The 72,089-nt window shown below is 39.3% G+C and overlaps 1 protein-coding gene across 1 annotated transcript; it reads right to left on the bottom strand.

Moving 5' to 3' along the window:
- Positions 1-23,188: 23,188 nt before the first annotated feature.
- On the bottom strand, positions 23,189-51,364 carry LOC145770044 (protein argonaute-2-like). Its single transcript, XM_082581632.1, has 19 exons — positions 51,076-51,364; positions 50,124-50,322; positions 49,816-49,936; positions 42,366-42,547; positions 41,807-41,943; positions 40,758-40,906; positions 40,087-40,253; positions 39,610-39,745; positions 39,073-39,174; positions 38,629-38,697; positions 38,410-38,529; positions 37,830-37,957; positions 37,260-37,330; positions 36,619-36,778; positions 35,438-35,528; positions 33,638-33,832; positions 32,898-33,134; positions 25,909-26,108; positions 23,189-25,612 (listed from the first exon to the last, which is right to left on the bottom strand). The coding sequence occupies exons 1-19, from the start codon at positions 51,266-51,268 to the stop codon at positions 25,495-25,497; spliced, it is 2,775 nt and encodes a 924-aa protein (XP_082437758.1). The 5' UTR covers positions 51,269-51,364; the 3' UTR covers positions 23,189-25,494.
- Positions 51,365-72,089: the final 20,725 nt, after the last annotated feature.

The raw sequence follows: 72,089 nt of genomic DNA, 5'->3' as shown, positions 1-72,089 counted from the left end.
ATTTGAGGGTATATTAATCAAAAAATTACCAGTCCATTGATATAATGATAAAAAAAACAACAATTTCTCCATCTGCAAAATAATATCACACAAGCTTTAAACCTTCATACCCCCAAAGCTTCAGCAACACGCCAACTTTCAACAAGAACATTTCCGGTCGAATGACCAGCAACCTTACTTAATTCAAGCTGTTAAAAGTCAAACATTTTTATTGCCACGTTTTCTGAAAACAACAGGGGGTTCATAATACACAGCAGTTCATATTACACGGCTTTCCCCTACGACAGAACTAATTTTAAGACCGATCGTGAAGCGTTTTTGTTTTATGCTCGTTCGAAGTTAAAGGTAAACCGTCCATGGTTTCCTCTACAGAATGAGAAACCTCCGCATTCTCTCGCTCCTCGTTTTCATCAAACGCTTTGTCTACCCCCATAGGCAATCTAGACAGTCCATCTGCATTACCATGTAGATTAGTTGGTTTGTACTGAATATCATATTGATATGCCATTAAGGTAATAGCCCATCGTTGAAGACGCTGAGCTGTTAGGACTGGTAGATTCTTTTTTGGTGAGAAAATCGAAATTAGTGGCTTATGATCCGTAATTAAAGTAAACTTCCTACCGTACAGGTATTGGTGAAACTTCGTTACTCCATAGATGATAGAGAGCGCTTCTCGTTCAATTTGTGAGTACCTCTTCTGCGTTTCACTTAAAGTTTTCGATGCATGGGCGAGTGGACGTTCCACACCATCGTGCTTCTGCATCAAAACTGCTCCTATTCCGTACTGGGATGCATCGGTGGCTAGTATGAGTGGTTTGCTCTCATCGTAGTGACTTAGCGTGGTTGCATTGAGCACGTCCTCCTTCAGTTGTTGAAAAGCGAGTTTGCAATGTTGTGTCCACCTGAACACTGCTCTTTTCTTCAACAAGGAATTTAAAGGTTTTGCCTTGTCTGGAAGATCTGCTATAAAACGACCATAATAGTTAATTTTCCCTAAAAAAGCTTGAAGTTCTTGAAGGTTTTGCGGCTGGGGTAATTGTGTTATTGCTTCGACTGATGTGCTCGACGGTCGCTTTCCGTCTTTGTCGATTACATGACCAAGATATTCAACCGAATCCTTGAAAAATTTACATTTTTGTACTTTAACACAAAACCCATACTCGCTTAAACGATCCATAAGCTTCTCTAAGTTATTCCAATGATCTTTTTCTGTCGGTCCCGTAATTAAGATATCATCTAGATATGCTGCTACACCAGGGATTTCCGAAATCATTTTATCCATGCAACGTTGAAGTTGGGCTGGGCTTGACGCCACACCGAAACACATACGATTGTATTGGAAAAGACCAAAAGGTGTGTTTATGACACAAAGTTTTTTTGCTTCGTCATCAAGCTCTAATTGCAAGTAAGCATCCGACAAGTCAATTTTAGAAAAGTACTGACCTTTTCCCAGCGATTCCAGCAACGTCGGCAACGGATGTTGATCCACTTGTATTTGCTGGTTCAGCCCCTTGAAATCGCCGCAAATTCGTATACTTCCATTTGCTTTCGACACCGCTACGATCGGAGCTGCCCAGTCGCTATAATTTATTGGCTGCAAAACGTTGCGCTCCACAAGTCTGTCCAATTCTTCTTTGATAGCTTGCTTTTTGGAAAATGGAATTGGTCGTGGTTTGGAAAAAACGGGCTTTGCTTCCGGTTTTAAGTGTATAGAAACTTTTGTCTTAACACATTTCCCAAGATCAGACGATAAAACTCTGGAAAATTTGCAAGTTAAAGCTGAAACTTGCCTTTCCCTCTGCTTTAGTAAGGATTCTTCTGTCTGCTGAACTTGTGAAGATACGAGATGTTTTTTCTTGTCTGAAACTTGATCTAACACCGAAATACCCTGACTGGTCAAGCCAAAACTGTCACTCCAGTCTAGACCCATTAGGTTTGTGCCTTTGTTTTCATTTAGTACGATTAACTTCATCCTTGACTTTAGTTGACAACCTATTTTAACATTTACGAAGCATTGACCTTTAACATGCAAAGGCCTACCACCATAAGCATGTAGTGAGGTTTCTGATGGATAGCACGTGGGAGAACCTAACTCGTGGTATCCATCTAATCCAACCATGGAACATGTTGAGCCAGTGTCCCACTGGCACGTGAACGGTTTGCCGTTAACTTCGGCACGGATCCAAATTTGCTTTCCGATGCGTTGGTAAGCTTTTGAGTTCCGCTTTTCCTTCCATGGAGGTGTCTTTCGACTTTGGTTGCAACTGCTTACATGGCCTATAGCTTCTACTCGGTCTTTCTGCTGGCGTTGTAACCCCTTTGCCTGGCACACAGATTTGATGTGCCCTTTTTTTTCCGCACTTGTAACACACGTAACTTTTGAACAGACATTCACCCTTAGAATGTTTAGAAAAACAATCCTGACATGACTTCCACGCCTTGCGACCTTGATTTGTGGAACCAACTGAAGGTTTCTTTCTCTTCTTAATATAGGTTGCGGACATCTTATTAACGACAACTGCTTCATCTGATGTCCCTTCCCCTCTTAGGATGTTATCGGTTTGCACAGTTCTGATATAAACTTCCGCTTTGTTGAGAACATCATCAAGTAAAAAATTTAAATTCGGTAAGCATTGACGCCTGACTTCAGGGTGTGGGGTGTTTAATACAATAACATCTCTAATCTGCTCGTCCACATAGCTGAGATGATTGCACTGCTCACTTTTGCATATAAACTCACAATTTTGAGCAAGCCCTCGTAAAGTTGCTGTCCAATTTTTATAAGACTGACCCACTTGTAATTTACAGTTGTAAAAACTATGGCGCGCTGCTTAAACATGGATAGTTTCTTTAAAAATGCGATGCTAACTTATCTGAAATTTGGTTGAACGATTTATCACGTACGTTTTCGTCACCGAAAAGATTCTCAATCAAGCTATACGTCTCGGGTCCAACCCAGGATAACAAACATGCCTTTTTCTTGTCATCAGTTGCAACATTGTAAATGTCCATGTGATGCAAGAACCTTTGCATATACTGTTTCCATTTTTCCTTATCCTGGTTGAAGCTTTCAAACTTTGACGCTGATTCGTTGGTTTGCATTCGACTAATGTCATTTAACGTTGATAAAAACTGTTCCTGCTGTTTCTCCATTGTGGCTAGCATTGCTTTGACTGTTTCTTCCATGACTAATTTGTGCAGAAACCACTGCGACAATGTAATAACTTCTCACTTCAGAAAACTGCAACGTAGATTCTATTTTACTTCTGACACCACTGTTACGCTTGTAGATAAACGCAAAGGAATTGAAAAGAGGTCTCAACACGAGTAGAGCTAGAATGAACTAAGGACAAATCATTGTGTAGCTACCAAGAAGTCCTGCTGCCGTAATTACCAACTACTCACGGCCACAGGGCACACGACGTAATCAAGTGCACGTGATCCGGTGCAATGCACTAGGCAATGACCATAACGCAAAATAAACGTTACTAACTGTATCAGTGTTTTAGTCACAATTTTCCTTATAAACTCCATTGATTGCAGTCATCAAGATCCTTCTTGCACTCAGTTCAGTTGCAGAAGAAAAAATAGTATTAGCAGAGGGTGGGAATCGAACCCACGAAATCGAAATTACTACTCCTCTGCCCTAACCATTAGGCAACGCTGGTTGTAGCGAAGCATTCAGTTAAATTTCTTTGTATCAAAATTTTTCAATCAGAATATCACGTGTCGAGTCACATGACTGAAATCAGCTGAATCGCGAGTACGCTTTTCGACGAGTGGGTAATGTTAAAGTGCGGTAGCAACTTTAACAAGTCGAAATTTTGCCACTGCGAATGACTACAATGCAACCGCCAACCAATCAGAACATGTTATAAGAGGCTACCGTCCAATTGTGACCCTTCTAGCACTCATCCAGAGAGTTAATGCTGGTTTTGAACTTTATTTGGTAATTACAGAAGAAAAAGAGCAATAGCAGTGGTGGGAATCGAACCCGCGTCAATGAAATGTCTACTTTCTAGCCCTAACCCCTAAGCCAACCAGCTGACAAAAAATCCGTCACTTAATTTGCTTTATATCATCTTCTTTTCGCCATTTTTTACGTCACTTAAACCGTAGCTTATGATTGGTTGGCGGTTTCATTCTAGTTAATTTCAGTGGCAGAATTTCGACTTGTTAAAGTGGCTACCTACCTAAAGTGCCTACCGACTTCAGTGATGCCACATTTTTTTTTAAACTTTTTTTTTCATTTTTTAAAATCTAATTTTAGTTAAGTTATGATCAAAATTGAAACGGCAACTTTCACAAAAACTAACAAGAACAAACACTTCTATTTTCTGGAAAAGTTTTAGAGCGCAATACGGAGAACAAAGAAACAATATTTTGAAACAAGATTGCAACTTTTTTATTGTTTATCGTTTGTTTTGTAAATCGGCCTTTTTTCAACGAATCCTTCTGCCGACAGGTCAGAATTTCGCCCACTCCACAACCCTGATTATGAATGGCTTGAGCTAATTGACATAAGCGCAAAAAAAATGATACCTGCTTTCAATGCAAAGCAATCAAAGAAATGTTAAAAAACAACGTACTAGGTGGGTAGTGGTGTTCCCGACAATGGTTCACCAAATCAAACGTCATATAAAACCGTTCAGGTCTACTGAATCTTAGCGTATTACGTCATGGAATTTTTCCTAAAAATGAGCCAAGATTGCACCATCGTTCGTAAGACTTGTATCAGTGTATCACATCTGTTGAGAATTGCATCATAATGTATCACTATGACGTCACAGTAACTGCGTACGTGAGTTTGAGCTTTGCAAGGTATTCTAGTCATTCGTAAAATAGTTGCCTGAAAGTTGGCCGCATATTTAACTGTTTGCTTAGTGCTTGCCAGCTGGACAAAATATCCGTCTTTATCTAAGTAGTTTCTATCGTAGTGACAAGTTTTTAGTGGTGTACGGTGTTGCATTCCAATTTCGACAGCCAGGTGGCTAATTTTACAGAAATACAATTTTGAATAGACAGTTTCAAAAGAGTGTTTCTTTCGGTCATTACATACAGACGAACGGATCCGGAAATCTTATGTTACCATTTTCTCACGAAGAGATTATGGTTTACCGCTGTGACCATAAATAATCAAGACGTGGCTTGTTAGTTGGTAGGCCAAGAAGCACTTAAAGCACATAAATAATAAAGACGTTACTCTAGCTGGTCTTTGTACGGAAGCACAGGCAACATAAATAATAAAGACAAAGTTGTTGGTTGTTAGGCTGCAGAAGCAAAGAAATAATAAAAGACGATTTGTTGCTGGTAGGTAGTCTACAGAAGCAAAAAATTAAAGACTTTTCTTCTCAGTTGGTACTGAAGAACTTCAAGTTAAAAATTAAAGGCGTTTCTTTGTTGGTTCTGAAGAAAAAAACAACATTGACATTTATTGGCAAGAAAAAAGATTAAAGACAATCGATCTGTGCTTGAAGATTCAAGTGGACGAGTCCAAGCAAGTTTTGTGGAACTTTAAGACTTCATATACCCGTACAACTACGGTATTGTGCATTTAAATTCCTTTTGTATTTTTACGGTCTTTGCAGTTAAGTTTTTTATAACTACTGTAATAATTTTGTGTGTTTGTGTAACTTAATTTTTTAATTGTTAAATTTAGCCCCAACAATTTAATATGTCTACACTCGGTGGCGACAGGGACTCGGCCGCCGTCGACTCGACTGAGTTTAAGCCTGATGATGTTCTTTGCGGTCGGGCAGGCCATTCTGGGGAGGGACCCAGTAACGATGAGGCTAAGTCAGTTCGAGAGGCTCGGCATCTTAGAAGGGATATTTTGACTCAAATTGGGTAACTTTCTGTAACCCTAGGTTCTTTGAGTGATAAGCAGGAACTGTTAATTTTTAGATCTAAGTCCTCTACTTTGGAAGAGGATTTACGGCATTTCCATGCACTTTTGGGTAAAATTTTCAACTCTGCAATTTTGGCAGAACTTCGTGATAGGGTAGATCCAGAATTTAACTCGTTAAAAAATAACTTCGAACAAAAAGTAAGTGAGTTCTCAGATATGTTGAATGCTGACATACATCCTGAGGATAGCGCCTCAAAAGTAAGCACTAGGATGTCTAGGAGATCGTCACGGATAGTTGCACAAATTAACCTGCAGCTAAGACGAGAAGAGCTCCAGATACAAGCCGAAGCGAGAGCTGCTGAGGCTGCCACAAGAGCGGAGGCCATACGAGCTGAGGCCGCCGCGAGAGCTGAGGCTGCCGCGAGAACTGAGGCCGAAGCGAGAGCGGCTGAGGCCGCCGCGAGAGCTGAGGCCATACGAGCTGAGGCTGCCGCGAAAGCCGAAGCGAGAGCTGCTGAGTTCGCACTCAAAGACGCACAGTTGAGGGCTGAACAACGTAAGGAAGTAGCTTTAGCTGAATATCGATCAGAGGTGGGCTCCCGGCGTAGCTCTAAGAAGGGATCTTCTAAGCATTCCAGAAGTGAACATCAATCGCAGATTAATTTACATAACCTTTTCCAGACACCTGTTTAATCCGTGAGTGGACCAAGGCAATCTACATGTTTTCAAGCTGTTTCAGGAGGTCTCGGGGACGCGGCTAAGGGTCTTCCGAAGGATCTAGAGCCAAGGCCTGCGAATTATAACAGAACTCCTCCCCCATAGCGTACAGGTCACGGGGCCGCCATTAGCAGTAATGCTTTGCCCCCTTCACAGTTTTCTGCGCCGCTAGTTTTTGATCGCCCAACTACACGTAATTTGCGTGATTGTGAGAGGCGTGTCGCGTCTCCTGATTTTAACGTGTGTGAGGATCGTGCTGTGCACGTGACTGAGCCCCCTTAAGGGATATAGCTTGTTTTCTCCCGCTAAAACGAGTTCTCAACAGCAGGATTGCTTTTTTGAATACCAAAATAGTAGGACGTTGATCGATAAGGCGGCCTTGATTGGTTACGATGGTAACAATATGCCATTTATCTTCTTTAAAAATCGTGTTAAGGCCTTGATGGCAGCTTCTCCCTTTAAAGGGACTCGTTTGACTTTGTTACAAGCAGCTTGTGTTAGGACAGCTGCGCAAACGATTGCTAATTTGGTTTCTGACACTCCTGGCTTGTCAGAGGAACACAGGATAGAAATGTCGTTAACTCGCTTGTCCCAACGTTTTGGAGTTCGTGGAGGTCTTTTTGCCAAACCAGAAATTAGGAAATACCGCTATGGTAGCAAATTAACTTGCAAACAATTGCCGGCAGCAGTGGCCGAGTGGTTAGCGCGTTGGGCTCGCAGTCGAGAGCCTGCATGTTCGATTCCAGCCACCCGCACTTGCTGTTGTTTCTCTGGGCAAGAAACTTTACGATAATTGCCTCTACACAGTGATCCAATTCGAGTAATGGGTAGTACCAAATTTAAGTCATAAGTAGAGTAGACAACCGGAAACAGACATTGCAGTCGGCTGCAGCGTGGGTCAGGTGTACGTCGGAAGGCATACACCGATGCATAGCGCTCAAGTCCGCTTTCCCGCAATGCAGGATAAAGATAAGAAAACAAAAAAAAAAACAAAAAAACTTCGATCTCTTCCAGTGATTTGAAAGAGTTTAAAGATGAATTGTCGCAGTGTCTGCTTTACGCGCAAGCTTATGGTCAGCGTGATAAATTAGAAGGACGTTTTGTTTTGGATTTGGCTAAGCGACTCCCGTTTGACGCTAAGCAGCGTTATCTTGACTTTTTAGGTGATCAGTGTGGTGGCACTGATGAGCCTACTTTTCAGAGTTTGTTCGATTTTGTAGTACGGGAGGAAACGCGCAAGTCGACTGATTTTAGCATTATGCTAATGGGCGATTTTGGTGAGTCGCAGCATTTTAAAAAGTTTGGCAAAGGATAATTGCCTTCATGTCCGGTTAGGTAGACGTCGGTAAAACCCCATGATAATGTGCTGTCGGGTAGTTCGCAGTACTCGACTGCTGTTGGCGCACCGCACGGTGGTGAGGCCAGACGTAAGGACCTACCGGCATGCATTTGTTGTTCGTCACGTGGTCAAGTTGAAAATCATTTTTTGTCTAATTGTAAAGAATTTTTGCGCTTGACACCTAAAGATCGGAGAGATGTCATTGTGAAAGCTGGCAAATACTTTAATTGTTTGCGCCAGCATATGGTTAGGGACTGTAATCATGCAAACAACTGTCGTAAATGTGGGCCTAACAACGATAGGAAACATTATTTTCTTCTGCATGATTTTTATGTGACGTCACGTGATTCTCTGGATTCGGTCGGTAAAGAGGATGCTGGTGCCAGAGTTCCTGTGCGTAATGTTAAGATTGGAAATGTTAAAGCAGCCTTTAACCGCGTTACTGCTGCTCGTGTTTTGAATCCAATGACTGGTAAATCGAAGTTGGTGTATTGTCAGCATGATCCTGGTTCGCAGTTGACTTTTGTTTCGAGTGATTTGGTCTGCGAACTTGGCGTTAAACCGTATGAGAAAGCGTCGTTTAAAATGGATACTCTGGCTGGTCAGAAACCTACTTGTGCTGACCTTGTTAACCCTATTCGGACTAACGGGTGGACGGGTTCCATCCATACCTAAAACTTTCATCGATTACATAAAAGCTACTGGCTCAAATTAACTGAAATTTTATGACTTTTCCTAAAAATTACTCATCTTTGATTTAGTAAAAGAATGACATTTTTGTTTAGTAGGCTATAGTTTTTTAGTTATCAGCAGTTTTTGACACCCTACTCCCAAAATTATCTGCAAAACTAGTAAAAAATTATTCAGCGTGAAGTTGAAGAGGCATTAACTCCATCGCTGGATTTTGCGTCAGCAGTTGTCGAAAAAAAATAGGTCACGATGTCAAATCTTCGCTCTGCTTGATATCAGATGTGTTGCAATGCATTGTTCAAAAAAATTAGTGAACCATGACAAGTAGACTGGCATTTATGAACAAATGCAGTTGATCTCGTGGAAATTGTGTTTTCGCAAACAAAAGTGCATGAAGTTTAAAACTCAAATTTGTCACAATTTTGTAATCGGTTTCTAGCAACAATTTCCCTATGTAAAAAATTAGGCTACGGAACAAAAAAACCCTCCAAATTTTATGATAAACAACATGGTTGATAAATAATATAAAAATGTAAAAAAATATAACGTTGGTATAATAAATAAATACAAAGATTAAATGTAACCATAATTTTACTGCATAGCCTACTTTTAGTTTATTTTGATGGCTTTACGAAGGTCAAAAAGAAAACTTTTATGTAATGTCAAACTTGTCATTTTTGTGACTTGTCTTCAAGTATGCTCTGTACATTTTAGTTTACATAAAAACAGAAAAAGTTAGTTTCATTAGCTGTTGGAGCTTTTTTCACCAAACATGACAGAGGTTCCCAGACAACAAAATCAGTCACTTTTACATTGATTCAACGTCTTTCGACGTTGAATCAATATAAAATTGACGGATTTTGCTACCTGGGTTGAAACTGCATTTGAAGTTTGAGGTTAGAATTGTGTCTGATGCTAATAGGTTATCCATTACATAAATTTGCAAATTACAAACACTGAATAGAACTGTTTTTTTTTGTTTTTTTTATGCAAGCAGGATTGCAGCCTAACGTAATAAAGTTTCATGAAATAGTAACATCAAGTTGTGCAAAATAACCCAATCGAGATTAGTCAACATCGCTTTGTTTTGTAATCTTGAAACCTCATTTTTTATTGTTCTGCACGCAAAACAGCAGTTTGAACAAAATAAAATTGTTACAAAATCTCTTCAGAACGGATTTAGAACAAACATCCAGCATAAAATTAGGTTAGGTAAAAGAAACGCTCAAGCTGCTGTGCAAACATCGCTGTTTTCAGAACATATTGATTGCATTCATTCCTTTGTCTGTGCTATTACAATGCCAGCAAAGTTACAATTGTTTCTACTTGGTTTTTACAAACAGTATGGCGCAACCAATTTTCACATAAACACTCAGAAAGCCCAAGATTGCGCGAAAAAAAACAAAAAAAAAAAACATGTACATTCATTTTTGAGAAAAATTTGTGCATGACATAGGCTACAACCACACTTCAAACGCGCAACATGGCTCGACAACAATTTTCTGCCAGCGAAGTTGTCGAACAACTGGATAATTCTTTTGAGGAAAATATTAACGATGTGCTAATGTCTGATTCTGATGAAGAAATAGATTATGAGCCGTCAACAGAAGTGCTTAATTTAGAGCAAAGTAATGTGGAATCAAATGCTGGTAGTAGAAGAGTAACTGTAGCAGTTTCTAAACGACGAGTTCACGATATTACTTCAGCCTTGAATGAGGAAAACTATGATGACGTGAATGTACAGTACTTAGACCACATAAATCGTACGTAGGAATATTAGAAAAAGGAAACAAAAGCAAAAAAGATAAGGAAATTGGCTGGACAACTAAGTCACCGCAACAAACTGGTCGCCAAGCGAGGTCATGTGTTATTGTGGGAAGACAGCCAGGACTCAAAGATACTGCAACGCATGCAGACAAGTGTGAGAAGGCATGGAAGCTATTGTTTTCTCAACCAATGATTGACTTGATAGTTGATAGCACAAACAACCGAATACGTTGCATGAATTTAGGCAGAGACGATGATGATCTCAGAGAAACCAATGAAACCGAACTATTGGCATATATTGGTTTGGTTTATATGCGAGGTATGCTGGGTCTCAACGGTCATGAAATAAACCAATTATTCGCACCTGTAGTAGGACCGCCAGGGTTTGGAGCAACAATGAGCAAAAATCGCTTCAAGTTTCTCCATGCTTGCTTGACATTTGATGATCAAGCCACTCGCCAGACAAGATGGAAGCATGACAGATTTGCTGCAATTTGCACACTGTTTGAAATGTTCAATGACAACTGTTCCAAACATATTATTCCAGCGGAGTTTCTGGCATTGGATGAAACATTGTATCCAATGAGAAATCGTATTGGTTTCAAGCAATACAACCCAAGCAAACCAGCTAAATATGGAATGCTCTTCAAATCGATTAACGCAACTAACTAAAGTTACACTTTTACCACCTATCCTTATTGTGGAAAGCCGCTGGAAAATCCCACCGAGTATTATGTTTGTGGAACGGAAGAAACTGTAAAATACCTTGTAAATAAGCTACAGCTCAGTCATGATTTACAAGGACGAAACCTTTGCCATTGTGGAAAACAGTGAGTGAATGTTAATTTGGTACCAACGTAGAACATTGCAATTGTCATTCTATTTAATTAATGCAAAAATATAAGTACATGCTATTTAGTTCAATAAGCGCATAAAAACTTCTTGCTTTATAAAATTTGTTGACTGCTATAGCAAGTGAAATACTGAAACAAGTATTATTTTGTTAAAAAGAAAATCAGATCCCACACAGAGCATTATAAGATTTGGTGTATGTGTAAGTCCGTTGCTTATGATATATCTTGAGTATTTTCAACTGTTTATTCTATGTACAGTATTATATTATTCTCAGAGCTCTGTAATATCATTAATACAAGTAAAATAGAAAAAAAACAATAAAATTGTAGAATTTTTTGGAATTTTAAAATAACCTTAAAAAAATTAAACTATAGTTTTTTTTTTGTTTATGAAAGAGATCCATTGCGTGTTGTCGAGAAGTTCACAAGTAAATCATTTAGTTCCGTCCACGAAGAATGTCCAGTAAAGAAGAGCTGACAAGTTGACAACTTAAATTATGAAGAAGTATCACAGCTTGTGTAATGTACAATAATATGAAACGTGGGTAATTGTTGAAGCTTTATGTGTAAATAAACAATGTAAAACATATCAAATAATTATCAAAATCATTATTTTACAAGAAAAACATAAGAATTGATTATTATGTAAACACTTTATTACTTGAGTAGTCAAGTATAATGAATAGAACAATCATCCACTGCAAAATAATTGTATTTCAGGCGGGTTGACAAAAAAAAACTTTTAATTTCTTTATAATGGAGTACTGTAACTATTTTAAGAGATTGGTTTGGTTGGTTGGTTTTTGAATCTTTATCCTCCGACTGACAAAGCCTTGATTGGTTATTCCTGGTAATTTCGCATACTTGTAGAGGCTCTTGACTCAGGGCCGGTTATCGAGATTGGCAGAGTGCAGTTTTCCGATTATTGAAGTGTTGTTACGGAGGAATTATTCCATTCACTAGGTGCCGCTGAATGGAATGCAGTCCTGAAATGCGTTGCTCAAGCGCACACCCAGAGAGCCGAACTTGCCCCGCGTGACCTTAAACCGGCGCGTAACCACTGAGCTAACGGGGCGGACATGTATTAATGTTTTGTATTAATTCTGTGGAAAGTCTTTAACACTAGAAAATATCAAAGTGCCTGGACCAGAAATGAACAAAATTCTACAAATGTTATTGTTTTTGATGTTAAGAAGCTTAACAAAGCACAGAATGTAATTGATGAACAAAGAATTGTTAAAGTATCAGCTTTTCTCACCATTTAAAAGAAAAAAGTTGAACTGGAAGAGTCAATTACATAAAATTGACTAAGTTATATTGACCTAAAATTGACGAAATAATAAAAATTGACTTTATATTGACATATCAAATTAATATAGCTTTGGTAGAGAGGTACTTTTTAAAAACCATAGACAGACAATCGATAACAACTTAATAACATTGAATTGCATAATTCAAAATTAATACAGAAATGAAATAGATACATAATTTCAAACGTTTTCGGCAAAACTTTCTGCCCTCTTCAGGAAAATATCTTAATTCATCTAAACAAAACAAAATTATTCGTGAAAGGTTAATAATAAATGACTGAAATTCAATAAAACTGCACTGACCTGCGTACAAGCAACAACTGACGAACAAACACAAAAGGTGGTAGCAATCTGTCATAATTATGCGGGAGTGTGGTCATGAGACAAAATAGTGAGCGGACAACATAACATAAAATAAACGTAAGCTAATACAAATTCAACAAAAAAGATGCCCCTTTAGCGAATAATTGTTTGTTGAGCCTGGGGTTGTGCTGCTTTATTTGGAGTGCCTCGTTTTTTTGTTTTTTTTTGTTTTTTTGTAATTTTGTTTTGTTTAGATGAATTAAGATATTTTCCTGAAGAGGGCAGAAAGTTTTGCCGAAAACGTTTGAAATTATGTATCTATTTCATTTCTGTATTAATTTTGAATTATGCAATTCAATGTTATTAAGTTGTTATCGATTGTCTGTCTATATCAAATTAAGGTTTTGAAACCTACATTTGCGTCCAGAACTCTCACTTAAAAGCACACCGAAATAACGTACTAAAAACTTGACTCCATTTACTTTTTCTTCTTCTTAAGTTTTCTTCCCCTAGTTCTTATTATTTCTTTCCCCTGAAAACTTTCTTCCCCTAATCACGTGTGATTGCTTGGTTTCTTTTGCTTCTAAAGAGAATTTGACTATATATTTTAGGTAAGGCAGTCACGAAACGTTTTCAGTTATACAATCAATCCTGTTTAATTGGCCCAGGTTTAATCGGACTACTCGCTTAATCGGAGCATTTTTTTTAAATTTTAGTTTGACTGGGAGTCTAATGGAAATTTAAATTTTTTTATTCTTTTCAATTGCTGCCCACCCTAGACCGATTCGATGTTGTATTGCAGTTTCTCCATCGTTGGTAGAAGATAGTTTGTAGCCAAGATATGCGAATTCTGATACTTGTTCTATTCAGTGGCGGCTCGTGGTTTTAAAACATGGGAGGGCTGCATCAATCAGTAACCTAATATAAATAATTATAAACCTGTACCGGACTGAGTTATAAATGCACTGAGTTAGGGTTAGGGTTAGTAACACAGTAACATGTTCTTTTAATTGGCTGTCGTTTAATGTTTTTATCATTTAAAGTAAACTTTTGATACCGTAGTGGTTTGAATTAGGTAAAGTTTAGGTGGCCACCAGATTGAGCTAGTACTATTATGAGACTTGGTATTAACTTAGTTGGTTAGATCTATGCTTGTTCTTTCCAACGATAGCAAATTTGTTGAAATTGAACAACAAATCAATAAATGGGAGACAATTTCCTTCCGGTGTGTTTCAGTGCATTTCCACCCCGTACTTCCTCCTTTATAATAGTCCATTCTAACGTGTGTGACGTTGATGACGTGATGATGACGTCATCATCCAGTTGACGTTGATGATGACGTCATCATCCAGTTGACCAACAAAAAGGGCGAATTGTGAAAGAGCACTAAAATGGCTACCCTTAACATAAATCATGCCTACCGATAATTCTTAGGCTACTTGAAAATATCACAGCCTAATAATTCTTTTCAAGACAAGCGTGAAAAAAAATACATCTCATGCTTCTACTGGTCTGAAATGATTAAAAATAATTACAGTAATTGGCTTTACTTCACATCAAAACTAGTCTGTCTCAGTGACCTCTCAAAACACAGATCAAGTAAAGTTACCTGCGATCCCTTCACCTAATCACCGATAGCTTCCTCACGCTTACCCTAAAGATTTACGAGAACCAAAGTTGGAATCCCTGACCAGGGTCTGTTCTATTTGCAGTCCCTACAGCGCTTGTTCAGTGATGCTAGAAAACTTTTTTCTGAAAAACCTACGTCATAAAAAAAAAGAACAAGCAACACCGGACCTGCAAAATTTGCAGACCCAGAGTTGCCAATTAATTTTTGTAATACAATTATTTTTTATTACAAAAAAAAAATAATATTAAGAGTTTTTTAATTCTTCAAGCGAAATAAATTTAAAAAAAAACATGGCAAAACTATCTATACGTAATATAATTACGCTAAAAGATCATAAACCTAACTTTACATCGAATCCTAAATGCAGGTTGATTAACCCTTCCAAGTCCCAGATTGGCCGTATAAGTAAACAATACTTGGACTCTATTAATGTAACATCCGTGATGCAACACGACTGAATCAATGGAAAAACACAGACTCTGTGTTATCCTGGTTTAAGGCTATTCCATCTAAACGTCAATGCACCTTTATGAAATTTGACATTGTTGATTTTTACCATCCATTACGGAGGAACTTTTGTGTAAAGCAATTGAGTTTGCCAAACCATTTATGGATTTGGATGATTGTATCATACAAACAATTTTCCATGCTAGGAAATCGTTGCTTTTTGATGGTGGTGAAACTTGGGCTAAGAAAGATGGTTTGTTCGATGTTACAATGGGCTCATTTGATGGTGCTGAGATTTGTGAGTTGGTCGGCTTGTTTCTTTTGAACGAACTTTCTGTTATTGTTGACAGAGACATGCTTGAGTTATATCGTGATGATGGTCTGGCTATTTTGCGTAATTTATCTGGCCCTAAAGTTGATCGTTTGAGAAAAAATGTCATTCAATTATTTAAACAACACGGCTTAAATATTATTGTGGATACTGGCCTAATTGAAACTGACTTTCTTGACGTTACTTTGAATTTGCTATCTGGTAAATTCTGGCCTTATAGAAAACTCAATAATGATCCAATTTACATCCATGCCCAGTCCAATCACCCACCCAACATTAAGAGACAAATCCCGACTATGATTGCAAAGCAATTGTCCGCCACATCATTTGGCCAAAATGAATTTGATAAGACCGCATCTGTTTATAACAGTAATAAAAGGTTTCTGCAGACTCTTAACCTCAGTTCTGGCTTCTCGGTGTTATGGGAATTGCTAATCATCAATAATTGTAGGATCCATGTGAGAGGATTCAACCAAACGTATAATAATCAATAAAAAATCAATCAGGTTTGGTAACTACAAAAATTTATTGGTAGAGCTTTCGCCGCCGTAAAGGCGGCTTCATCAGTACTCTTATTCAAATAGAATCAAACATTTTCAAACAAAATCAAACATTTTCTGTTTATAACGATGCCCTTTTGAAAAGTGGTTTTGCGGAGAAAGTTTGCTACAACCCTGCTAATAACTTACGAACATCTAAGAAAAGGAGTCGGAAAATTTTATGGTTTAACCCTCCTTTCAGCTTGCAGGTTGATAGCAATATTGGTAAGGAATTTTTCAAACTTGTTTCCATACATTTTCCACCCCATCATAGATTGCACAAAATATTCAACCGTAATACTATTAAGCTGAACTACAGTTGTACTCCGAATGTTGCAAACGTCATATCCTCCCACACAGGCCCGCAACCAGCAAATATTTTCGGGGGGGGCATTTAATTTTTATCAAAGAACAAACATTAAAATGATGCATTGTGACATTTTTATGTTAATGTCCACGCCCATTGATAAGGGACAAGAGTGCGTGACACCAGTGGCATAGCCAGAAAAAAAATTTGGGGGCGGCCAAATAATTGATGAATTGAAGAGAACAACAAAGTGTTTGATTTAAAACATTGCCACCTGATGTGCAGTGACGTATCCTGGTGGGGCAAGGGAAGCAATAAAGCTGGTGAGGGGTTAGAGCGTGCCGAAGGCATGCGTATTCTATGGGGGTCCGGGGGCATGCTCCCCCGGAAAATTTTTGCAAAATTATTCTCAAATAATGGATTATAGCGCTTTCTGGAAACACTTTCAGGGTAATATTTGTATCAAATTTATTAGCACATAAACAGCTATTAATTTATTAAAGGTAGCTGTTAAACACGAACGGGCAAAAACTGCGGCTAAAATTAGAGAACACAAAAAACTCAGCTACACAAAAACCCAACAGAGTACGGTAGCCTAAGCGATTCTGAAATTGCTTCAACAGATTAGTTAAAAGAAGCGTAAATCGCGTAAATTTTGCGCGATTTACGATTTACAAAATTTATTAGTGTCTTTCTGTGTGCCTAAAACAAGTCCTGGGGGTGTTAATAGCCAGATGTCTTGAAAAACGATATAAATTTCTACAAATTATATTATATATTTCAACAAAGGGTTCAACTTCGGAACTCAAACTTTGAAAATTTGGGGGGGGGGCATGGCCCCTTTCGCCCCCCCCCTGGCTACGCCTATGTGTGACACTACCATGTTACGGTTCAATGGTCATAACTTATGTCAATCACGTTTTTGTTTAGTACAGCATTAAAGGAAACTAGCCTTTGTAACCTTTTCTCATTTAGCTATGACTACCCAAGGAAGAAAATTACGATAATACAGTAATGTGTTCAGTCGATTACAAATAAAATACAACATCTGTAGGCTACGAACTGCATTGGCACGACTGGAGTCATAAATTAATCAATAACATATATTTACATCAACATAAACAAACAGATACCGTACATATGAATAAACTCAACACGGTAATTACAAATTACAATCCTGAAACATTTTGTTGGCTCAACAAGCTTTTATGTTTGTAGGCCCAAAGAAGTTGACTTTGCAAATGCAAAATGACATTTTAATTTAGAGCATAATGTCTAACTTTCTACTTGATTTCGCAATTTTGTTTAACATCAATTCCGCGCCTGGAATTTGAGTAACAGATAATGAGGATGCCAGCCTATAGTTTATCGAACAAAATCGTTAGCATGGCTTCCAACCAGCGTAGCCTACTTTCGGTTTCGATAGTATGGCTTTACGTGTACGACGTACTATTCATAGTACATTTCATACTGCATAGAACGCTTAAAATTTTTTCAAAAAATTTCGGGGGGGGGCAAATGCCCCCAATGCCCCCCCCTGGTTGCGGGCCTGCTCCCACAATAAAGCAATTTTGCAGGCTGATAATGAACCATCGCAGCCTGGTTGCAATTGTAGGGTGAGGCCAGATTGTCCTTTGAATGGGCAATGCTTGCAGAAGGCCGTTGTTTACAAAGCCACCATTGATAACAGCCCGAAGGTTCTTAATTACATTGGTTGTTGTGAAACTACTTTTAAAAAAACGTTTTTCCTACCATAAATGTTCCTTCATGGATAGGTCTAAACGAAACAGCACCGAAGTATCTAAGGCAATTTGGGACCTTAAGGACAAGGGTGTTGATCCTAAAATAACTTTGTCCATCTACAGCTGTGCTCGGCCTTATAGTGGAGGTGGTCGTAATAATTGGGGCCTCTGTTTGGCTGAAAAGCTGGCCATTCTGAAGGCTGATAGTGGCCACCTTTTGAACAAGAGTTCCGAACTGGTGGGTAAATGTCGTCATAGAAACAAATTTAAACTCAAGTACTTCAAAATAAAATAAATTCCTTTTGATTTTCACAGGTTATTTTTTAAAAAAAAAATTATTTGATTTTTAAAGGTTATAAATCTCATTTAATTTTTACAGGTTTTAAAAACAGATTTCATTTCATTTGTTCAGGTTACTACAGGTTACACCATCACAATTCCCTTTGATTTTCAAGGTTATAAATTAAATTATATTTGATTTTTACAGGTTATAAATCTCATTTAATTTTTAGGCTACAGGTTTTTTTAAAAAACAATTTTCATTCATTTTGTTCAGGTTACTACAGGTTGCATTGATCATCACAACTGCATTTTGCTTTTTTGTGATGTCATAGATGTTGCCATCAAGTTGCTTGGTTTCCAGTTGGACAAATTAATTGAAACTTTGTAGTAATGGATGAAAGTAGCCCTTAGTAATTCTGAAGTTTTTTTTCTGCAGATTGGATTACGGTTATAATATTTAATATCTTTTCAGGAAGTACAGGTTTAAAGGTTTTTTTTGCAGATTAAATTACAGTTGTAATATTGAATATATTTTCAGAATTATCGATTTATTACTTTGTGCATGTTTTTCAGACCTTCTGATGATCCGTTAGGTGAAACAATTTGTAAAGGCTTCAGATAGTAATAACTATATTTGATTTAATATAATTCACATATGCACAAAAATGTTGGGCGGGCTGCAGTCCCGCAGTCCCTTATGACGAGCCGCCACTGGTTCTATTTGCTTTCTGTATACAGTGATATTGAGTAGGCTATCAATTGTATCGGTTGTCATGCATTTGGTTTTGAACACATTTATTTAAAGGTCGAATTTAGCAGCGGTTTTTGACAGCTTTTCGAGAAATTCTTGTATTTTCTGTTTAGAGTTGATGATTATGACCATGTCGTCTGCATGCTTCGGTTGGATAGCACGTGACTGCCAATCGTGAATTCACTTGAACATTCATGTTCTGTTTCTGAGACTAGCCACGATGCAGCAGCAGCAGCCACGATGCAAAACAGGATAGGGGACAAAACATCTCCTTCTTTATTTTTACTGATTTATTTTAACTCTTTAAATTTAAACAACCAGGAGCTATTCACAAAGCTTGGTGGATAGCTAAAGTTATTTATGCCATAAAGTTATCACTATTGTCTGGAAGGGTTGAAGAAGTAATGGATCTGTACCGACTGCTGTCTCGTATTCGACATCAACCAATATTCTGCAGTGCAGTCCAACGTTCTCATAATTCTACTGTTTAGCCTACTTTCAAGTTTTAATATTATTAGCATAATTCAACTGTTTCAAGTTTTATTAATTCATTAGCATTGGGCCTGGCAGCACTCGAGCGGATGAATATTTTCGTGATAAAAGGACTAGCGTGGCAAGATTCGTTCTTTTTCCTTCCTTTCAAGGATGCCAGATTGGGCTACTTATCGCGAATTGGGCTACTTTTAATTCGCTTCGCGACTTGAATTTGAAGGTTTGCGATTTTTTGAAATTTGCGACTTTTTGGGCTACTTTTTACTTCCCAAATCTAACATTTCCACTAAGATGAAAGTGGAAAGAATCACAGAATAATCGACTTGCATCACGTCCCTCACTTTGGAGAGTTTTTACGTTTTTCTCTTTTTTTGGTAAAATTGGCGTGATTACCCCTTCCACGTGACCACGTGTACTGTTCCTAGCTAATGAGCGAGTAGCGTCTTGCTGAGTTTTACCTATGGTTTTACCCAGTCGGCCGAGTCGAACTCGAGTATTGGCTATTGTCGCCTCACTATCAGCATCTAGATCTATGCGTTTGTTGTTATAAGGCAGAAGTTTCCCAGGGGTTTTTGTGAGTAGTTGCTATTGATAGATTAGACTTAAGAGTGTGAATTTTGTGATAGACTTATTTTTTGTGGTTAAGATTTGGGTTTAAGTTTGAATTAGTAAACGTTAAACAAGATATGTACGGTATTGTTTAATTAGACAAAGACTAGAGGCAGGTGCGGATTTATGGAGGAGGCCCAGGGGGCCCGGGCCCCCCCCCGAAATTTTGTGAAAAATTGTATGTTTCCGCATCAAATGGTTTGATATGCTTCTAAACAGCTGATATTAGTCCCTCGGCATCACAATTGATGAAAATGGTTGTTTTAATGTCTATTTTCTAGCATATCGTATATGTCGTACAGTCGTAGTATCATTGTTCATATCTGTTTAGCTTTTTCTTTCTTTTTAATTGATTTTCAAATTTTCTGGCCCCCCCCGAAAAAAACTCTTAGATTCGCGCCTGACTAGAGGTGTAGTGGGTAGTAATGTAGCAAATCTTATTAGCCCAATGGAGGCTAGCTGTGACAGTCTTTTAATATTTTAAGTCAGCAACAATGGTAGCACAATAAAGCTAATTGAGTGATGTTAAAACCAATTTTGTGACCAGTTTTCCTCTGGTTAGCGCTACCAACTAAACTCTTCTCGTTAATCTTTGTTGTGCTACCATCATTGCTCACTTTTATTAAATCTTAAAATAAGTGGAAACAATAGGCAATAATTTTATGTTGAAAAAATAGTCAATAAACAATCCAATAAACAAAATAGTCAATAAACAAAGTTTAATTGTACAGTAGGAACTGATAGGCCTATACAATGCAATATCTTACAATTGGGACATGTTAGAAAATTATGCAACATACAAAATACAGTTTTCCTTGAAAGAAACACATCGCGCAAAAATTGGGCTACTTTCAAATCCATTTTGCTACTTTTTTGCTACTTTTTGTAAAAAAAATCTGGCAAGCCTGCTTCCTTTTCAAATTGACACAACTTGGCGTGACCTGTTTTTGTCTCGGCTATCTGATGACATCGACTTGTATGCTGGGTAATCAATAAAGAAGACCTTTTGTGGAGCAACTTTAGTGCTTGATCTATGTATACAGAATGTTAGCTTAACCACTTCTGTCACAATGACATCTGCTTTCATCACTTCTGTTACAGATCCTACTAATCCAAAGAAGCACTTGCTTCTGCAGCCAAAGGAAACTAATAAGTTGAAAATGTTTGCAATTTTCCTCTTATGTGCATGTGCCATGGTGGTTTCGTTGCAGTTCAGGAGTTTCTACACCATGGGAAGACCTGAAGTTAATGTAAACTTTACGTTTGATTGAGAAGATTGATCCCATTGTAGCTTCAAGTGCTTTGAAGAAGCTGAATCTCCACCTTTAGTACTTAAACAAACCACTCTGAACTTTAGGTCGTGAAACTTCACCAGTTAGTCTCAATTCACCATGGCAGCAATCAGAGGCTTCCACTTTTGTTTAAAAGATTTGTAACAACAGAGATCCCGGGGGGGGTTATCACTGGCCGGGCCTTATTAGCTGCAGGTACCTTACATAAAAATCAGCTTACTAATAGGTTAGGCCTTACCGTGGACTTGATATGTAGAAACCAAAACTAAGTGAATGATTATGTTTGAATCTCGGTGAAAGAAGTGAGCATCCAACCAAAGTGGTCCCGACAAGGAAATGATGGTTACTGGAATTAAACTTCTCAAAATATAACAGCAGGGTTAGGCTATTTTAACAACACAAATACTAAAGCAAATCAACTACGTTAAGACAATTGATCTCAAATAAAAGAGCCGTGTACAACATTTCATTTTCAATGATGTCGAGTAACTGAAACAGAGATTTGGTTGGATCACATCACCCAATTGTCGTTCCAGCCAGTAGGTTACAGTTCGAGCCATGCACAACGCGACTATAGTTGTTTTCACCATCGTAGAATTTCATGATCCATTTAATTTCGCTTCATACTTTTCGCCATTGTCTGGATGGTGCTGTGAAGAAACTGAGGTGCATTATTTACAATGACCTGACAAAAATAATGAAAATCAAATCGAAAAAATGTAATCAAATAAAGAAAATGTAATGCAATAATGATGCGATTACATCAGAAAACAACAGTCCAACTGTGACTTCTCTGGAATAGTTGAGGATGACAAAGACTAAGGCTGGAGAGTGGGAACTCTCCAACACTTTAGTCTAAAAAGTAGTGATGCGACGTAAAAGACTGCAATTCGCCAAATTAAATACGCACAGTAGGCTAAGGCACGTTGCAAAAGATTAATTCCACATATAACTGGCTGAGAGACATCAGCATGTAAACCACTTCATTATTTTTATTTTCAGCAACCTGATTTTGCTCGTGCACTTAATAAGAACGTTGATTTTAATTAATCCACAAACGCCGAGGCCTTTCAACGGCTGTTTCTTTTCCTTTCGAAATGTTACGGTACTTAATTATCGCTACAATATCCTTCTACACGGTGCTTAACCAACTAGAGTATGCCATGCTGCTTGCATGTGCTGTAGGCTACCTGTTATACGGTTGTACTGAAGAGGATTAAAATATACCAAATCGCCATCTGATCTTATCATTTTGTATTATTCGAACCGGCCTGATTTGTCACATTTTGATTACAGTTACTGCTAGTGTTTGACTAATATGTTTTCACTTTTTGCTGTCTCCTAATGATATAAAAGCTTTTTGTTGCTTTGGGCAAGCAATAGCAAATGAGAAAAAGTTGAAAAACGCTCAATCAGACTGTTATTGAAAAATTAACAGTAGGACTTAAATCTTCAAATTCAAAATTTCTTTGTTTTTCAACATCTGAGGATGTTAAAACCTAATGTGTCATCCTGGGGAAAACAGTAAAGAAAGCATGAAAATATAATTTTTTAAAAAAAACTATGTAAACATTCGCCCAAAGTCAGCAAAATCTGGAAATTTCTGCAAGATGTGACAAATCAGGCCGTATCTTTAGGTAGCCATGTTCGAACCTATTTTATTTGTATTAGAACTTTTCGGCAACATTATGATTTGACATTATTTTGGAGGATTTAAAGAAAATGAAATATCTTCTGACAGGTGTCAAACCCACAACAATGCTGGATATGAACGACTATGTTACATGTCTTGTAATACAAACGAATTTATTTTCACAGGAGTCAGTTCAATCATAAACAGCTAAAAATCGATTTCGATCAGCTCTGCCGTGATTTTGATAAACCTAATATCCGCCCTTTTGCCAAAAATGACTTTTTTGCATTTTTCTACGTCTACATTTGTACTACATTGCACTGATTAATCTTTCTTTGAAATTATCAGAGAGCTACGATAAACCTCGCTTGCCACTGAGGCCAAATGTTACACTTCCCATGCAAGCTCCATGTATTAGCCAAGTCACATAATAATTACATGAATCTAAGAAAGCGATATTTTGTAAGCAAGAGAATGCAAACATAATTATTGAGGCACCAGCGATGAGTTCATTAGGAAGTCAGTATCCCGCGGTTCCGGGTAGTGACTGGCAATCATGAGTCATCAAACCTTCGTGTTCTTTCGTCGATTGTTTCTGCAGTAGCGGTTCCCGAAGAAAACTATCGACAAAGGAAGCTCCAACACGTCACAGCGTTTATCAACGAAACACACATGTAAGGACTCAAACACACAATAACGAAATGATGTACGCAAAACGTTCAAAGAAAATATTTTTTGACGATTAGGAGATTTACCAAGTACGATGGCAGTCTAGTCACCGATTTACTAAAAATACTTCATGTGTAGCTATTATGACTTATTGGCTCTCTTTGATTGGTTGGTGCTATGACTTTTAACTCGAGACGTTGCAAATTTTACAACATAGTTTGATGACAGAAGCTCATTGTGATATGTGAGGTACAAGTCTACCATGAGCCGAAGTCGTTTAAAATGGAGAAAGTGTTTTTTAGAGAAAAGGTTCAAGTCTTGGTCCATTAATACGATGGCAGTAAATCTTTAGACAGTTGTGCCAATATTGCGGCTCAGCCTCGAGTGGTTCTTGTTTCGTTGTTGGAAGTTAGCATGCAAGTTAATTGCGGTAATTGATGGGAACTTCTGGATTCATATCATAATCTTAGCACATTGGAGTAACAAGTTTACTTTCTTTAAACAAATATACATGCACGCTGCTTAAACGTCACACGGATAGCAAAGCGTTATTTATAAAGAGATGCAGTGCTACCACATTCAAACACTGAAGTTGACTCTTTGGGCAAATGATTCGAACTTTCCCTCATGATCATCATGCGCCTATTTCCACGGTTGGGTCAACAACATAGAGCCCGAAAGCAAATGCAAACCCGCCAACAATCAATGATAGAGGTCGGCCACAAGACAGGGAGGGGGCCATGCCAGGCAAACGGCCTGCGGCAGTCATGGCTACCGCAGAGCAGCAACCTCATTCGGACCTTGGTTGCTATGACAACGATCGTTGGCCTGGCAACACCCTCAAGCCCTGCTCCCGTTTCGATGACGTCACGTCGCAACTGGGCTTGCGTGACGACAGCGATGACGTCGGTGAGGACAAAAGCAACCATGACATCAGTGGGAACAAAACCAGGCGAGGAACAAGATTGCTCAAAGACAATTTGATCAAAGTTCAACGACACGTGATTAGAAACTAGCACACCACGTCATGTGGTGTCTAAATGACATCAACAATAACGTGACATCATGCTACTATTACCACATAATCACATCTATATACATCATACAATGCACAGGAATCTATAAGCAAGGTTACAATATCATCGGGGGTCTCAATCTTGCGGTTAACTTTGTTTATCCAACGCAACAACGCATGAAACTCTACGAGGCGAAGACAGCAACAGAAAGCTTCATGTCATAACAACGTCAATTTCACCTCGCCTAGCGTTGATTCAACATCACAATTACGATATCATTGCAAAGGATAACTTTAGATTATGAAAGGACAATGATGATGTGATGCAATACAAAGTTAAAAACAAACATATGTTAATTGTTAAGCATACAAGACAATTTCAGCATTTAAAACGTCCAATCAAACAGCAGTAGCTGAATGGCACTGAGGTGACAAGTGGAACATGCATTGATGGGAACTGCCTGTGCCTTCCACCAACGCAAGTTATTAGCAGCTTTCTTAGATGGCGGGATGATTTCAATAAAAGCTTTCAAAACTAAATGAAAGAGCAACTTTGGTATAAAGAAACAAACTTGTTCTTGTGGTGGTTACAAAGCATCAAATGAAAGTGGAAACTATAAAAATGACGTCACCATCAAAAAGTGTGGGAGTCGTCCATGCATGTCGCAAATGGTTCGGCATCAAGTTAAAATGCGAGGTTTTAAAAACAAACAGAACCGTAAAAAAGCCTCTGTAGCCGAGACAACACTACAAGCGCGAATCAGAAGAAGACACTTCAGTGTCAAGTGAGAAGAGTGATTTGAAAGAGAAACTACAAACTTTAAGTTGCTTCGGTAATACGTAAAATTGACATTGATTCAAGAAAACTTTGCAAAAATCCACGTTGGACATCAATTGAGTATCCAGTCCAAGTGAAGATCGGCCCGATTATGCGAAGTACATGTTACGCACTGTGTTCTTGTGTACCACCACCGCCTTCGACATCGCTTGGAGCTGTGCGTCCTGGTCGTGGTACGCGTGCCCACTCTGGAGGGAGCCCTCACCGCTGCGGAATACAAAGCTCGCATCAATTAAACGTCGGTTAAATGTCAAAGTTGACGATATTAATCACCATCGCTAACTTATGCATTTGTTTGATAAAGCTTTTGGCGTTTCCTTACTACCTTATTCAAACAGAAATTATGACAGAATAAATTGTTCAGTACAAACACTTTACTTTTCGATTAGATGGCCTATGCCCTATATATCAACGACAGCAAGGTTCAAATCACTACCCTTTTAAACATATCAAAATACCAAAATTGAAAAAATCGTCAGAGAAATATTGTTCCAACGTCCAACCTGTCATGGTCTCTATCAACAAGGTGGTATCTTGCTCTGAATGCCACCAAGTGCGCGTAGTAGGCCGGGGCAGGGATCGAGACGGATCTGGTACAACGGACGTAAGTGTGGCAGAGCTGGTAGGTGAGGACTTGCAGCTCGTCCGCCTGGAAGTCGTTGTCATCCCAAAGCACGTGATAGTGGGAAGGTCTAGATGTGCCCTGTAGATTGCAATGAGGTCACAGCTGCATGTGGCACTCTTTCATACCATGCAGCTGATGCTGCAACCACAATACAACAATCAGACACCGAGCGTCATGTGAAATCACTCCATTCTAACGTTTCGAATCGTAGTTGATATGCATCTTCTATGCTAACTCGCCCCAACCTCCCCACCTCACTGACAACGCAGCACAACAAGCAGCATACGTCACACGTACCAGGTCGAAGCATCGCTGGAAGAGCAAGCGCGGATGACACAAAGAGCTACACCTCACAAGCAGACACTTTCCGGTTAAGGCGAAAGCATGACGTGGGATTAGAAGAAGCCAAATCAACAAACTGACCAAACGTTAAAGTATAAAAGCTGTTTAGTTTGAAAAGTTAATTTTGTAAACGCATTCAATATAAACAATCAAATCAATGCGCCAGAGTTGAACTCATTAGCATTGCAATTGAATGTATATACAGTAGACACTTTCATGTAATCAAAATCGCTATTGAAACTTTCTGCTGTTGTTTAACTGAATTTGTTATGACAATTTGGACAGATTTGAACCAAAGTAAAATTCTATTTGGCAAGTTGCGACTACGATGTAGTGTTTGTATGTGCAAGTGCACCAATAATCAGATAGATCCAAGATAGATTCCAACATGCGGGGCACTAATCCAGGGGTTCTTAACTAGAGGTGCACACACCATTCAGAGGTGCAATAGATATTCTCAGGGGTGCAGGGACGCTGATCGTAATAACATGACGAAAGAAGCGGTGTTTGTTTACCAGGCTTCAGGAAGCATTTTAAATTCAGCCAAAGTAGGAGGAGTGCGAGAACTGGTCGGTGGTTTCAAGGGGGTGCTAGGAAGGCAAAAGTTTAAAAACCATTGAACCAACCGTTGCTCGCAAACTTCCAAATCAATTATTGGGATGGCACTTCAGTTTATCGCCATAGTATGACGTGTATCAGCGTAGCCCGCTTCATTGAACAGAATGAAGTGTAGGTAGTTTGGGTCTGCTACTATTCGGCGAGTCCGATTCGGCGAGTCCGATTCGACTAGTCCGATTCGGCGAGTTCCCTATTCGGCGAGAGCCCTTTTCGGCGAGTGCCCTATTCGGCGAGTTTTTGAAATTTTTGAAAGGAAATTATCGGGTACCGTAGCCTAATTATAATTGACGTTTTTACATCGTTTTAACGTCGCTAAACGTTGAAATCGTGCAGAAAGGAATAAAAAGAAAATGTTTGAACTATTAAATTAAAATTCTTCATGTCAGTTTAGTTGTTTTTATTTTTGACCATCATATCAAAAACAATACACGTCAACATAGCAAAGGTAGAAGCGACAAAACGCGAACGTTTAAACGTGCTTGAATTCGTCATGTCAGTTCAGTTGTTTTTATTTCTGATCATGATATCAAAAACAATACACGTCAACATAGCAAAGGTGTAGAAAAAGGTAGAAGCGACAAAACGCGAACGTTAAAATGTGCTTGTGACCGAAGTAAGTTATTGAGTTGAAAGAAATTTGGCACGGTCGCAACACTTTCAGAAAAATTTAAGATATAAAGGGAAAATAACACAAAGAAAATGTCACAAAAAAAAAAAAAGATCATGTTTATTTCTATAAGTTAGTACTTTTGAATAGTTAAAATGATTAGTTTGGACCAACAAATGTGTGGCCTACAGCTTAGATTGAAAGGAAGTTATCGGGTACCGTAGCCTAGTTATCCCGACCAGCAAAAATTTGTTCCAAGAACACAGTTCATTTTTACATTGTAGTAACAGAATGAAAAGGCTAAACAAATGTGTGGCCTATCGTGTTAACGTCGCTAAACGTTGAAATCGTGTAGAAAAGGGAGCTTTTGCTGACTAGGATACTTTAAAACTGAGAAACATTCACAGAAGCCCTACGATTTGTTCCAAGAACCCATTTAGCATAACATTTCATTTGTACATTGATTCAACGTCTGAATACATTATCTTAAAAATGCAACGTATCGTAGGGCTTCTGTGAATGTTTCTCAGTTTCAACGTATCCTAAGCACCCTTTTCTACACGATTTCAACGTTTAGCGACGTTAAAACGATAGGCCACACACTTGGTTAGCCTTTTCATTCTGTTACTACAATGTAAAAATGAACTGTTAGGCTAACTGGGTTCTTGGAACAAATTTTTGCTGGTCGGGATAACTAGGCTACGGTAGCCTAACCGATAATTTCCTTTCAATCTAAGCTGTAGGAGTGTAGGTCACACATTTGTTGATCCAAACTAATCATTTTAACCATAGGCGCCTAAGCCGTGGGGACCAGGCCCCCACGCATATTTCCGCGTGGGAGCAACTTTTTATGCGGCATTGATACATAAAACAATAGATGAACTAGCGATCGGCAGCAGGAAAACATTTTTAAATGCAAACCGCAACAGCTTCGCAGTAAATAATCACTAGAACGAGTAGCGATGCTACAATCCCACCCCAGACAAAAAAATCTGTCATTTTTACGTTGATTTAACGTCTGCAGACGTTGAATCAATGTAAAAATGAATGATTTTGCTGCCTGTGACATAGCAAAAATCTACCATTTTGCGTCGATTCCATGTCATCAGATGTTGAATGCACTCAAAAACAACATAATTTGCTACGTTGACGCAGCGTGCGTTTAACTTAATGCGCTTGCAAACAGCCTCGCTGTCGCTTTCGAAAGTCGAAACCTCTGCAGAGAATTGTCGCGGCAGTGAATCGGTTGCTGTGAAAATGAACTTGAAGTCTCGGCCCGAGGTTACCACCAGGGATGCCAGCGACAAATTTCCAATAAACTTAGATTGTGTGCTAAAAAAAACCCAGATGAGGCAAAAAAAACCCAGGTCCAGAAAATATGTAGTAAAGCGGTTAAAAAACCTGCGTGTGCTTTCAGTACCATTTTAAAGCATTACACAGAAGCCTCAGAAAGCTACAAATAGTAACATGTTTATATAATTGACGGTATACAATAGCTCAATTGGTTAGCGCGTCACTTCTGGAACGAAGAAACTTCAAGATCAATAGCGGCGCCGGTTCGACTCTCGGGGTGTGCGCTTGAGCAACGCTCGTTAAGGACTGCTCTCCATTCAGCGGCATCTATTGGATGGAATAATTCCCTGGCAACAACACTTCAACAATCGGAAACTCCACTCTGTCAATCTCGGTGACCGGGCCTGCGTCAGTGATTCAAAGCCTCCACAAGTATGCGAAACTGCCAGGATTAAGCTCTGCAAGAAGCTTTCCCAGTCCGAGGATAAAGATTCAATCAATCAGTCAATATGACCAGTTAATATATGTGTAATATAACTATATACAAAAACAAGAGCTTGGTAGGCCTATATGGGCTCACGGCAAAGATTTTGGTTCAAAATTACCTTTATGGTAAAGCGTCTAGCTAGCAAGGTTTAGTCTGTGTTTAACCAAAATTTCTAAAACTGACTAGATGTATGAGTGTATAGGCTAGCCATTAAGGTTAGTTTTGACTTTTGAACTAAACTTTTTGCTGTGTGAGTTGTAGACTGCGGCTAAGGAGAATCATCATGCCTGCTTACTGCTTACAGTTTGGTGTACAACTACGGTAACTTGGTTCTTAGCAACAAACCCTGCTTTGCCTTTTTCATTTGAACATACTGTTGAAAAGAATAACTCAAATTCACAATAAATAAATGCTCAGTAACACAAATAGTTGTAGGCTACTAGGCCTACTCCAATTTTTAGTCATCCACATTTTCATAAAGTTGGATCATTTTTTCAGCATCCTGTACCTCACTGACTGCAGTGGCTGATGCAAAAAAACATTACCGGTGTACCTTATCATTTTTGTGTTGCAGTGTGGACCATTTATCTAAGATCCCAGTGCTTTAATACTGTGCAAGCTCTGTACAAAGTTAAAAACCTAGATTTACCTAAATTTGAAATAAAAAAACTTAAAACCCAGATGTGGTCAAAAAAACCCAGATCTAGGTGGAAAAACCAAGCTCTGGCATCCTTGGTTACCACTAACCAACGTAACAAGGGCTGGTACAAACCGCATTGCCCACAGTCGCACAAGCGGCATAATCAACACAACAACGGCCTCGAGCAAACTGCATGGCGCACACACGTCCGTTGCCATGGAAACCCGATCAAAGGCGGGGAATATGCGCATCTTTTGTTTTCATCTTTACAGCGAATTGGAACTTGAAAGCTGGTCAGCCATAAGTTGCGATATTGTAGTGAAAAGGGAGCAATGTCAAGTCGAAAACTTAATCAAACGTCTCTCTGTAACTATTTTTCAAGGGCTGTTTACGGATGTCAGCAACTTTTAAATTTATTAAAGGTGACGTGCTGTTGAATTGATGCAAACATGAATGATTTTGCTTTCAACAGGTATATTTTCAAGCATATGATCAAGTTAGTATTTTCATTCCATTTACAGTATACCTTTTAGTAAACCTTTTCGTCTCTTGTTTCATGCTAATAAATCTAGTTCGTTGCTAAACTTTATGTTGTGCTTAGCTTAAAGAGTCGCAGTCCATCAACCGCTAGCCAACGCAGACGCATAGCATGTGTTTTGGTCGAGCTTTGTTTATAATAATTAACGGCAGGTCGAACGTAGCGATAACTCCGAGTGTGGCAATAAAAGCAATCCTAGTGTGACGACATAATTACGTCATCCATCTGCGTGACATTTCGCTGAATTTACGTTGCTGCTGATGAAACACGCTTTCGCCCCCACGGCCAATAAAATAGTTAGGCGCCTATGATTTTAACTATTCAAAAGTACTAACTTATAGACATAAACATTATTTTTTTTCTAACATTTTCTTTGTTTTATTTTTCCTTCATATCTTAAATTTTTCTGAAGGTGATGCAACCTTGCCAAATTTCTTTCAACTCAATAACTTACTTCGGTCACAAGCACATTTTAACGTTCGCGTTTTGTCGCTTCTACCTTTTTCTACACCTTTGCTATGTTGACGTGAATTGTTTTTAATATCATGATCAGAAATAAAAACAACTGAACTGACATGACGAATTCAAGCACGTTTTAACGTTCGCGTTTTGTCGCTTCTACCTTTGCTATGTTGACGTGTATTGTTTTTGATATGATGGTCAAAAATAAAAATAACTGAACTGACATGACGAATTCAAGCACGTTTTAACGTTCGCGTTTTGTCGCTTCTACCTTTGCTATGTTGACGTGTATTGCAGGCCTCGAAATTCCGGCGGTCATGGCGGACATGACCTCCGGAATGACCTTGAATGTCTGCCGAAGCCGACTCATTGGTCGATCATAAATGACCGCCGCAAAATTCTTGACAAAAATAGAACTAATGCAGCAAAAATATATTTTAAATTTGAATTGTTACAATTGTTTGTTTAACGCGAACAAATACGGAGCTGAAACAATAATAGTACAGGCAATTGCTTTAAAGATCACATTAGAGTGGCGTGGTTAACAGCTGATGGCAAAAGTAGCCATTTTTACATCATTTCAACGCCTTGCAATGTTGCCTTGAAATAAAGTTGTCTGAACTTTTCGGCAGGATATGTATTCTAATTTTAACAATGAGGATTATTGCGTTACATTGATCGTTTGTTAAAAAGAAACGTCACAGAGAAGCAAGTCTCAGCTGGGTTCCGCACGTGCTTAGGCGAATGTGGCGACCTTATTCACGCTGATACTGATAGAAATAGAAGTTCTGCACAGAAGGGAGGGTGTTAGACTAACACTATTGTGTTAGTTAGTTAACACTATTGAGGGCTTACACTATTGAGTCACTAATGCGCATTTGTCTGGACGGTCCTGACATGGAGATTTACAACCCGCGCCGGCAGTAATCGCTTGGCACAACGATTCTATAACGCGAAAACCACGGAACAAGTGATCGTAGTTGCTTTTGTAATAAGGAAATTTGGATTGTTGTTTTCAATTGTGTTTATTGCGTCATTATACGACTGTCATTAACGCACTGATTTATTTGCAAGCAATCTGCTCCAGTATACTTCAGGGTCGGTTAATTAAGCCATCAACCATTGCAGAGTTATTCTGTTGTCGAAAATCGTCTTCTACAAACACGACTACACAATACTGTTAGTGTGATTTTGTGCAAAATCTACATGTAAAAAGTATGTCCTGTTGAGATATTAAATGTCCGCTGAAAGGGCTAGTCTGGTAGGACATGCTTGACCGCCGGAAAAAAGTACAAATTTCGAGGCCTGTATTGTTTTTGATATGATGGTCAAAAATAAAAATAACTGAACTGACATGACGAATTTTAATTTAATAGTTCAAACATTTTATTTTTATTCCTTTCTGCACGATTTCAACGTTTAGCGACGTTAAAACGATGTAAAAACGGCAATTGTAATTAGGCTACGGTACCCGATAATTTCCTTTTAAAAATTTCAAAAACTCGCCGAATAGGGCACTCGCCGAAAAAGGCTCTCGCCGAATAGGGAACTCGCCGAATCGGACTAGTCGAATCGGACTCGCCGAATTGGACTCGCCGAAACGGGCCATTCCGAGGTAGTTTGATCAAGTTGATGTGAGCAATGTGCATGTTGTCTTGTAACTTTTGTACAACGTTTGTCAATTTGTAATTGTAACATGTAATTAAATACATGTTTGGAAGGAATTGTGATTGCAATATGTCAGCACAATGTAATTGTGATGCAACTCTGGAAACCACAGTCACTGGGTGATAGTGTTTAGTCATAATGAAAAGTTACAAGCCCAATTTTAACGTGAGCAAACGATATCCAATACCGGACATACTCAGCAACCCACCCACCTGTATGCCGGCGTGGCTGCAGAGGTAGAAGTCGAACTCGGTGGGATGACAGATCCCGGTGTCCACCGTGGTGCCGGCAGGTATGTTACCGCTCTTCCCGCTCCTATCGCCGAAATTCTTGCAGAAGAGCCGAGTGTGGTGACGCTTCTGTACGGCAACGAAGGTGATGCCTGGTTGGTAGCCCACCTCCAGCATAGTGCACGCCTCTCGGATCGCCCTCAGCTCCGTAGAGAGGACCTGTGGATAAGAGGCTGAACATCAATTGCAATCCACGTTACCAAAGAAGCAATCAATTTATTAATTTTTCCACCCGTTAAATATAACGAAAACATCATTCATGAAGGAACACCTAACAATTACTTCAGTTCCTACTGAATGAAAAGGCAACAAAGGGTCATCAAGTCAGCCACCACCTTCAATACGCTTAAGTTAATGAAGACGCCAATTAACTGCCATGTTGTGATTTTCTATCTCGCAAAAGCAAGATGTTTAAACACGAAACAGTGAAAATTAGAACAAAAAAAGCACAAAGCTAAATTAATGTGTTACAGTATTCTTTCTTTTGTAATTACACTCTCTTCTGTTGTATGGTCTAATTTATATTATACGAAATATCATTGATCAGTTCAAGTAAAATAATTTCAAACAAAATAACACAATAATTGTAGGAAACGCTTTGTAAGAAATTTGTTCATGTGTTTTAAAACTATTCGATCCTTCTCCCATGCAAATATACTGACCGTTTGAAACTGTCCTTCCGACACTCCGTCCCTGTACATGACGACACGGACCGGTTTGTAGTGGGTTGCCTTGTAGAACTCTATCATGAGGTCACGTACCATCACGGCAAGATCCCGGATGATCTCATCTCTGTGCTGCTGCACACGCACAGTGGCGCTGTAGCGGGACGGGTGGGCATCCATGCTGCCAACCACCTACCACAAGCAATGTGAGGTCACCATGTGCATTATCAGCTTACAAAAGACAACAAATCCACAATTTGAATGGTGCAAGTTAAATGAGCAGTGACGTCATAAACGCATTTAAAAGACACATTTGCACTGGCTCTGAGGAAACGCAACGTTTCTTAGAGAGAGAGCGAGAGAAAACTTTGATTTGTCTGTTGCAAGAATAGCAAGGTACAATTATACACATGAATAGAATAGCACCATAGCCATCTAGATACCACAACAGACAGGAAGCACCGAAAGACTATATCAGTCATCGAGTCAGCTGCTTCCCAGTTCTTAATGTGACAAATGTCAAGCATCGGCAAATTACGTTTTAGTTATTTTTCCAGTTTCCCTTTTGTTAGTTTGCCGTTTGCTGCGTGTTTGCGCCAACAATTAAATAAAATTAAAAAAATTACAAGTTTCCTGAACTTTTTACTTTGAGTCTTCATAGGCAAGTTAAAAAATGAGTTGTGATGTCACAGAAGACCACGCAGTTTAAAACAGTGGTATAGTATTAAAACAAGTGAATTAGGTTAAAATGCTACGCAATTAAACATATGCAGCTTTGAAAATAAAAAGTGGTCTGTTGCAGTTAATGGATCAAGTAGCCTAATTAAGACACATCAATTACTGTAACATGGGGAAACAAAACTAGAAAAAAAAAACAAGAGAAGGAACAGCTCGAAAGGTCAAATTTTTAAAAATATTATTGTTGCGTCATAAAATATGAAAATTAGGCAAAAGTTATAAAATCAGTCAGACCGAGCTGATTACATTTCTATAAATTCAAAATTGTGCAGAACTACAAACTATTGGCCAACAAAAGAAAATTAAACAAAAACGGAGTTGTAACATACGGTACAATGAACAGTCCAGATTCAATTCTTTAAAAATTTGATTGGGTAACCATAAACAACATTCTTTTGAGTCGATGATTGCAGCACCAAGCCTGGGTACGGTTTGAACTTAGTTGAGTGAGAATGAAGGTTGACTACGGTTAGGTGGAATATAAAAAGGCTAAAAACATTTCTTGTGACTTCTCTTTACTTTGTCTTCAAAATGTAATAATAAAAGTGGCTATCTATGAGCGATCCAACTCAGAAAATGCAAATAACAAAATGGATGCCGAATTCACTGGTAGGCCTAGCTACTGGCTCGGCTAAATCAAGGTTTCTTTGAATTATCCCTTCTCTGCGAGTTCTTCATCAATTTTGAAAATTTTGCAACTAAAATGACCACAATTAAATTCCTTTCTCAATTTGTCCAAATCTAGCTATTCTCCAGGCCTAAATTTTTCTTGATTCCAATGTACAGTATATATTTAGACCTGGAGAGCAAAAACTTTACTGTTCACTTTAAAAAAGCGCGGGGAAAAAAAGGAAGAAGAAAGTGGCTTTCACTGACCAAATAGAGAAAGATAATTTGATTTATCTAAGAATGATTCCTAATTGAATGTGAGAAGCGAACTTCCATAAACTCAAACTATACACAACTGAAACCTAAACAAATGCTATTAATACTTTACTGAGCATTTCATTGATTTACTTTGTAGCAACATGGCTAAGCAAGCACTAACGTTCCACTCACCGCAGCAATGGAAGGCTTCCTCATGTCCCCAGCTGGTGGGTGGGTGATGTCGGCACCGAAAAAGATCACTGGTTCGTTGAACACTTGAGGTCTGCACAAGGAAGTGACGCGTCAATGGCCATTATCATGCTCAGTGACGTCATAGCAAGCAAGGACCAAGCCACAGCAAGTTAATGAGTAACTAAGTGTTTTCAAGGCAAATTATAACCAATTGTAGAAACCAGACTTATGAGGCTGATTAAAAATAATAATCATAAATAAACCGCTGAATTATTGCCACCGACCAGCCATAATAGCCGCAAAGTGAGGCAATAAATAAAATAAACGACGACTGTATGCAACTGATACAAACGAATGTATTTTCACACGAGTCAGTTCAATCATTGTTCAAATGAATAAGCTTAAATGAAGATGATCTAGCTGCTAGCTGATCGAAATCGATTTTTAGCTATTTATGATTGAACTGACTCGTGTGAAAACAAATTTGTTTGTATTGCAAGACATGTAACCGAGTCGTTCATATCAAGCATTATTGTGGGTTTGACACCAGTCAGAAGATATTTCATTTTCTTGACCTGTATACAACTGACATCATCAGAACACCACTGTACAGAGCCTGTCTGTTGGATACAGGCCAAGATTCTACCACGATAGACAGCAACGCGATTAATAGGCGTTGATTGCTAGTGAACATCCGGGAGTTTGCAGCTAACCACGAATCAGATCGATAGTTGGCAATGACATCAGCGGTTGCAAAGCCTTGAAACTTTACTCGACGGAAAGCTTCCAGTTACCAGGCAGCAACAAATCAATTAGACAATGCATCCGTGAGTCATTCATTATAAGCGGCCTGTCGATCGCATTGTGGCGTCAACAGCAATGAGACAATGCAAGGTACAATTGATAGCTACATATGCCATTGCAAGACCGGATAGATCAAGCAACTCGGCATTGACACAAACGACCAGGAATTACACAATTAACCCTTCAACCTGGACTAAGCTGGCTAAAGTTAGAAATCTAAAACGTGCTTGTTTGCAAACAATGTGTAACAGGCGAAAACTTATGCATACCGGTACATGAATGTGTAAAAGACGAAATAAAAAGCTATGGTAGGGACTTATGATGCGAAATATAAAGTTTAAGGCAACCGAAACCTTCACAGGTAGAGGAGGGCCAACCTGATTGAGGGCAGCAGTATGTTGTTGATCCCACCCAGCTTGACATTGATCTTCAGGCACAGATTGGACAGGGTTTGAGGGGAAGGTCTGTTCACATTCTTTGACTGCACACACTGGGTGGCGATACCGAGCAGGGTGTCACCAACTCTCTTGACCTCGGCTGCAATGAGACTATAGTAACGGCGGTGGAAACCAGATAGAGTTCAGAACAATACTTCCCAAAAATACAAGTTTCTATTTTTGTTTATTGTTTGTAAACGCCAGAGTTGCCAGTTTGGCCTTTTTAATTTTGGCGTCTGGTCAGTACCCTTGGTGGAAGTGCATCACATAAAGGAGCACTATAAATATCAACTATTAAATACGGGGTTTCAATAACCCTTTCTGAAATGAAAGCTAGAGCATCTCCCAACTGAAGCTACTTACAAAAAATTAGTATTTTAGTTACAAAATGAGATCGAGAAAAGGAGCGAAGACAATCGCTGCGAGGAAAGAATCGACCACCGCCACAAGTGGGAAAAACCGAACTTGGATAATGATGAGCTAGTAACACAGCTGCTAACACAACTTCAATCACAGGTTGCCCATGAATCAATAAGGGCAGCGTTGCTTGATATATCAATCATACAAATTCAATGACTCACCATAGACCGGGGTTTTCCCCGGCAAGATAACGACGATTAGCTGCAAGGCAGGGAATTCATCGCACAAATGCCTGAAACATAACCAGTCTGATCAACATACAACAATGCAAATACAACGTCATCCCAAACAATTAAAGGCACTTTGAGCTGCCGAGAACGGATTGTTGGAAGTACCGACCAAGTCAGCAAATCGACGTTTCAAAAAGCGGTTAATTTTCTGCCTGGGGATGGACTTATTAGCGAATGAGGCGGCCAAGGAACAAGATCAAGAGACAATGGTTCAATTCTTTAGGCGTGCAAATGAGCGGCGCACTTTAGGTCATCTCATCCAGGGAGGAAAGGTTTGCAAGCAGCAATCACACAATGAAAACTTCACTTGGTCATTGGTCAAACTTAGTAAGCGAGATGGATCAATGGTTCTACATCTACAAGGGTGCGAAACTGCCAAGCTTGAGCTTAAAACGACGCTTTCTCAGTCAATGAAAGAATATTTCTTCCATCAGATTCTACAACCATTGATGCCTCACCCTTTCAACAGAACACTTCTCTCAGGGTTGATCACAAACTCACCTGAACAATGGCTCGACGTGTTCGAATCCTTGCGCGTACTTGCAAAAGACAGGATTCCCATGAATGGGCATTCCAGCATCTTCCGAGATCCGCTGGAGTTGTTTGATGAAAGTACGGAGGAGGTGTTCCTGGAATCACGAGCAAGTTGGTTATTAACCATCAACGTTGATAGATGTTGAAACAACGCACAACACTCAAGTACTTGAATGACATGCTTCAGAAAAACAAATTTGCTTCTGGCAACCTCATTAAAATCCACTTGAGGCGTAAGTGAGGGAGTTTGTGTTAGCTGAACACCGGAAGAGGGCGCACATGAGCTTGGCTTTGAGTCAAGAACAATTTTAAGCCTGTTTAGAATAACAACAGGTTGCTCCGGAAAACACAAAACAAAAATAATAATTAAAAACTATTTTAACAAGATCTATAGTCATTGTAGGCTAGTGGGTGAAGATGAACACTTACAAGTACGTCATAGCATGCCTACTTGTAAGCACACATAGTAGGTAGGCCTCAAATACTTCACAGAAAGCAGCGTTACTGTTTAAGACCACACTTAACAACCGGCAAGCAAGCTACCTACCATGCACGTTCGTTGATGGGCAAAGCATGCGATGGCCCACACATCGATGCTGATTCCTGAATGGAACTGCTTCCCCCTCATATCCCATACGCCCTGGTTCGGGGTGGCCTGGGTGTGCGTCTGCGGTAAGCAACACGTCAATAGGGGGTTAACACACGCAACTAATCAGTAAATATCTCAGATTAGAATTTTCAACACAGCAGTTCCTACAGAACTTACATCTCCTCCGTATTGTATTGTTGGTGGGGGAAGCACTCGACCTCTGACCTCGGTCATTTCATCGATAACCTAAAAATAAAATCTTTTATTGACTCACAACGGGCTCATGAGGGCAGTAAGCGGCATGCCAATGTGGGGCCGAAGTTGACACAAAAACATTTTCTATTTAACTTCACATAACCCTCACACAGGGTCGTCAACTGCAAGCATCTGTTGCGTGTATTAGCGCACAAAGGAATATATCTCCAACAATAGAAACATTTGTTGGAAGAATAATGAAGCTATAAAGCATTGGTAAAAAGAGAAGTTTGTTAAATAGAAAGCATTCTCACATCACCAAAGCTGCATCATCTTGCACGCTCCATATAAAGCTAACGCCAAAAGTTGAAATGAATGAAGTGATTTGATGCACTTCACAAACATCACGCAATGTCCAGTCGTTACCTGAATTCCAAACTCTTTGACGTAGGGGTCGTTATTGAACTGAGCCTGGTGGACCAAGTTGGCAATCTCCAGCTCACGGTCAGGAGCCGACCTTGCTGTAGCCTGTGCATTGGAATAACGTAAACAACAGTCACTTAAACGTCAATAAGTTGGCATAGAATGGTCACAAATGAACTCGCCATTCCACGAAATGAGAAAAGTTGGGCTGGTGGTGCGTATAGCTGCACAACTGTTGGTTCAGTTGAAATGTTCAGTTTAAACGAAAACTCTCAAGCTGGTTGTTCAACAAAAGTCAATTATATCGTCTATCCAGGTAAACTCTGAGTAGTTGAACATTTAGATTAAGTGGACGGGAAGACAAGGAAGCCAATCTTCCAATCTTCATGTCCACCTTCAGGCATATCTTTAAGTGTCTTGGAAGACACACTCGCATGCTCTTGAGCGGTGTCGAGCCGGCGCCCTTTCGATTGTCCAACCAGGGCTCTCACCACTCGGCTATGCAGCCGACACAAATGGTAATATCACGTCACCACTGACCTTAATCATCGTGGAGGTCTGACTGTCTGTTAGTTTCTTAATGCATCTCTGTCCCTGCACAATGTTGCACACCTCAATGGGAAGGTAAGTGTGCTTCTGCTCCTGACCTACTTGAAGGCAGGGAAGGTACGGATACCTGCAAGATTTTGAAAAAAAAAAGTTTGAATAAACTGAAAAGATTCCAGCGTTATGCAAATCTTTCAACAAAACTAAGTCGAATTAAATCAGCAACAGATTGCTTTGCAGTCAAAGAAGATTTTTTTAAGTAAGTATCCTGCTAAAGATACAGTTGCATTTAACAAAACAATAAGTATGGTTCGAGTCTGACGGTTGACGCCAATACAACGAACTGCAAGGGCGACGAAGTGAGTGATCAAAGCTAGCAACAGCGTCTCTGGGTGAATATTTAATGAGCATTTTAACATCAGTTTCAATAGGAAAATATCGATTGGAAACACAAGCTAATGTCCGACTAACTGCAAAGTGATGTTGTGCTTGTCTTGGAAGTATCTTGCCACCGAGCAGTCGATGGCTTGACCGGTCTCAGGGAGCTGGAGAGGGAAGGTCTGTGTGGATGCGGATCGCCGAGTCACATTGCAAACTCTATATTTCCTCTTCATCTGACCACAGTGAGTAATCTCAACCTAATCAAAGGGACAAGTTATCAACCAAGTTAGCAGGTTTAAACCAGGGGCATGGGCAAGGTATACAAATATACTGTCTAGCTGATCGCCTACAACAAACGATCTTAAATATTGCGACTGACGAGTTGATTGGTTGCGGGCAGAGTTATTCTTGAACCACGATGTTTTTGTGAAAAGAAAATTATCGCTCGCAAATTTTGAAACTAGAAAAAGGAATTTAAATGTTATCAAGTAACTATTACCAAGAAACTTAAAAATGTGAGAACAGGGGAGAGTGGTCACTAACTAACGCAGTATCAAATTCTACACGCAATCATGTATAATATATATGAATTAGAATGACACCAATTGAAAGAGGTATTAGGAGTAGGACTTAGGACTATTATTATTGGGACTAATTATAGGGCTCGGTGTGATAGAAGCATAAGAATATTCTTCTTCTTGCGTTTGAGGCCGCCACAGATTACGTTGTTACATCCAGGCGCAGCAGCCAGTGATACTCACCTTCAAACCACGGATCTCTTTTGTGAACTTCACTCTCTGGGAGTCTGTGAGAGCCCGAGCCATTTGTAACTCTTGCAACGACCTGATATCCAACACATCGCACAAGAAATCAACACAGGATTGAGCCCGATAGAATGCAGTGGCAGATACTGAAGAAGAAGGAGTGACAATGTGATGAGTTACTATAGCCAGTTTAGCCACTACCACCGATAAACACAAACAACAAGATATTGACACCACAAAGCGCTGAGAATACACCACTTCGAAAATTTGTATCTCGGCAATTGCTGAAGGCACTTAAGAACCTGTAATGTTATTTTTCCAATAATTTTGTCGGAGGGATTTGGAAGTGTCCAGAGACGGAGTCATCAAAAAAGACCGACTCTAACTTGCCAGAAATGAGAAGTGCTTGTCACTTTTTGTGAAAGTCGCCATTTCAATTTCGATCACAACTAAAGTGAAACTAAATAAAAAACAAATGAAAAAGGAAAAGAGTATAAAATATCTGGCAACACTGAAGCTGGAGTCACAGGCCAGATATGAACCAAGAAGTCGGAGTCGTATATCAACCACAGCCCTGATTAAAATGCACTAATTTCGAAGAGCGAACACAAGCATCAGCGACAACATTTGAAGGAACGCTGTCACAACGTGGAATCAGTCACAACGTTCAAATGGACCACTGAACTGTTTATCAGATGCGTTCAACTTCATTTGTAAACACATCATTCCTTAAATTTCTGCACGACACTTATTTGGCGTCTTCGTCTTGAAATGTCATGCTAGTAAGCACTGATTGAAGTTAATGAAATTTGAGGCCGACAAACGCCGAGTAACACACGTGCTCATTATTAATTTAGAATCAAGACAATCCATGTCTTTCTTCATTTTATTTCAAAGAGTGAGATAATAGCTGATGTACATTAACGTCACGGTAGCACAGTCCAAGAAGTAACATGAGAGACGCCCAGCAACGCAACTTTCGAGACCGCCCGCACGGCATTTAAGTTTTAGAAACGTTTGTAAGAAAAACATTTATCGAAAATTACCATCAATGTTCAGCATCATTTTCCACTGGGTGGGCCGCATTGACTGGTGGAAGCCAAACCAAACCTCTCTGCCGCCTCCAAGTGGTGATTTTTGCTTTCCAGGGGCAGAAAAGAATGAACGGCCAACAGGAGTGTATCTGGTGTGCAAAAATTCATCGATGAACGAGTGATCAAAATGCTATGACACACAACAGTGTAAACATTCGTATCAAAAAGAACTCATTGTGACTGATGCAGTCATATTGCAAATCAGAACCACTAGAAAGCAAACTACTTAATGAATGTATTCAATGATACGAATTGCCACAACAGCATGTTGATTTACTGTCAGTAAAGGTCTTTGTTATAGAACCATAGAACAAACTGTTTTAACTTAAAGTAAACTTTGGAGCTTGAAATGGAAAACAGCTTGCAAACACATTTTAAGGTAATTGTGTTATGTCAAAAGAGCAATGGTACATAAATTATTATGAAGTCACCGATAAACATTCTTTATAATCATAAAAACATGCAAACAATACATGGCAATGGCATGGTAACATCCACTTATCTCAATAACCTCATAGATGGCAAATGTCTCATAACCACATCAAGCGCTTGGACCGTCTGGAAAGGTATCCCATGCATCTTTCCCTCCAGTGCCAACTTGAGGGAGTATAGCGACACGCGAGAGACCCATTTAATTGCGACTGTGAATTTTCGATCACGGCCTTCCCCAGGTAGAGTGACCTCAACTTCAAGCTGAATGCAGTGACAAGATTTCAAAAATGTTTGCGCAAACTTTCATAATAACATATACAAAAGGTTGAATTTTGATTATAGATTTGTGGATCTAAAAATTCTATTTGAATGTCTTCTGTGGCCATCTGGTGGCGGCATCTACGTAGCCATCAATCAAACACGAGAACATCCAACCATGTTTTATACAGTAGTCCCGGCTTATTAAGCTCACAGGCAATGGGTCCACCCCAAGCCTTAAAGCAGCCGGCGGCCATGGCCGCTAAGTAGTGCTTGAATAACCGCCGGTGCTACATTCTCAGTCGGCCATGTTTGGCCGCCGGTTTCTTCTAGCCAATTATTTAATTTTGCAATAGAATGAGCATGGACTAACTGTTGAAAATATGTAGTATCAAAGAGTGATGCAGAGTTAGGTCAGCGCGTTATAATCACCACTGTTGTAGGCTATTGTCCGGGAACATTTGCTATGGAATATATCCAGCTGCGATCACCAGCTGTACCCGCGCATTCGCAAATGCGTGAGCGCATTAGGCCAATGCGCGACGCGCATTCATCCATTGTGAGCGAGTAATAGCGTTCAAGTCGCAGGTTTGCGATTTTTTGCACGATTATAGAGCAGTACTAGACGAACATAATTGAACAAAAACAAGACGAATTTTCCGCTTATTAAATGATCTAGAATAAAATAAAATAAAACTTTGCGCATTTGCCTGTTTGACTAAGTCTTGTTTGTAATTCCCGACGTTTATTTTAACAAAGTGTTAATCCGAAGTGCATAGTTGAAAAATGTTCCCGCTAAAGGTTAGTGACTTCACACACCCTCGTCCCTCAATGGTGAGTGGTGACATCATAACGGTATAAGTCAGTGCTACACAAATGCCGGTACGCGTACCGGTGCCGGTACGCGAGCACTTGGCTGCTGGTACGCGGTCAGTTAGGAGAAATTGTAAATTGAGTAATTTGTTTTATGTTGATCAGAACGTCTATATAATAATTTTTAGGCAACGATAATGTTCAATCTGCTTTCCCAGCTATATACTGTTTGGTGGCCCGCTACTACGACGACTTCCAGTTACGTCACAAAGAAATGTTATTTCGTAATTGTTATCCATTATTTTAACAAAGTATCGCAATGTTCGCTGCGATATGATTATCCTTTTTGTGTGTTTGTGCTGTGTCCACGTGCTTGACTATACCTGCAGCGTCCAGTAACGAGTAGAGAAGTGAGAGGCTCAATCGATCGCCACACTCTGACTTCAAAATATCAGATGATCATAGTTTAGTATAAATTATTGGATCTATCTGCTGATGAAGGTTTGCGAAAATCTTTTGAATCAAACTCCCTTGCAAGCTTCTGGGTCAAAATAAAAGCAGAATATCCGAGACAGTGTACCATGGCTATTAAAACACTGCTTCCATTCCCTTCTACATATCTATGTGAAGCCGGCTTTTCTACCATGAGCTGTTTAAAGTGAAAACACAGAAACGGATTGGATATCCATGCTCCTCTTCGAGTAGCATTGTTTTCCATTGAACCGCAATTGGATAAGCTGGTTGCAAATAAGCAAGCGCACACTTCGCATCAAAATTCGAAAGACCATTAATAAAAGTGTTTTTTACTTGTTTTTTTGTGTATTTGTTACAAAAGTAATAATGACTTTGCTCTTGTCTTTTTTTCGCAAATTGACCGGGACGCCAAGTGATGGAAGGTGCTCAGTAGGGTGGATCAAAAAAAACAAATTTTTAGGTTCAGCTTAGTGCATCTTCCAAAAGATGCAGTTTGGGCTATCTTTTACATTGGTACTTGAAAAAACATTTTTTGACCCCGTTTGACCCCTATCCAAGAGCTCCCTAGTGACCGCCGAGGCAAAATTCCTTAAATTGACTATAATTTTTTTTCTAGTGGGTGCAGGCTAGTGGTTTTGGTGTCTATCCCCACTAAATCAAGTCTTGGGAAGTCATTTCTGCAGTCTAAAATCATCTATGGGCTAGCAAAATGACATCAGAGCCTTTATTCAGCAAAAATGCTTGAAAAAGTTGGAAATTTATTGTTTTTTTTAAAAAAGGGCAAAGAAAAACAAATTCATAATGCTTCTAAAGGTATTGCTGTTAATACACTGAAGCAAACATATAAAAGCAAACAATTACCGTATGAAGTTAATTGCAAAAATGTTGCCTTTAATTTGTGCATCCAATTATCCATAGCATTACAGTAATGGACACAAAATGCATGACAACGGGTTCAGGCGAAATCAGTATGTTAGTGTTTTGTTGAGGAGCTTATATCAAATCCTGCAGACATATCATTCTTAAAAGGAATGATGACAGACAGGACAGCCACAATAGCCGGATTTGACTCTATTTTATTCGCACGAGTCAGAAGGAAAGAAAGTAGGATTCTTAGTGCAGAAAAACGACAAAAACACTCTAAAAAAAGAAACGCAAAAACTGCTTCTACTGTAGCTCTTAGGATAAGGAACTTCTCTGGTCAGGTTGTTTACATCACTTTGGTGAAATCGTTGTGTCATGTATCTTTGAAGATTTGAAGCTAGAGGTTTTAAAATAACCAGAAATGAGCATCTTCATAAGACTCCGCAATAACTGGGGTTCTATTCCACAGTGGCTAACTGCTAAGTACACTGGATATCAACAGCTTTCCAGTAACAACACACGATCTCATTCAGAACCTCAAAGATGACGTTGTTCAACTTACACAAAGCAAATACAAGTTCATTTGAGGCGACTATAAATAACTTATGAACTTGTGCAATGTGCATTGCTTATATCAGTCCTGGTCTACAAAATGTGAAATTCTACCGTTCTGGGACCACACACAAGGCCAGATGGATGGCCAAATTGATTCATTCCTATTAATTGGTGCTACTGGAAAATCAAATAGCTAAGTTACCTAAGGAAACTATCACATCAGGTTCACAAGTGGCTAAACTGAAAGATCTCATAAATTTTATTTCCCTCGTCTACTGTATATATTGGTTTCGGTGTAGTGTTGCTGTAGATGCTCCTTGGAACCGTTTGACTATGTACAAGAACATTCTCAGATATGGAGCAGTGCATAAGTTGATATCAGATGCTGCTGAACGTAGCTTCAAACGTCAATTTTGGTATCTCTCTGCTGAGATGGTACCACTGGACTGGCACTGTTCAGCTCTGAAGTTCAGGAAGAGATAAACATCAGATGGCTGATGAACTTATACATGTAAAACCTACAGATCCTGTTTTTACACCAGCAGATCGGTTTGGCACTGGCCAGCTACGGACCACGTTTTCCATCAGAAATCAATCTGGAATCAAAACTGACAGATTTTATCACAAAGGACTCTCGGTTCTTTTTCTCTGTTTTAGAGATAAATGATGATTTTCTTTCTTTATCAGTAGAGAAATGGTCTGAATCAGAGTCGTACCAGAAAGCTGTTTACAATGTGGCTGAACATGGAGTTAAACTGAGCACCGATTACCTACATTGTGCCAGAAACGAGGAACACTATCAAAACACTTTACAAATAGTGGAAGCCATAGGCGTCATTTCAGGGGTGCGAAGGGTGCTTGAGCACCCCAAAATGAAGATCTGAGGTAACAACATAAATGTGAGAGCACCCCTGGGTCCTGGTTTGCATAGAAAATACACCGATTCAAATAGAAATTTGCATTGCTAAATAACGTTTTTTTTTTCTTTCTTGAAAGTCGTTTCACCAAAGCGCAATATTTTCAGTGTTTTACATTTGTGTGTGGCACGCAGCGCCACACATACCAAGGGCAGACATGATTGTACTATTGCGTAACAATTAAGCACAAACACGCGCACTGCGTCAAAAAGTGCCGTTCGAGAGAAAACAATTTGTCTGGCTCGAAGAAAATTGCTGTTTTGTACTCAAACGTCTACAAAAACATTCTGCAAACGGCGTCAGATCCAATCGTTAGCCGTTTCCCTTCTTTATCATACCGAATGGCAGACTTGCTACGAGAGCTGCTAGAGAATCCCACAATGAAAGAAGCTGATGTTACAAAAGTAAGCAAATTTTATGATGGTGACTGGGAACGCAAGGATTTGCTGCGTGAACGCAAACAGTGGTTCGCTTGTTGCAAACGTGACGGTGATGTTGTGACAGTGAATATGCTACGTCAGAAATTCATTGCACAGCCGTCAATGGTCGATATAATGCCAAATATATATGCAGCTTTGGTAACTTACATTGTTATGCCGACTTCTTCCTGTGAAGCCGAACGTTCCTTTTCGTTATTACGACGCTTGAAGACCTACCTTTGCAGCACTCAAACGCAACAACGACTGAACAATTTGGCCGTTATAGGTAGTCATCGCGAATTGGAGGAGAAATTAAACATGGAAGAACTTGTCACAGAGTTTGTTTCCAAGACAACGACCCGCAGAAACAAATTTGGATGTGATTAATTTATAGCAAGCCACATTATAAGGCAGACGTGAACAAATTAAAGTCGAATATATTTCAATATTCAATGTAAGATCACTTTCGCCTCGCATGTAATACTTGTTTTCATTTCTATCTGATCGTTTGACATACCGCTGCAGTCTATTCGATTACACATACGACAAAATTATCTTTTATGTTGATTCGACGTTTCATGACGTAGGCTAAACATGGTTGAATTTACTATTAGATTGAGTCATTTGTTTTAACATTTTCCATCGGTCAGGTTTTCAATTGATTAGCCTATATTGACAATTTTCATAAGATAACTTAGAGCACCCCTAATTTCGACAAATTTAAAAAAAAAATTACGCCAATGGTGGAAGCTAACAGAAAAGACACACCTAATTTGAGAAAGGAAAAAAACTAATATCCTCTTGCACAGATTAGACTAGTCGATCACATTGCCTTCTGTGACAAGATGTGTTAGTAAAAGTTTACAGTTACTGTATACATACAGATTCAATACCAGGCTTTCATGTAGCAAACTTACTAGCCTATATTGGTAACTTTCTATGGTATTTGATCTATTTCGAGTGTGAAATTAGAATTTTAGACCACTTCCGCTCACTGGAGTTGTATTTTTAGCTATTCCAACGCGTAAAAAATGTGAATTCACAGACAACTCGTATAGACAAGCATGTTCTTTTAATTCCCTGTACGATAGATAGTCGAACAGGCAAAAGTTTTATGCATATTATTTTGTTGAAACATACAAATTCTGTTGAGCAGCGTGAAAATACCGGTAATTCAATATTTACTTAATGGCAAACCTAAAAATTTGAATGGGATGGTGGCCCACATAAACGTGCCCCAATTCTACTGATTTTTGGACCAGCAAAGATTCTTGGCTAGTGGAACAATCTCACAAATCTACAAGTCAATAGTACAAAAAAAAGTAAAAAACAAGGGGGTTGTGTGCACACTACCCAGGATGTGTTCAATGGGATGCTTATTCAGAAGCCAAATGCAAGTTTTGCCTCTATTAAACATTATATAAACTCAATTAAGTTAAGTGTGATCAGATACTTACAAACATTGAAATAAACAATATCTAGAGCTGTAATAAATGCAATAGTTAAGTTTACACTACCAAATAAATATATATGCGGCATGCAGCTGCACTATCGTATGCTTCTGTAGTCTATTAGACCTCATATCACCTCAACCACCTCATTGGACTAGAGGCCAGTTTGCACACAAATGGTCACATCCTCATGTGTTTTACCTAGGTTACACTTTTTTTAGTATTTCATCCATAAAACTGCCCAAAATATCTAAAAATGCCATTTCTTTCCCATAAAATGCCTTTTTTAGAGCAAAAATGTCATTATGCTATTTTGGCTGCCCATGCATCATTTTAGACTGCAGAAGTGAATTCCTAAGACTTGATTTAGTGGGGTTAGACACCAAAATCATTAGCCTGCACCAACTAGAAAAAGTATTATGGCTAATTTAAGGAATTTTGCCTTGGCGGCCACTAGAGCGCTCTTGGATAGGGGTCAAACGGGGTCAAAAAATGTTTTTTCAAGTACCAATGTAAAAGATAGCCCAAACTGCATCTTTTGGCAGATGCACTAAGCTGAACTCAAAAATTCGTTTTTTTTTATCCACCCTAGTGCTCAGCCGGTACACGGCACAAAAAAGTTTGAGTAGCACTGGTATAAGTGATCAGATTTTATGAAAGGCGGTATTTGGTAATGCAGTTGAAACAATTTACTGAGCAGCTGAAACAAATTAGATGGTCCGGTACCGGATTACAATCCCGATAAAGCAGTTATTGCGTGGTACAACAATTCTATTGCAGGACGTCACCCAGACTTCAACAGACGCTAAGTGATCATTTTAGCATTGTGGCAAGTTTAATTCTATTTACTTGTGCTATCGTTAGCTATTTGTATTTTAGCCTCCAAGCACGCAGATTTGGCCGCCGAGAAGGAGCTCTCGGTAGGCCACGATGGCTGCCAGAAAAAAATACGAGTTTTAAGGCCTGGCCCACCCGCTTATTAAGCCCAATTCGGTTCGGAATTACTCCTACTCATTGGACTACAATAAAACAAAAACGCATAATCAGCCCAATTTTCGATTATAATTTGCTTGATATGGTGTGAAAAGGCGTCACAAATTACTATTTTTCGTCTTGCTTTCAATAATTTTACGTTTTATTATGCTGCTAACTCAGTTCTTAATGTTTTGTGATTGTTGGGTTGTGCAAAACACCGCTCGTTGCTGACATAACTTGCAACAAACGCAAGTTTCTGCGCTCCGCAAAAACATATGGTGTATGACAAGAAAGAACTAATTGTTGTGGACAGTTGTTAACAGATATAGCAACTTTGAGCCATAGTAGGCTACAGTCGGCCAATTTTGCGTATAAGAGTGGCAGGAATTCTTTCACCACTTAATAATCATAAAATCGTCTGGTCTAGAAGTGGGCTTAATAAGGGGTCCACATCTTTTAGGCGCAGACAGTTAGGCGCCGGTCAAATAGGCGTGCACACTATGGCGTCTGGATATTTAGGTGCGGACCACTGTGGCGCCCGTTCATTTAGGTGCTATTCCTAGTAAAGTCTGCAGATTGTATGACGCCACAGTGTGCGCGCCTATTTGACCGCCGCCTACCTGTCTGCGCCTAAAAGACTTGCTCCTTTAATAAGCGGGGACTAGTGTGCTTGAATATTAACATGCTTGTCTTCCATTCAATTAGTCTTCAACCAACAGGAAGGAATGCAGGAAAAATATAATCGGCTACAATACATGATGGAAAAATTACTTGTTTAGTAGCCTACTGTATCAAACAATCACCTTTTGCTTATCAATTGGAAGAGGTTGGGCTGTGTATAAATTCTTTCTCCCGTCAAATACAGGTTTGCGATCTTGAAAAATTGCAGAACGGAAGTTTTCCACCATGGTGTTGATAATCTCCCTAACATGAAACATGTGTGTGTAGAGCAGTGGTAAAAATAAGTGGAGTGACTCAGTTGAAAAATCAGCTGTATTTATTAAAAGCAATAAAACTTTTCCAACTCTTTAACACAGCATAGTGCTGCAATTGAATGGTGAGTACTTTGATTCACCGAAATATACAAAAAATGTAAAACGTAGCTTTATACCGATTGACCCTTCTTGGGCATTTGTCGGGCTGAATGTCAATGTCATAATGATGAATATCACCATTCGGAATGGAAACTTTGAAGTAATTCGCTTTCAACCAGATTGGTGCCCCCTCTTGGCCAGCATTGGGGCGCACAGGGGGCTGGAAGTCAACATCTTTGGTCGGAGCAGCAAGCGGAAAGCGTGGGTCCAGTGCAGCTACACAAAACAACATTTATTGTTCACACTAAAATATTAAAACAAACATGTGGTTTCATTTGATGATGCATCAGCGGTGCGACAAGCCCAAGTTGAATTCAGGTGAAGCAGAAACACATTATATATACAAATTCATGGAAACAAAATGCAGACAATAACAGAGGTGAGCATCTGCTACTATGAAAGTAGAGAGCATCAACTACTTTGAAAACTCTAAAAATAACATTTCTCTATCTAAAATTGGAAAGTGCAACTGAAGTATATGTCTCACCTCGCCGCTACCCTGGGAAACATCGCTACTGCAGCAGCTATGCTAACAAAAATCTAGCAGCGCTATAAAAAGAATAGTGCGGTAATAGTGGCGCTACAAAATTAGCGCAGTACTGCCCACCTTTGCATAGCCATAACAATATAGTATGGTAGCACTAGTACAATGCAGTGGCATGACCAATCGTTTGCAGATAATCGGATAGACAATTTATTTAGCTTTTTTATGCATTTATATATATATACAGACAGTACATATGTAATTATTCAAATCAGATCATTCTATTTCATGGGTTTAAGAACCTTATGCAATAAAGTGATGTATATGTTCAAGGGATATACAATCAGCCAATTTCATAATACCACTGTAATACAATACTCATATAAGCATTGTAACAAATAAACCAGAAAAAGAAAGTAAGATGAACATCTGGAAAAAGTGCTGAATATGTTGAAGTCAATACAAAAGCAAATGAATATGTTTACCTCGTCCATTCGGTGGTATCATATGTTGTTGTGGGCTTGGCATTGCTCCCCCTGCTTGAGGCATGGCTGCAGGCACTTGGGCTTGAGGCCCAGTGACACCACTCATACCACCATATTGAGGCAGCATGCCTTGAGCCTGCCCAGAAGGCTGCGGATACATCAGACTGTACAGACTTTTCTCTGTATCCTTCATAAACGGTAGTTGAAGATAGTAAGATACTGGCAGAAAAACTGCAAGTACCCAAAACAAAAGTACAGTAACAAATATAAAAATAAAGATTGCTGGTTTGTACCTGGAAGTTCAATTGCAAAGCTTTGCACTGTGAGTTGCATTTCCAACCCTAGTCTACAAACATATTGTAATAATTCTGTTAACAGCTGAGAGTTGGGTTCAGTAACTACATTTCAGTTGTATGAGTTGTCTCAATATATAATAACATTGAAACAAGTTTTATTCGTTTTTCTAGTTCAGGACAAAAGAGTAGGCCTACATAGGCTCACCGGCTGCAATATGCCATAGTAGGGTGGCCCCTTTTAAGGCAATTTTTTCATTTCAACTTGCCTGGGTGATAGATTTTTGCCTTAGCCCAAAATATTAATAAATCCAAATTTTTTTTGAAATTTGACCCTGTTTAGACCCTGCCCCAACACCATTTTTAAATCGAGCCCCCTACATCACGTTTTTAATGATAAAATTAGTACTATTTGAGCTAGATATATGTTGTTGGTATTCATTTTTATTGATTTTCAGAAAGGAAGACACTTGCATGCCTTAATTCAAGATTTGAACAACATTTTTATTAATTCATTTTATAGTATCAATGTAAATGCTTCTTAAATTGACCGATGAAGTGAGATGATTTGAGAGTTAGGCAAAAGACAAAGTGATGAAAGCACTACTAATTTATTGACTAAGAAGTAACAGCACATCGCATTTCACACAATAGAATCTATGTTTGCTTGGATTTTCTGGTGACACGATACTTTTTCCCGATCCATGGCTTTTTTCTTCCTTCTATGGTGCACAAGTCTTCATCAATTTGTCGTTTTTGCCCGGCTATCCGCCCAGTTGCTGTTGTTGTCAGATTAACTTCATGTTCTACAGATTGAGTGTGACTTGGATAATTTAGATGAAGAGGATGTTCCACAAATTGCTGAATGTTAATGCATGATTAGGTCAGGGGAGGTTTGTTTGTTTGTTGTATCCAGGCTTAGGCCTACACCGGTAGTTGAAGATTTAGATTAAGTGGACAGGAAGTCAAGGAAGCCAATCTTTGTGTCCACCTTCAGGCATGCCTTTAAGTGGCCTGCCAGAGACACAGCCGCATGCTTTTGGGCGGTGTCGAACCGGCGCCCTTTCGATTGCCATTCCAGGGCTCTCACCACTCGGCTATGCAACCGACAGGGGAGGTTCATTCAGAGTAATGACTCCTTTTTTGTTTGAGAGGTAGGATATTGTGGAGTATCCACTGCCATATATGGTTATCATTTCTGTACTGTATAAGATGTTGCCTCAAAATTTAATTTGGGAAGGTGAAACTCTTGCAATGTAGAATTTTACGATTAACTTTCATCATTTGGTGGTGCGCCAAATCTTATAGATTAGTTTGACTGCATTAGCTGTGATGGTTTTGTTATCATCGCCCAGCATTGCCAAAAGCACATTTTCGGGATGAGCAAAAAAGCAATTTTGTTGAACACTCTGTTGAATGACAAGGAGCACTTCATTGCCATTGAATAGATTCTTTTGCGACTGCATTTCTTGAAAAAGATTCTACGGCCCATCCATGATTGTACTTTGATATTTGGCTTGAATATGACTTTTTCAATTATATTTTGCAAGAAGCCTGATTTTTTGTAAGGTGCATGTTGTAATTGGTATTTCATGGATAGGTAAACCCTTAGAACTCGTGATCCCTAAGTCAGCCAGCGAGAATGGCACAGTGGACCAATATTGTCTGATTTTGTCTATAACAAAATTGGTCCACTGTGTCATTCTCACTGGCTAACTTTGGAATCACAAGTTGTAAGGGTTTACATATTCAATTATCCATGGATGCCAATTGCAAAATGCACCTTACAAAAAAACCAGCCTTCTTGCAATTGGACTCAGTGGACGGGAAGGCAAGGAAGCCAATCTTCGTGTCCACCTTCAGGCATGCCTTAAAGTGTCCTGCCACAGACACAGCCGCATGCTCTTGAGCGGTGCCGAACCGACGCCCTTTCGATTGCCGTTCCAGGGCTCTCACCACTCGGCAATGTAGCCGACGCAAAATATATTGTTGGCGTTTATTGGAAAAGTCACATTCAAGTTAAATATAAAAGTACTATCAGGGATGAGCCGAACAATGTTTTTCAAGAAATGCAATTGAAAAAGAATCTATTCAATGGCAATGAAGTGCTCCTTGTCATTCAACAGAGTGTTCAACAAAATTGCTTTTTTGCTCATCCCGAAAATGTGCTTTTGGCAATGCTGGGCGATGATAACAAAACCATCACAAGCTAATGCAGTCAAATTAATCTCTAACATTTGGCGAACCACCAATGATGAAAGTCAATCGTAACATTCTTCAGTGCAAGAGTTTCACCTTCCCAAATTAAATTTTGAGGCAACATCTTATACAGTACAGAAATAATAACCATATATGGCAGTGGGTGCTGCAAAATATCCTACCTCTCAAACAAAAAAGGAATCATTCCCTTGAATGAACCTCCCCTGACCAAACCATGCATTAACATTAAGCAATTTGTGGAACATCCTCTTCATCTAAATTATCCAAGTCACACTCAATCTGTAGAACATGGAGTTAAACTGACAACAACAGCAACTGGGCGGATAGCCGGGCAAAAACGACAAATTGGTGAAGATTTGTGCACCATAGAAGGAAGAAAAAAGCCATGGATCGGGAAAAATATCGTGTTACCAGAAAATCCAAGCAAACATAGATTCTATTGTGTGAAATGCGATGTGCTGTTACTTCTTGGTCAATAAATTAGTAGTGCTTTCATCACTTTGTCTTTTGCCTAACTCTCAAATCATCTCACTTCATCGGTCAATTTAAGAAGCATTTACATTGATACTATAAAATGAATTAATAAAAATGTTGTTCAAATCTTGAATTAAGGCATGCAAGTGTCTTCCTTTCTGAAAATCAATAAAAATGAATACCAACAACATATATCTAGCTTAAATAGTACTAATTTTATCATTAAAAACGTGATTTAGGGGGCTCGATTTAAAAATGGTGTTGGGGCAGGGTCTAAACAGGGTCAGATTTCAAAAAAATTTTGGATTTATTAATATTTTGGGCTAAGGCAAAAATCTATCACCCAGGCAAGTTGAAATGAAAAATTGCCTCAAAAGGGGCCACCCTAATGCCATAGGGTAGTTCCACCAATTGGCAGCCACTTGTTTTTAAACACAAGAAAGACTTAAACATAATATTATAGTGTTTTTTTCATTTTCGTTTCTGGCTAATGTATGATTGTTTGCCAATAATCTGTGAAAGTATCATTCTTCAATACCAACATTTCGTACTATGACAAATTCTTCATCTTCTTTGTCAACCCACTGGATGGGTTTACAGACAGCGGCACCCTTTGCGGAAAACAATCCTGGCACGAAGGTTATTTCAGATAAAACACAATAAACACAAATAATTCGCACAACAAGGATGGCGGCGAAAAAACAAAAGGTCACCAAAGTCAGCTGCCACCCAAACATTTAAACAAACATAAAAAATTAGGAACATTAATAATTTTGCTTCTCGTATCCAGGCTTACACCTGGTGGTTGATGATTTAGATTAAGTGGACCGGAAGGCAAGGAAGGCAATCTTTGTGTCCATCTTCAGGCATGCCGTTAAGTGTCCTGCCAAAGACACAGCCGCATGCTCTTGAGCGGTGTCAAACCGGCATCCTTTCGATTGCCGTTCCAGCGCTCTCACCACTTGGCTAATTGGCTATGCAAACATAATATAATAATACTGGTAGATAACACAGATAATAGTTACATAATACTGATGCTGAACAAAATAATACATACGAGTGAAATAACAAAACAAAGCAACATAAGCATAAAGACTACGTGCAAGGATTATAAGCAAATGATATGGTTTAGCAGTGATTATTGTGCAAATTAAAAAAACAGAGCATTTTTATATTGAGAAATGCAAATGACCTCTAGTATTGATCAGTCCAACAAGCCTGTTTGCACCAGATACTACCAATTGAATGTGGGTGTTAAATATTAAATTGTTGTCAAAAATTACTCCAAGGTCTTTTTCATTCTCAATGCATTTCAGGACTGTAGATGTTCCACTGGTATTTTTAAATTTATATGTATTCGAAGTTGGGTGTGTGTCTAATGTCTACCAACCAATAGACATCATGGTGCACTTTCCTGGGTGAAATTTCAATTTCCTTTTATTGCACTATGCAACAAGTTTATTTAAATCGCCTTGCAAGGACAGGCAGTCACTTATGGACTTAACATGTTTATAGATTTTTGTGTCATCTGCAAACATCTTTACAGTGGTTTTCATGTCATTTGGCAGCTCATTAATGTAGCACAGTAATAAAATGGGTACTAGAACACTCCCTTGGGGAACACCACTCTTTACTGGAGTCCAAGGGCAGAATGCACCTTTAATTGTGAATCTTTGTTGTCTCTCTTGCAGGAAGTTTTCAATCCAATGCAGGAGTGATGCTTCTATACCATATGCTTTCAGTTTTGCTACTAATCTCTTGTGTGGGACAGTATCAAATGCTTTCATAATATCAACAAATAAACAATGCACACGGCACACCTGCAGGGTTCCCACAAATTTTTTATAAACAAATTCCCTACTTTTTCAATACTAAATTCTAAAAATTCCCTACTTTTTCAACACTAAATTAAAAAAATTCCCAACCTGATTTTGATCTAAATTGCGCATTAACAGTGTTTAATCAATGAAAATTTCTGTGCTGAATTATTTCCAAACACGATCATGCACAGGTTTAAAATTGTATATCCGGACTCTATTACATTCGAATCAGTATGAAAAATAATAATAATGTACAGTAGAAGATTCCTGTTTGAAGAAAAAACTCTTTTTTTTTCAAAAGACCCGAACTGAAATCAGTTTGAATAAACTGTCACATTTATAATACTAAAACTGCAATTCAAAGCCTCATTCCATCGGACATGGCAACCTGCCATAAGCCAAACCAAAACAATTAAAAACCACACTACTGACAAACTGAAGTAAGTGAAAAGAACACTGAACACTGTCTTTGTGATTCTGAACACTGAATCACAAAGACATTGTACAGTAAATAGGATTTATGAATGATATTATATTGTCTTTTTTGTTGTGTCATGATAGTAGGTTTTAGCATAGATATCTTACATATAGATATGCAACTCAGTGGTGCGTTACGATGTTTGAAGGCTAACAGCGTAGCTATGGCTGTATGCATTGACTTCAAACTTGGCACAGCAAAACAACTTTATTTTTAATATATTTTTTTGGTTTTTGTTTAAATAAAACTTTTTTCGTTTTCAAGTTGACGTATGGATTGCTTGTGATGACGTCACATTCTCGTTCCGCATGGACTGCTTTATGGAGATTCTGGCGATTGAAAACAAATCAAAGTCACAGAGGGTACCTCTAAATACCCATTGTCAGGCATTGTCGGGAATTGTCAGGCATTGTCGGCTTTTTGGGGGTTGTGGAGCATTTTCAGGGGTTGTCGAACATTTTCAGGGGTCTCAGGTATTGCAGAGTAGGCTAACTACTTTCAGGCATTGTTGGGAATTTCTAGGCATTGTGTAGGATTTCCAGGCATTGTCGATCATTATCAGTGGTTGACAGGCTTGTGAGGCATTGTCGAACATTTTCAGGCATTATCGAACATATTCAGGGGTTGTCGAGCATTTTTAGGGGTTGTCAGGCATTGTAGAGCAGCTACTTTCAGGCATTGTTGGGAATTTCCAGGCATTGTCTAGGATTTCCAGGCATTGTCGATCAATATCAGTGTTTGACAGGTTTGGTAGTCATTATGGAACATTTTCAAGCATTGTCGAACATTATAATCTGATTTTGATTATAATCTGATAAAAAACGCATTTCATTTTTACACAGGGCTGGATTTAGCTGATGGGGGGCCCGGGGCACTTTTTGATCAGGAGCCCCCGTGCAAAAAAAATCGCCTACGGCGCGAAACACCCCCTCGACGTCTACAGTAGCATCAATCCAGCACTGCACAGCATTTTGCAGAAACCACAAAAGCTAAAAAAAAATCACATTTTTTTCACATAGGGGGGCCCTTTAAAAGTCGGGGGGTCCGGGGTACCTGCACCCTCTTCCCCCCCCTAAATCCGGGCCTGTTTTCACATGCTTTTTTTTTGAAAGGCGGCAAAATCTGAACCCACCCCGGGCGACACATTCCCCAGCTACGCCACTGCCGACAATGCCTGCCAGAAAGAATCTAAAGTACTTTGCAATGCCTGAGAACCTCTGACACCTAAAAATGTTCGACAATGCTTGAAAATTGCCGACAATGCCTAACAACAAGCCTGTCAACCATTGATAATGATCGACAATGCCTGGAAATCCTAGACAATGCCTTGAAATTACCGACAATGCCTGAAAGTAGCTACTCTACAATGCCTGACAACCCCTGAAAATGCTCGACAACCCCTGAAAATGTTCGACAATCCCCGAAAATGTTCGACAATGCCTGAAAATGTTTCATAATGACTACCAAACCTGTCAACCACTGATATTGATCGACAATGCCTGGAAATCCTAGACAATGCCTGGAAATTCCCAACAATGCCTGAAAGTAGCTACTCTACAATGCCTGACAACCCCTGAAAATCCTCGACAACCCCTGAAAATGTTCGGCAATGCCTGAAAATATTCTATAATGCCTAACAAACCCGTCAACCACTGATAATGATCGACAATGCCTGGAAATCCTAGACAATGCCTGAAAGTAGCTACTCTACAATGCCTGACAACCCCTGAAAATGCTTGAAAATTTCCGACAATGCATAAAAACAAGCCTGTCAACCATTGATAAGTAGGTAAAGACCTTTTTTGGAGCTGTAGTTCCAGGACAAGCTGAAGTTTTATTCAATTAATCTACTGAGTGTTACCAAAATGAAAGTTACTGCTGGCTACCGAAAGCTGTGCTATAGCATTTGGTAGTCTAGTTATGGTGTGTACCAAACATTAAAATTGTCTTGGTTTGGCGGTTGGATCCGTGATGCTAATGAAGCTGTCTCAGCAGGGGGAGGATGCCCCCTGCCCTCAAATTTTCTCTGGATGGGGGCAATGGTGCCCTTTTAAGGTCATGTAAGCCACTGCAAATTTTGCAATATAGACTAACAACTTCTGCTATTCGCTTTTAGCAAAATTATAGGGCCTATAGCCTACAGTAGGCCCACACACATTATCCCGTGGACACATTTTATACTTTGCAGCAGATTGTGATGCTATGAATGTAAAATTTACCTTTCGTTTCTTGTTCAAGCTATTGCAATTATCCATCTGTCTCACATTTCGACTTTCATGGCTAATAGCGGGAAAACGAACAAGTTGCCCAGCATTATCGCTACCGTATATCTCACCCTAAAATCGTTCCGGCGCCCCTCTATCTCAGGTTTGTAAACTGCCTACAACAAGCTTTAATGAGTCACTGGAAATAAGCTTAAATGATAGTTCCAACGATCATGAAACAGAAGATGCATAACCTACGTGAAGAAAGATTATTGTCTTGATTTTGCATAGTAGGCTATTCTGTGAAAACTTGAAATATACGCCAAACAAAATATTCCAAAGGAGCTCAAAAGCCACCACAATAAAAGGTTTCTCTCTCTCGCCAAGCCCAAACCGTACAATAATAGCCTACCATAGATACGCTAGCCAAGCTGGCAACCTTGATTGTTGATTGTGTCCATAAAGTCAGTCGAGCGTGACGATAATTCCACGATTGCTGAGTTGCATATCTATATGTAAGATATCTATGGTTTTAGTAATGAATGGCCACCGTGATTGAGGACTGAGGTATTGTGGTCTTGGTCGCAGCTATTGCCTGCATTAACGATGTCACTTACCGCTATTATCACCTAGCCAACCTGACATCATTGTTTTATGCGGCCGCTAATCGACTTCAACGATCATGGAATGTTACGTAATAAGAACAATTATAGGCCTACACGCAAAAATAAAAAAATCGATTGCTTAAATCAGCTCTTTTGTCTCGTGAGCTTTGCGTATTGCTCAACAATTGTATAAAGTTTAGAAATATCAAGAAATCATTAAAATTTGAAGTTGAAACTGAAGTTTGAATCAAGGCAAATAAACGTATTCAAAACTTTTACTTCAGCCGACGCTGTTTCACACTCAGTGTCTGGTCGGCAATAATTTTGCCGAAGCAAATATACGTTAATTTCGAAGGCTGCTGAGTTGGAAACAGCTTGTCCCGTGTATCAATTGTTTCAGCAACGGGGAGGCGACTGATTCTTAACTAATTCATCTAGGCTACTTGTTTTACAGTATCAGGTTTGGTGGCCGTGCTTAACTATACTTATCGATGCAAATACCGCAATATTAGATCTTTTTATGCACGTCTTAAACCATTAAGGTTTTGCCACCTTTTCCTTTTGTTGGTTTTGTTACTGTATTTCTTTTTTACAATATCATTTCTTTTTGCGTTCTGACAAAGAAAAATAAATTGAATTGAATTGAATTGAAGTCGAACCTGGCTTTTTGAGGTGAAAACCACTTGCGAAAATCTCAAACTGCACTCGAGTATATACGAAAAATAAGTAAAATTTTGAATGTTAGGCTACAGAACAAAAATCGCCCGAGGCTAAATTTTCATGTCAAGTTAAATATTTCTGCTTCTGGAGTGCCCCACAATTAAATAAGTCACGCCATGGTTACTACACCACTGTCTGTACAGTAGAATGACCGGTATTTAAAGCGCAGATGAACAAGAAAAAAACAGTTTCCGAACTTTATTGAAAAGCTGCATGTTGCGCCACAACATTGTTCTTTGTAATACCGCTTTGAAGGAGGATTACGAGTATGAACAAATGAATAAATTTTAAACTTCATTTTGAATTGAAAAGAAATGACGTAATGTCTTCCATCCTTAGTTATCATATATTTTTTCATTGCGTAGTCGTAATGTCTTGTAGGAATAAATTGAAAATCAGTATGATCACTCAAAATGAAAGTAATGGAACTACGAATCCTCACTAAACCAATGGTCTTGTTGTATCTAAGAGGACAACCTTATACTATATGTTACTGATCTACGGAGCTGACGTAAACCTTAAAAGTCATGTCGACTTATTCTTGATGCCTCCCTTATCGAAAATTGTTCTTTGTAATACCGCTTTGAAGGAGGATACGACTATAAACAAAAGAATAAATTTTAAACTTCAATTTGTATTGAAAATACACGACGTAATGTCTTCCATCCTTATCACATATTTCTTCATTACGTAATGTCTTATAAAAATGAATCGAAAACGAGTCTATTCACTAAATATGAAAGCAACGGGACTACAAATCCTCACTGAACCAATCAGTAAAAGGTCTTGTTGTGCCTACTGATCTCTGGAGCATACATAAACCTGAAGAAATATGGACTTATTCTTTAAAAGGAATTTGACTACATATATTACATATCGATTAATGGATTGGATATTTTGTTTCACTGAACTTCAAAGTCAAAACGTATTTGTTTACCACAACCAAACCACTTGTGACGATCGAATTTGTTAATTCCTTATTCGATAAAATGTTTAGATGATGTCACGTCATTACGCCGATTTGAGATATTTCATTCATGACGTTGTATGGATGAAAAACTTTTACAAGTTTTATACTCTGCTGAGAGTAAAAAAGAAACACAAATGATAAATATTGGAGAAATTGAGTCTCCTTTACAACTTAAGAATCAAACAAGGCAAAACTGCAGAAACAAAACGTTTTGTTTGAGTGAAAGAATCACTGCAAGCAAACAATGCCAAAATGCGCGCGCAAGAAGTCACGGGAGTCTGAGATATCAAAAATTTAACAGGTTGTTATTTTTCTATATCAATCTGACGTTAGTTACTACTTTAAAAAATCTATATCTTTGTTTCTGTAGAAAATCCGCAGCAAGCACCTTTTTTACATGTTTAGTATCGGCCAAATTTTGCCGATACCAATACTCAAACAATGACCGATATCACCGATACCCAATACATCGGATTTTTTATCTACAATTTAGTCATCAAGGTTTTCCATACTTTTTCAATACCACGAGGGAGGTTTCACAAAATTCCCGACCTTTTCCCGGTCTGGAAAACGGGTTTTCAAATTCCCTACTTTTTCCCTACTTTCCCGACTGCGTGGGAACCCTGCACCTGAACCTGTCGCTCTAGTCCAATCCTCTAGGACAGGATGGTCCAAACCCTGGCACGCGGGCCGCATGCGGCCCGCGAACACTTTGTGCATGCCGGAATTATCAGTGCTAAATCCAAGGTTTAAAAATACACCTACGTTTTATAAATACATTACATTTGCCACAACCCTAAATAAGTCGCGCATAATCGGGTCAATAGGTAACTATGAGGGAACAATGTCGGTTTGTGACGACACAAACGTGCGTTGATATTTGGCAGTGGCTATTTGACCGGCGCCGGTCTTTGAATCTGAAACACTATTTGATCGGTCATGACGTCACTATATAGGCACTTCTTTCTTTTTCTCTTTCAAAGCAAAAGACGAGAAGAGTGCCTATATAAGTTCTAAATTCGACTATTATGTTCAACTGATTGGGTGGCGCGTAGGATACGTCTCCAGTTGGTGTTCCAGAGGGAATAAGTTCGATACTACACGGAAGCGTTCTTTTTTTTTTAAGTTTTAACTAAATTTTGACCCGAAGTGACTCAATCGTTAGGCTGCTGCATTTTTGTGGTCAATTTTTAATTTCAGAAGCCTACAGCCCAATTTTTTATGTCTTTTCAACTATGAGTAATAAAGTCAGAGTTGTAATGTAATGCGTCGTTCGGCAAACACGTTCACATCCTCTTATGACGAACAGAAAATTATCCAGAGAAATTCTCAAATTCAAGAAAATTAAAAAACTCTGACTTTATTACTCATAGTTCGTCGTTCGGTCACGCATTACATTTTTGCGTCGTTCGGCAAACACGGTCACATCCTCTTATGACGAACGGAAAATTATCAAGAGAAATTCTCAAATTCAAGAAAATTAAAAAACTCTGACTTTATCACTCATAGCTGAAGACATAAAAAATTGGGCTGAAGGCTTCTGAAATTAAAAATTGACCACAAAAATGCAGCAGCCCAACGATTGAGTCACTTCGGGTCAAAATTTAGTTGAAACTTAAAAAAAAAAAAAGAACGCTTCCGCGTAGTATCGAACTCATTCCCTCTGGAACACCAACCGGAGACGTATCCTACGCGCCACCCAATCAGTTATTCAGTTGAACGTAATAGTCGAATTTAGAACTTATATAGGCACTCTTCTCGTCTTTTGCTTTGAAAGAGAAAAAAAAGAAGTGCCTATATAGTGACGTCATGACCGGTCAAATAGTGTTGCAGATTCAAAGACCGGCACCGGTCAAATAGCCACTGCCTTGATATTTTGCTTTTGTTGCTAGCACTTTCTCTGTTATAAAGGCACTTTCTCCGTTATGAAGCGATTAAAAAGCAACACACGGAACAGAATGGCTGATGAAACCATGGATGCCTGCTTACGTCTGTCGACCACTGAATTTAAACCAGAGATCGACACTATATGCAAAAGCAAAAAACAATAAACTGTTTTGGGTTGCTAATTTGTTGACGTGTTATGTATCGTATCTTTTTTACTAGCTGAAAATCACTTTTTGAGTCGCCAGAGATTAAAAAGTGAGTTAGGCGTGCAGCAAAACATTAGGTCGATCAGAACAGCAAACTCAGTCCTTTCATTGCAACTGTATTTTGTCAGCGACAAGATTTGTTAATTTTCATAGCCTGCAAACAGTAAGAATGCAGCTAAAACAGATCGAAATGTATAGAAAAAAAGTTCAAAATCGCCACCTAGTTAAGTTTTTATTTAACAACGTTTCTACTTTCAGCAACGTGTTATTATTTCTCACTATGCGGCCCGTAAAGTTTTTCTCAGATCCTAATGTGGCCCTTCATGTTCGCAGTCTTGGACCACCCTGCTCTAGAATTTCAATATGTTGAGTCAAGCATGATCTTTTGCCCTGAAGCCATGATGATCCTTTGAGAAAAGATCATTTGCGTGCATATGTTATACTAAATGGTTCCTGACAGAAGTTTCCAAGAGTTTGCATACAATGGGAGTAAGACTGATCGGTTGATAATTAAGAGGAGAGTGGCGGTTTCCTTTTTTGAAGACAGCAGTGACATTAGCTTCTACCCATGTTGTTAGTAACTTTAATGATGCAAGAGATTGGTTGAAGATATTTTGCAGTGGATATTTAATTTCTGAGTGTGCCTCTTTTAACAACCTTGGATGGATTTCATCAGGTCCCATAGTCTTGTTACTGTCAAGGGACAGTAATAACTTATCGACATCTTCAACAGATAGGTGGAGTTTCTCCAAGGGCAGAGGAGCGGTACCTCTAAATACCCATTGTCAGGCATTGTCGGGCATTGTCAGGCATTGTCGGGCATTGTCGGGCATTGTCAGGCATTCATTGTCAGGCATTGTCGGGCATTGTCGGCTTCTCGGGGAGTTGTGGAGCATTTCTAGGGGTTGTCAAGCATTTTCAGGGGTTGTCAGGCATTGTAGAGTAGCTACTTTCAGGCATTGTTGGGAATTTCCAGGCATTGTCTAAGATTTCCAGGCATTGTCGCTCGTTATCAGTGGTTGACGGCTTCGTTAGGCATTATAGAACATTTTCAGGCATTGTCGAACATTTTCAGGGCTTGTCGAGCATTTTCAGGGGTTGTCAGGCATTGTAGAGTAGATACTTTTAGGCATTGTTGTGAATTTCCAAGCATTGTCTAGGATTTCCAGGCATTGTCTAGGATTTCCAGGCATTGTCGATCATTATCAGTGGTTGACGGGTTTGTTAGGCATTGTAGAACATTTTCAGGCATTGTCGAACATTTTCAGGCATTGTCGAGCATTTTCAGGCATTGTCGAGCATTTTCAGGGGTTGTCAGGCATTGTAGAGTAGCTACTTTCAAGCATTGTTGGGAATTTCCAAGCATTGTCTAGGATTTCCAGGCATTGTCGATCATTATTAGTGGTTGACGGGTTTGTTAGACATTATAGAACATTTTCAGGCATTGTCGAACATTTTCAGGTGTTGTCGAGCATTTTCAGGAGTTATCAGGCATTGTAGAGTAGCTACTTTCAGGCATTGTTGGGAATTTTCAGGCATTGTCTAGGATTTCCAGGCATTGTCGATCATTATCAGTGGTTGAGGGTTTGTTAGGCATTATAGAACATTTTCAGGCATTGTCGAACATTTTCAGGCATTGTCAAGCATTTTCAGGGGTTGTCAGGCATTGTAGAGTAGCTACTTTCAGGCATTGTTTGGAATTTCCAGGCATTGCTTAGGATTTCCAGGCATTGTCGATCATTATTAGTGGTTGACGGGTTTGTTAGGCATTATAGAACATTTTCAGGCATTGTCGAACATATTCAGGGGTTGTCGAGCATTTGCAGGGGTTGTCAGGCATTGTAGAGTAGCTACTTTCAGGCATTGTCGATAATTTCCAGGCATTGTCTGGGATTTCCAGGCATTGTCGAACATATTCGGTGGTTGTTAGGTTTGTTAGGCATTGTCGAAAGTTTTCTTGGGTTGTCGATCATTTCCAGGTTTATCAGGCATTGTCGATGTTACACACTATCCACAATACACAGCAAAAAACAAACATTAACACATGTTTTCGATAACAAACAGTCATACAAGGAAGAAAAACATCCCTAAAAGGCATGTTTTTCATCAATATTCCGGAGAGAAACATTTTCGATCGACTCAGATAATTTGCTTGGTAGATAAATCCAGTCAGAGCTTTAGTAACTAGGCCATAGAAACAAAATATCCATTGCTGAAAAATGAAAATTGTTTTTGATGATTTTAAATCTCGATTTAGTGTTTTTCATGAAATCGAAGAAATAGTCGACTACGTCTCATACCCGTTCAAGTCGGATTTAATTGTGTCTACTCTCTACTAATTTCTTTCAAAATAAATGAAATATTTTTGTTGGAAACAGGTAGGCTACGTAGGTACGATTGAAGTGGAAATGTAGACATTGAAGGTTCGAGCATCCGAAGATGATTTCTGGTGGTTTGTTGTTGATGCAAAATAGTGCAATATCAAAAGATGTGCGGAACACATCCATTCTAGTTTTGGTTCAACTTATTTATGTCAATCTGCATTTTCATTTGTGAACGTAATCAAAAAAAGCAACGTGCTGTGCTAACCGACCGCCACCTGGACGATTGCTTTAGACACCTGATGTAATGATAACGGCAAGCTGAAGTACCTACAACATGATGACTCTAATATTTCACTGACTCATTTAGAAGAAATTTAAAGTAAATTTACTTGTAGAACATAATTATTCTTCTCGTGTTTTACTGTAAAGAACCAAATTAACTGAAACATGAATAGACTGCTCTGCTATTTTGCATTCATCAAATGCTGGCATTTGTACAACAATCTAACCTCTTAGTGTTATTTATCAAATAAGAATCGATTTCGCTATAGTAATAGCATCTTCAGCTAGCACATGTAAAAAAGAAAATTTGAAAATACGTAAAACGAACAAATAAAGCAAACTCCGATAATATCAACATGCATAAAATTCTATTTTAAATAGATGGTTACATAAAATTAAAATCAAAACCTGCAAGCCTAAATCTTAAACTGGTGTTCTGCTCTGTGCTGACGATGGTGGATGTGTGATAAATGTAAATGCATTTACAGTAAAGGTGTCACTGGAAAAAAATTGTTTAGTGACTTGATCACCGACCGATTGATCGCTATAGTGATTAAGAAATTTTCTAGTCGATCACAATCGATGAGAAGTTGGCCATCCCTGGCCTAGTGTATAACAGGAGCAAATTGTAATAACTGCTTCCGAAGTTTGCTTAGGCTATATCTTCTTCAACAGGAATCCAAAAATAGTCAAGTGGTATAGCGTATTGAAACAACTTTAATCCTTGAGTTCCGTCAGTTCAACAAAGACAACTTGACAAACCTTGCCTCGGAATTTTAGTATGAGGCTCAAATAGAACTTAAGCCTAATCTTTTTGTTCTTCAATAATGGTGAAAACGTCTGCCCCGAATGGTCTGTGGATAAATATCATATTTTAGTAAAATAAACAAAAAAGCAGCAAGATCAAACAAAAGTAATTTTTTAATTTTTGGAGTAGGCTATGTAACTATATGAGCTTGAGCAATGTAGGCTACTTCAAAGCAGTTCTCCATATTCAAATCTGGAAAACAAACAGTAGGCCCATAAAGAACTAACTTCATAGGACCTCCGACCGACAATTTATGCTGACGTCTGAAAATCAAATCATCCTCTCAAATCACTAGTCTGCCTTCAAATTGCGAGTCGCTTTTTTAAAAGTATGTTCAGATTGCGGTCCGTCCCGATAGCTCAGTTGGTTAAGCGCCCCCCCCCCCCCCCCTTTTATGCACGAGAGAAACCGCAAGGTTCTCTGATTCAGTTCACAGGGTGTACGTACGAGCAACGCATTTTAAGGACAGTTTGTTTATATTTCTGACCATCACAGCGAATAACAATATATACCAAACTTAACAGAGGTCTAAAAAAAGTAGGAGCGACAAAACGCGAAAGTTAATGACGTGCTTGACACCAAAATAGAATAATCAGCTTAAAATATGACACAAAGGTAAGCAAGAACTATCTCGAAAAAACTATCCTCTTCTTCAGGCGTAACTAAGTAAACTTAGAAAATTTACTTCTAGAAAAGTTCTCATCAATATTTATTATAGCATTGTAGGCTACACTCGCACCTACAATATGGAATTATCAACTGGGGATGCGCACCCACAAAATACTTGAATAGAATCCAAGTTAGACAAAATAAGATAATTAAAATGAAAACTAAATTACTGCCACTCTATCAAGAAAATAAAATAGCCTACTAACTGTTAATTCTTTCTCTTTAGGTATCATAGCAGATACAGCCCTCGATGTACAATGATGTTCCAGTTTGATCGATCTCGTGCTTCTTGCCAAATTTTAGTAGGGTTTTTGATAAGTGGTTGAAAATTGTGCAAAAATGTGAATCTTTGTGCTCCTCTTGACCGTTTTCCTAGAATTTTTCCACTTAAAGATAAATCTTCAAGTTCGCCTTTCCTTATAATGTGACCTAAGAACTTCAGCTGCCGCATTTCTAAAGATCTCAGTATCTGCTGCTCCTGGCCCATCTATTGGAGAACTGCTCTGTTGGTTCGAAAAGCTGTCCATGGAATTTTAAGAATTCTTCGGTAAAACCACATTTCTGCAGCTTCAAGTTTTTTTCGTGTTTTTGCCGTTAGTGTTTGATTGATTGATTGGTTTATTTGTTGTGCAATATTAGCCTATAACAGCAAAATCATTAAATGATGCAGTACGCTTAACGAACACAATTGAAACAAAGAAAAATAACAAATGTACAATGCATCGTTGATAAGTAAATCACAACGGGAAGCTGCGAAGTGACCATGACGGTCTTCGAGTCAAGCAGCCACCCTCAGCCAAGTCGATGAATAAACATTTAGTAAACATTACACTAAAATATCTACACTAGCAACAAAGAGTCAAGATAGGAAACAAACTTGCTTCCATGATATGTCAAAATTTTCACATCCATACATCAAAATTGACCAAACAAAGCATTTTAACAAACGAATTTTTAAGGTTTTGGAGAGCTTTCGATAGATTTTTGCCATGGTGTTGAAACTTGACTTTGATAATGCAATGCGTCGTCTAATTTCTTCTTCACATCGGGTGCTTGGATTCAGTATTGAGCCCAAATGTTTGAATTTTTGAACCTGTTCAATTTTGTTATCATTGCAGTACACGCAAATTGTTGGTTCAGGAAGACATTGTTAATTCTACTTATTTAAGTTACTTAAGAAGACATTGTTAATTCTAGTTAATTCTACTTATAGCCTAAACTGGAAAGAAGCAAATTTATGTTCAAATTTTATAATAATAAACTACCGGAAAACTTCAAAACTTTCTTTACACATGTATCAGCTATTCATTTGTATAACACCCGACGTTCAAGCTCTAATTCACTTTATATTAAACAGGCAAATACCCAATTATTTCAAAAAAGTTTAAAATGCATGGGAATCAAGGTATGGGACAGTTTACCTCAAAATATGAAAAAAAAACATGAAAAAAGGCTTCAAATCTTTCAGTAAAATGTGCAAAAAACACTTCTTCAATAATCAAGAGCTATAGAAACGACATCCACTACCTGACTATGTTAATTGTTATTATTTTTTGTAGTATCTGTATTTTTTTTTCTGTTCTTCCTTCCTTCTTCTTTTTTGTGTCAATTTGCTACAATATTTAAAAACCCAATAGGCCTACTTTCTTTCGTATAACTATTTGAATGAGAGAGTGCAGACTCGACGACCTCCTACGGCCTACGCCTTCAGGGCTACGGTCTTTCGCACTCTCTCATTGGATGCACACTGTCAGTTTTTGTTTTATGTATGTTTCGGCGTTTCGCATCCAAACAAAAATAAAATGACCATCCATCCATCCAACACCTTCGAAGAGTTTCAATATTTAGAAAACCGACGAGGAAAAAAGAGCAAGGAAAATTTTTTAAATTTATATTGGTAAAAACAAAAAATAATAAACAGTTGCTATGTTGATCGGCTTTGGTGCGTTATCAAGAGTGTTGATGGTCTGGAGGGGTGCGTTATAGTCATGGGGTGGGTGTCTCATCATGGAGGAGAGCAAGCTATTGAAGGTATTGCATCATGAAGAAGAGCTCCATTCAGCTACACTTACTGGATGGAATAATAACAACACTTCAGCAAACGGAAACTTCACTCTGCCAATCTAGGTGACCGGGCCAGCGGCGGTGGTTCAAAGCCTCTATAAGTAGGCTATGGGAAACTACAAGAATTAAGCTTTCAAAGAAGGTTTTTTAGTCCAAGCATGGCCATCTGGAGATGCGGCCTGATTTGTCACATTTTGCAGATTTTGATTACAGCTACTGCTAGTGTTTGACTGACATTTTTTTAGATGTTTTTACTTTTTGCGGTTTCCTAATGACATAAAACTTTTTTGTTGCCTTGGAGAAGCAATAGCAAATGAGAAAAAGTAAGTTGAAAAACGCAAAATCAGACTGTTATTGAAAATTAACAGTCTGACTAAAATCTTCGAAATCAAATTTTCTTTGTTTTTTAACATGTGAGGATGTTAAAACCAATTGTGTCATCTGGGGAAAAGAATAAAGAAAGCCTAAAAATCTAATTTTTAGAAAAATTTATTTAAACGTTCGCCTAAAGTTAGAAAAACCTGGAAATTTCTGCAAAATGTGACAAATCAGGCCGTATCTTTAGGTGGCCATGGTCCAAGAATAGAAACATCTCAAAATCAATTATCATTCCGTTGGCTACACCTAGTGCCGCCGCTCGGCACACTACGGTGCCACGGCATGCTGGTTACAAAGTAGCCCACTGGGCTGTAATGATGTTTCTGAAGAAAGAAATTTGAAAACCTTTACTTTTGTAGTTGGTGCATATAGGGCTTGGATGATGAACTGTTTTATTTTGATCAACGACGCACGAGTACAAAATAATTGACACGGCGAGAAGAACACAATAAACATAGCCAGGTCAGAGACTTTAAAGAACCGGCCTGCCACGCCCCGTGGAGGCGGGAAGCGGCGTGATTATGGGATGGCGATGCACCCGGAAGGGAAGTCCACCAGCTTAGGTCGCGGGGGCCAGGCTGGAGAGTCTAGGTACCTGTGGAAGGAAAGTGTGGATCGAGAATTTTGTGCGACTCGTCCGCAAAAGTTAGAATGGCGGAACGGGCCAAGGAGACGGGCTTTGCTTTCTGCAAACGCAAAAGGGTCAGCTCACGACGGGCCGGGCGACAAAAGTTTTATAAAGCCAGGCAGCGCCCACGTCTCCATCACGTGACCGTAATACAGGTACGTTTAACTCCTATACCCGGTCTGCCCGTAGGCAGAGCGGATAAACTTTGGGGTCTCCCACGAGGAAGAGAAGCTTAGCTACAAGGACGATTTGAATACTCGTGGGAAACGAAAATTATATAAAATCTGGAGCAAAGGCTCAATTAATTGGTGTAAAAAAAAGATGGCAAGTGGGAATATATTGTATGCTTTACCTACCGAAAAAGTGTTGACGTTGAACCAACGAGCACGGATGTGCACTGGCCAGACGTTGAGGCAGGTTCGCCCAGATAGATCGGGGGGACTAGCGATCGAAGCATAGATATGACTAGGCTACGTTACCAGGAAAAATATAGAATAGTGGGATGAAACTTTGGAGGTTGCATCGAGTTGATCGGGAAATCATGTTTATCGATGAGTTAAAAGCAACGCGAGGTTGATCCGAGCGGGAAAGAGCAGCATATCGGGAGAAGGTAGTGTGTGATAATCTAAAATATTGCTTTAACTGCAGACAGTGCACACCGTTTCGACCTCCCGGTCTCATCAGTGCAGTAGTTAAGGTGTTAAACTGTTTTATTCGCATCAACAGCGCACGGGTACAAATAATTGACACGGCGAGAGAGCACAAACAAACATAGCCAGGTCGAAGACTTTCAGAAACCGGCCTGCCACACCCCGCGGCGGCGGGGAGCGGCGTGATTTAGGGGTGACGATGCACCCGGAGGGGTAAGTCCACCAGCTTAGGTCGCGGGGGCCAGGCTGGGGAGTCGAGGTACCTGTGGAGGGAGAGTGTGGATCGAAAACGTTACATGACCCGTCCGCAAATTTAGAATGGCGGAGCGGGCCAGGGAGACAGGCTCTTTCTGCATTGACCAGAAAGATGGCCTGCGACGGGCCGGGCGACCCGTCGCGTGTGGACGCTGGAACCGGCAGTAATTGACCGCCGGACGGTGCCCACGTCTCCCTCACGCGACCTCGGCGCAGGTACTTGACTCTTATACCCGGTCTGCCAGTAGGCAGAGCGGATAAAATTGGGGTCTACCATGAGGAAGAGAGTCAACTATTTAAGGATAATTTGGCTCTCGTGGCAGGCGAAATTCAAATAAAAACGTGGAGCAGAGGCTTCCCATTTGTGGTACCTAAACAGTAACCAAAAATGGTAGCCTACTACTGCCTGATATTTTTTCAATGTTTTTGCAAACATTGCGAAGTTAGAAAGTGAATTGGCTAAAGACATTCATCGTGTTTGAATCATCATCATCATCGACGTATGAGCAGGTCTTTCCAGGCTAGATTGGAGGGCAGGAAGTCATCAGCCACTCAACAGTGTCGTCGTTCAGGACCCTTAGGCCATGCGCACCGTGTGGAGGCCGGTGGATTAGGCAGTGGTGAATGACATGGTCTGCGGTCTGTTCTGTGGCGCCACACTCGCATTCTGATGGAGGAGCCAGGCCCCACTTGTGCATGTCCGAACGAAAGCGGCCGACGCCAGTTCGCAGGCGGTTAAGCCTGATCCACGCAAGCCTTGCGAGGGACATCCCCGGTGCACGGGGATCGCCGTCGGGTATGAAGTCACGGAGCGTGGAGGTATATGGTTTTGCCACTCCGTGTTCCACATGTGGTTCGTCCAGTGTTCCCCACTTAACCCAAGTTCTTCTTCGTTCTTAAGTAGTTGTTGTGCGGCAGGCACAAAGGGGCGTCTTGATTTCAGTCGCTGCTTTATAGGTGGTGGTCGCTTGAATGTTGGATGGAGGGGATGGTCGGGGTCCAGAGCGCGGCGAGCGAGAGGAATCGTGGCTCCTTTACGACGTTGCTCAGCAGATTGGATGCCTGCTAGGATAGGTAGA

This window comes from Aplidium turbinatum, chromosome 5, assembly GCF_918807975.1.
Source record: "Aplidium turbinatum chromosome 5, kaAplTurb1.1, whole genome shotgun sequence".
Classification (NCBI taxonomy): Eukaryota; Metazoa; Chordata; class Ascidiacea; order Aplousobranchia; family Polyclinidae; genus Aplidium; species Aplidium turbinatum.
Note: the sequence above shows the minus strand (reverse complement) of the source record. Positions and strands in the feature narration are given on the sequence as shown.

What these genes read in the sequence shown, in the direction of transcription:
- LOC145770044 (XM_082581632.1), bottom strand. Translation starts at nt 51,268, where the DNA reads ATGAAGGATACAGAGAAAAGTCTGTACAGTCTGATGTATCCGCAGCCT. An exon ending in GATACCACCGAATGGACGAG is followed by an intron (nt 50,323 to 51,075) that starts GTAAACATATTC and finishes TGTTTTGTGTAG; the next exon opens with CTGCACTGGACCCACGCTTT. An exon ending in AGACATTTGCCATCTATGAG is followed by an intron (nt 41,944 to 42,365) that starts GTTATTGAGATA and finishes TTTGCACACCAG; the next exon opens with ATACACTCCTGTTGGCCGTT.